The following is a 72,089-nucleotide window of genomic DNA, read 5'->3' on the forward strand; positions in this document are numbered from 1 at the left end:
AAGCTTACAACTGGTAAATCAGGTGAGCTGGTAAGTATGACAAACAAATTAAAGTAGAATGATCCCAAAATGTCTTTTGTTACACTATTAAAAATTGACAAAGTTTTACAAAGCAAGTTAATCAATCTTAGATCTTGTGACCATGAATCCAATCCTCTACGGATTACCCTAAAGTTCAAATCGAAGTGAAGAGAGCTAATTATTTGTGTGTGGCACATTCAGAGAATTGACCCGGCTATTCATAAAATCAAAATTAAGATCCATTCTCTCTAGAAGTAAGTAACTAAAATGAAAGAGGAATAGAGAATAATATTTTGTGCCAGATTGGGATTAATGCACTGATGAGAGACTCGAACAATGAAACACATGCAAAAACGTTCTCTTGATGCCCATTTACTCCTAGGAGTACTACTGAACCTAACTGAATTTAGGAGTACTACTGAACCGAAACGAACATAAGTGCGTGTTTGGTGTACTAAACATAGGAGTTGCGTGTTTGTACTCCATGGATGCAAATCAAAGGAGCTGGGGCTGCATGTTTGTACTCCATAGACGTAATATGAACTTTGTAGTCCATGAAAAATGAACATAACTGCAAATTAAGAAAAACAAAGAGGCCAAGGAGAGAACAAGCTCACCTACGAGGTTGTAGCCGAGGCAGTACTCAGTGGGCACCGGGGTTGCGCCTGAACGTCGTCCAACCGGCGAGGAACCGCGTCGGAGTTGCGCCTTGCACCGCCCCACCGACGAGCACGAACACATCAAACAACCAAGTGACTCTGTGCACGGAATACATGTCAAACAATATAAACAATCAGATATGCTATCACAACAGGCGAATAAACATCTAGTATCACAAAAATGTAATCAAAGCGGGGCTAGGCAATACAGAAAGCAATGCATATTTGATAGACCAGTTCATCTATCACTGGAACTGTAGAGTATTTAGATGACTGCTAATAATAGTATGTCACTGCAGACATATTTGTAAGTCGAATGGAACTTGTTATGTTAAAAACCCAATTAATGGCCTGACTTTGATAAAGAAAACAAGAAGGGCATTAATTGCCAGCAACAATAAACCAGAATGGCACGAACATAAGGATAGCTAAAATAAGAGTTGCTTCAAACATATGTAAAGAAACACTCAAATACTGAAATTAGTTGTAATTTAAGTGTTTGACATTAAATAAACTAGTCCTTTGTAAAGCCAAAAGAAAGATCTTGTTAATTTAAGAAAAAAATAGTGAAAACAACCTGTAGCAAGATAAGAGCATTTCCTTGGTATATCCTGGTAAAACGGAAAGGGTGAAATGGAGATGTGAAAGCACAAGTGCTCCCTAGGTGGTTTTGGTAATTAATGATAACATATCTCTTGTTGGACTAACACTTTTATCTAGTATGTTTCAGATAAGTTCAACAATGGAGTGGCATGGACTAAAGGATGTGGGAACTCCTTCAAGATGCTAAGGACAAAGGATTGGCTCAAGTTTCAAGCTCAAGACTTTTCATTTTACATTTTAATGATCCAAGATCACATTGAGTCTATAGGAAAAGTCAATACTATCAAGGAGGGATGAGGTGTTGCTTAATGAGCCTTTTGCTTCAAATGCTTAGTGATATGCTCCACACACCCTCAGCTACTTCCCCACTTCCACACATATGTCCTAAACCTAAAGTCAAACTCGGCCCTACTGATTCTTTCTATCCGGCGCCACCGAGTTTGGATGTCTTAGCCACTGCCACAAACCCTAGGCAAATCGGTCTTACCGATAGGGATCTCGGTCTCACCGAGATGTGATTGTAATCTCTCTGTGTATGTCCATTACCAAAATCGGTCTCACCGAGTTTGAGCAATCGGTACTACCGAGATTACAATGCAAACTTCCTGGTTGACTCATTACCAAAATCGGTCCCACCGAGTTTGATAATCGGTCCAACCGAGTTTGCCTGACCAACTCTCTAGAAAGCTTATTACCAAAATCGGTCCCACCGAGTTTGTGTAATCGGTCTCACCGAGATTACGTTATGCCCTAACCCTAACCATATCGGTCCTACCGAGTTGCATTTCGGTCCCACCGAAAACCCTAACGGTCACATTATTTGCTAAATCGGTCTGACCGAGTTTAACGATTCGATCCCACCGAGTTTGGTAGATTGTGTGTAACGGTTAGATTTTGTGTGGAGGCTATATATACCCCTCCACCTCCTCTTCATTCATGGAGAGGGCCATCAGACTAAACCTACACTTCCAGCATCCTATTTCTGAGAGAGAACTACCTACTCATGTGTTGAGGCCAAGATATTCCATTCCTACCATATGAATCTTGATCTCTAGCCTTCCCCAAGTTGCTTTCCACTCAAACCCTCTTTCCACCAGATCCAAATCCTATGAGAGAGAGTTGAGTGTTGGGGAGACTATCATTTGAAGCACAAGAGCAAGGAGTTCATCATCAACGCACCATTTGTTACTTCTTGGAGAGTGGTGCCTCCTAGATTGGCTAGGTGTCACTTGGGAGCCTCCGACAAGATTGTGGAGTTGAACCAAGGAGTTTGTAAGGGCAAGGAGATCGCCTACTTCGTGAAGATCTACCGCTAGTGAGGCAAGTCCGTCGTGGGCGACGGCCATGGTGGGATAGATAAGGTTGCTACTTCGTGGACCCTTCATGGGTGGAGCCCTCCGTGGACTCGCGCAACCGTTACCCTTTGTGGGTTGAAGTCTCCATCAACGTGGATGTACGATAGCACCACCTATCGGAACCATGCCAAAAACATCCGTGTCTCCAATTGCGTTTGAATCCTCCAATCCCTTCCCTTTACATTCTTGCAAGTTGCATGCTTTACTTTCCGCTACTCATATACTCTTTGCATGCTTGCTTGCTATATGTTGTGAATGTTAAACTTGTGCCTAAACTCCACTCAAATTTAAAGAAACTTAAAAACTGCAACTTTGGCTCTTAGTGTCTAATCACCCCCCCTCTAGACACCTCTTCTCAAGGTCCTACGAGTGGTATCAGAGCATTGGTCTCCATTGCCTTGGTTTAATCATCATTGGAGGAAGATGGATGAGTCTACTTTGGGGAGTCTTAGACATAGAGTGCCTATTCTTGATGGAGAGTATTTTCATGAGTGAAAAAATGAGATGCTTGTAATTTTCAATCAATATCATTTGAACAAGTACATTGCTAGTCCTTGTGCACCTTGTGTTGATCCTATGCATCCTACCCTTGATGAGTCTATTGACATGATTAGGAATGTTAGAACTGTTAATCTTATCACTAGAGGATTGCCTAGAAACTTGATTATAAAACTGCCTACTCTTGAGTGTGCCTACACTATATGGAAATTTCTTGAGGAACGATTTCCTGATTATTCTTTGAAAAATCTTGATGAAATTCTCCATAAGTCTATTGCCTTGAGTAAGATAAATACTAGTGATCCTATGTTTGGTGATCGTCTATTTGAGCTTACAAACCTTATGCGTGCCAAAGGAAATGTTGGTATTATTAGTGATATTATTTCCGAAGCTATAAAAATTCATAGACAAGATCATTGTCAAAATCACTGTAACGAATCACCCTCTCTAGGATTTGATCCACCACATGACGATGTTGAACATGGATACTATGATGAGGATGATGATAGTGACTTCGATCTTGATGATGCAATGAGACATTTTGGTCTTATGGCAAATTTTTGAGGATATATGTTAGGAGGAAAGGAATGGGTCCTTGACAGTGGATGTACCTATCACATGACCGGAGATAAAGACATGTTTCGTGAGCTTGCTGATAATGATAGTCCTCGAAAGTATGTCACTTTCGGTGAAAACTCAAAGGGTAAGGTGGTTGGCCTTGGTAAGATGGCCATCTCACATGATAGCTCCATACAAAATGTCATGCTCGTTGAATCTCTTGGGTACAACTTACTTTCAGTATCTAGACTTGCTGATTTCGGTTTCAATGTCCTATTTACTGAAGTAGATTGCCAAGTGTTTCGTCGAGACAATCATAAAATGGTCTTTACCGGCATACATAGAGGTGATCTATACATTGCTGATTTCACTAAAAAGGCTCAACCTAAAACTTGCTTCATTGCTAAATCCTCAAAAGGTTGGTTATGGCATAGACGACTAGGTCATGTTGGTATGCGAAACCTTGACAAGCTTATTAAAGGGAATCATATCCTTGGTGTTAATGATGTCATTTTTATAAGGATAGACTTTGCAGTGCTTGTCAAGCAGGTAAACAAGTTGGAGGAAGGCATCCCGTGAAGAACATCATGACCACAAAGAGACCACTCGAGCTAATTCACATGGATCTCTTTGGTCCCAACTCTTAAAAGAGTCTTGGTGGAAATTCTTTTGGTCTAGTTATAGTTGATGATTTTTCCAAATTTACGTGGGTGTTCTTTCTTGATGATAAATCGCAGGTTTAGAAGATCTTCAAAAACTTCGCTAGGAAGGCCCAAAACCAATTTGAAGTGAAGATCAAGAAGGTTCGCAGCGACAATGGAACGGAGTTCAAGAACGCAAATGTGGACACCTTTCTTGACGAAGAAGGGATTTCACACGAGTTCTCGGCTACGTACACACCTCAACAAAATGGAGTTGTTGAGAGGAAAAATGGACGCTCATCGAAATGGCGAGAACGATGCTTGATCAGTACAAGACGCCAAAGCACTTTTGGGCGGAAGCGGTTGAGACAGCTTGTCATGCAACAAATCGCTTGTATCTTCACAAGCTACTCGGCAAGACGGCATACGAGCTCCTCACCGGTAACAAACCCCAAGTTGGATACTTTCGAGTATTCGGCTCAAAGTGCTACATTCTTGATAAGCATCGGCATTCTAAAATTGCTCCTAAGTCTCATGAAGGTTTCCTCTAGGTTATGGCTCAAACTCTCACACTTACCGTGTCTACAACAATTTCACTCAAAAGGTTGAAGAGACGGTAGATGTGAAGTTTGATGAATCTAACGGCTCGCAAGTAGAGAAATTGCCAATTGATGTAGGAGACAAAGATCCTTCGGAAGCAATCCAAGACTTGTCTATTGGCAAGGTCCGTCCAATGGAGGTGAAGGAGAGTACCTCGTCTGTCCAAGTGGAAGCTTCTACTTCACGACAAGGTGCACCAAGAGTTGATACGGAAGCATCCACAAGTGGGACACACCAAGATGAAGGAAACGAGGAAGTGCATCAAGATGAACGTCAACAACCTCCTTCTCCACCATGACAAGAGAACGACAACGCCAACAATGAAGAAGGCCAAGAAGAAGAACAAGACGAAGAAGATGTTCAACGAAGATCCAAGCAAAAGCTTTCACGAGTTCGAGCAAGAATTGCTAAAGACCACCCCGTTGAACAAATCTACAATGATATTCAAACCGGGAGAATCACTCGCTCTAAAACTCGTTTAGCTAACTTTTGTGAAAACTATTCTTTCATCTCTAGCATTGAACCTATGAAGGTTGAAGAAGCATTGGAAGATCCGGATTGGATAAATGCTATGCATGAAGAGCTACACAACTTTGAGAGGAACCAAGTTTGGACATTGGTTGAGAAGCCCGACAACAACCACAACATCATCGGTACCAAATGGGTGTTTCGCAACAAGCAAGATGAAGATGGACAAGTAGTTCGCAACAAAACACGTCTCGTCGCCCAAGGCTACACACAAGTCGAAGGTATGGACTATGGTGAGACTTACGCCCCCGTTGCTAGACTTGATTCCATTCGCATCTCTTGCCTATGCTAATCACCATGATATCACCTTGTACCAAATGGACATTAAAAGTGCTTTTCTAAATGGTGAAATAAAGGAGGACATTTATGTTAAACAACCTCCCGGCTTTGTCAATCCTAAGAAACCCAATCATGTTTATAAACTTCACAAAGCTCTTTATGGTCTGAAACAAGCTCCTAGAGCTTGGTACAAATGCTTAACGAAGTTCCTTATTGAAAAAGGCTTTGAAATTGGGAAAATTGATTCTACTCTTTTTACTAAAAGGGTTAATGGTGAACTATTTGTGTGCCAAATCTATGTTGATGATATTATATTTGGTTCAACTAACCCTCATTTTAGTGAAAAGTTTGAGAAGCTAATGTCAGAGAAGTTTGAGATGTCTATGATGAGTGAACTCAAATTCTTTCTTGGTTTGCAAATCAAGCAAACTAAGGAAGGTACTTTTGTCTCGCAAACAAAGTACACCAAGGACTTATTCAAGAAGTTCAATATGCAAGAATGCAAAGTGTTTTGCAGGTTAAGAGGAGAATTGAACATCATTGATGCTTCAAACTTGGAGTAGAAACTCCATTGGATACATGCAAGACATGAGCTTATGACTAATCCTTGATATTTCTCTTATGATGAAAATCTTATGTCTTGGATATATTTGTATCTTGCATGTTATCTAACCCATGTAGGTACTTGGTTGAATCAAATTCCATGAGATTGTAACCTACTCAGATCTTGAGCAATCTCTACATCACCAGTCTCTATACAAAGGTGGTTGAAGACAAGGAAGCACGAAATCATTCAAACATATCCTTTGACAAATTCTATGTTGAGTTTCATGATTGTCATTTTTGGATATACAAGTGCTCTTCCTTGCAAGAACTAACCCATGTAGGTAGATGGACTCAAATTCCAAGTGGTGCTCCAAATTCTTGATGAGCTACGTCAACCTCGAGCAACTCATACAAGTTCAACTACATGTACAACACCACCAACCAAGGTATGTTTTTCCATCTTAGAGAAGCTTTACTCCGAGTCATGAGTTAAAGCAACTCGACAAGATATGAATACATCAAGATGCTTAAACGAAAAATGGCAACCCCATTTGAGCTTAAACGATGAGTATGGCCTATGATCAAGTGATCTCACTTGACTCCTAAGTCAATATACTCTAACATAGGTGACTTTGTCGCCGACCATCTCTAGATGAAGTTCTCCTGTGTTCTTTTCTGAGTTTTTGCATTTGTCTCATGCATATGTGTTTCCCCTTTCAAAAAAAAACTTCATCTAGATTTCTTTCTGTTTTCTCTACATTTTCTGCATCTAATTCCTTGCATATCTTTCATCAAATTCTTTGCAAATCTTTGTGAGATCTTTTTAGTCTAGTGAGCTGAGGTGACAAGTGTTTTCTCTGCGATGAACTCGGTTACACCGATTTGTTATTTCCGGTCCAACCGAATCTTTTCGGTACGACCGAAGCATACAACTCGGTGCCACCGATTTCATAACATGAAAAACTCTTTGCCACATATTCTATGTATCTTCTGATCCAGCTCCACTCAATGAATCTTGTCCTCTAACAAGCATCACATTTTTACCATTGCTTTATGTTGTGACTCAAGGGTCAAACCCATTCACGACAAATTCCAGAGGGAAAGAGAGAGATTACATCTTTATCAAGCCCTTCTTGGAAATTGATGTCAAAGGGGGAGAGAGAGATCACATCAAAGCTTATCATTTAGAGAGAGATCACATCTCATAGGAGGAGAGAGATCCTTCAGGAAGAGAGAGAGATCTCCAGGGGGAGAGGATACTTAAGTAGAAAGTATTTCTCAAGGATCCTAGATGCTTGGTGTTCAATAGGAGAGATGCCACATATCTTCTTGAGGGGAAAGACATGTTCATATGTGCTTATTTGCATTAGCTTGCATTAGTTCTGATCATCATTTATATCTTTCAGCTCTGTTTTCCTTCAGCTCTGATTTTCTGTTCCCTATCTTCTCCTAGTATCCCATGTTAGATTCAGGGGAGCAAGACATCTAAGAGAAAGAGATCATTTAAATTCATTGCATATCTTTACTCTTGGGGACATGTCTAATCCAATGTGGTACTCAGTACTCACTCTCTACATGTCATCCCAGTCTTGGTATTCTTGTGGTTTCTTCTGTTTGCTCTGGCTAGTAGATGCATCTGTGTTATCTAACCTTGTTTGTGCAGGTTCATTCCATCCTAAGCCAACTCAAGACCACAAGGTAAGTATATGCATCACAATCATGTATATGAGGAATTCTTGCTGATGTACATACTATTTGCAAGAAGGACGCATGGGCATGAAAGTATTCTCTTTAATACTTTTTGCTCTGATGCATATAGCCAAGATACATGTAACACATTGCCTCCTCTATCATGGTTATGCTATCACATGCTTACATTTTCAATATTCACATGATTGCATACATGTAGGGGGAGCCTATGCTTGTTACATGTCTTTCCAAAGCTTTACTTGCTATTCTTTATATCTTTATCTAAAGCTTTGATGTATGTTGCCATCAATTACCAAAAAGGGGGAGATTGAAAGCACAAGTGCTCCCTAGGTGATTTTGGTAATTAATGACAACATATCTCTTGTTGGACTAACACTTTTATCTAGTATGTTTCAGATAAGTTCAACAATGGAGTGGCATGGACTAAAGGATGTGGGAACTCCTTCAAGATGCTAAGGACAAAGGATTGGCTCAAGCTTCAAGCTCAAGACTATTCATTTTACATTTTAGTGATCCAAGATCACATTGAGTCTATAGGAAAAGCCAATACTATCAAGGAGGGACGAGGTGTTGCTTAATGAGCCTCTTGCTTCAAGTGCTTAGTGATATGCTCCAAACACCCTCAACTACTTTCCCACTTCCACACATATGTCCTAAACCTAAAGTCAAACTCGGCCCCACTGATTCTTTCTATCCGGCGCCACCGAGTTTGGATGTCTTAGCCACTGTCACAAACCCTAGGCAAATCGGTCTTACCGATAGGGATCTCGGTCTCACCAAGATGGGATTGTAATCTCTCTGTGTATGTCCATTATCAAAATCGGTCTCACCGAGTTTGAGCAATCGGTACTACCGAGATTACAATGCAAACTTCCTGGTTGACTCATTACCAAAATCGGTCCCACCGAGTTTGATAATCGGTCCAACCGAGTTTGCCTGACCAACTCTTTGGAAAGCTTATTACCAAAATCGGTCCCGCCGAGTTTGTGTAATCGGTCTCACCGAGATTACGTTATGCCCTAACCCTAACCATATCGGTCCTACCGAGTTGCATTTCGGTCCCACCGAAAACCCTAACGGCCACATTATTTGCTAAATCGGTCTGACCGAGTTTAACTATTCGGTCCCACCGAGTTTGGTAGATTGTGTGTAACGGTTAGATTTTGTGTGGAGGCTATATATACCCCTCCACCTCCTCTTCATTCGTGGAGAGAGCCATCAGACTAAACCTACACTTCCAGCATCCTATTTCTGAGAGAGAACTACCTACTCATGTGTTGAGGCCAAGATATTCCATTCCTACCATATGAATCTTGATCTCTAGCCTTCCCCAAGTTGCTTTCCACTCAAACCCTCTTTCCACCAGATCCAAATCCTATGAAAGAGAGTTGAGTGTTGGGGATACTATCATTTGAAGCACAAGAGCAAGGAGTTCATCATCAACGCACCATTTGTTACTTCTTGAAGAGTGGTGTCTCCTAGATTGGCTAGGTGTCACTTGGGAGCCTCCGACAAGATTGTGGAGTTGAACCAAGGAGTTTGTAAGGGCAAGGAGATCGCCTACTTCGTGAAGATATACCGCTAGTGAGGCAAGTCCTTCGTGGGCGACGGCCATGGTGGGATAGACAAGGTTGCTACTTCGTGGACCCTTCGTGGGTGGAGCCCTCTGTGGACTGGCGCAACCGTTACCCTTCGTGGGTTGAAGTCTCCATCAACGTGGATGTATGATAGCACCACCTATCGGAACCATGCCAAAAACATCCGTGTCTCCAATTGCGTTTGAATCCTCCAATCCCTTCCCTTTACATTCTTGCAAGTTGCATGCTTTACTTTCCGCTGCTCATATACTCTTTGCATGCTTGCTTGCTATATGTTGTGAATGTTAAACTTGTATCTTAACTCCACTCAAATTTAAAGAAACTTAAAAACTACAACTTTGGCTCTTAGTGTCAAATCACCCCCGCTTTAGACATCTCTTCTCAAGGTCCTACAAGATGTAAGGAATGTACTCATCTTCAGTTCTTCACTGCAAATCATAGAAGATAGAGAAATATATAAGCAATGGGCAGTAGCAGATTCACAAAACATCGATCATATATTTATACAAAATATAAAGATGCACCTTTTCGAGAAGAGATAGAAGTATACCTGCAACGCAGTCCTGGTGAACCGCAAAGATAAGCACTTCCTCATTTATAAGTTTCAGTAACAAATTTCTCACAGAAGTACCAATAAAAAATTCCAGCTAATCCTCCGTCCAGCAAAAGTATTCACATGCTTCCATAGGTCAAAGGTAAAATGGAAGTTAAGACATGCTTCACTTCAATACATTAGATTTACCTGTACATATATATTCTCCAAAGCCCAAAACAAAATGGTTACTATCATCATCTCATTTTTTGGGATGTGAAGACTGAAGACGATTGTTTATGCAGGCATGTTCAGCCACAAGGCAAACTGAAGAAAACAATATCGCATTAATCGAATGCTGCTACTAAAGAGTGAAAGGTACATTCAAGAAAGCGTAAAACAATAGTTATCTGACTTAAAAAACTAAACACAAGTCCTATTAGAAATGTGATTTCAAATTATGCTACATGTAAATGGATAAAATAGGTTCAAGTCGTTCAACACTAAGTAAACAATCAGGTTAAAGGTACACTGTCTGACTTGCAAAGAGAGCTTTTCACAAGACTTTTTTGGAAGTAAAATCTCACCAGTTCCTTAATTACTGAAGCAACCCAGAATGCTGCACAACATACTTTGTTTAAGAAAGGGCAACATCAATTCTGTAGGAGATATTTCCTTCCACTAAGAAATCGCATGGTGACCACCAAAGTACATGAAGAATACACCCAGTTTTTTTTTTCAAAAAGTAATGCACTCACATGAGAAGCGGCCTACTATCTGCACCGACAAGCCAAGAATCCAGCCAAATAGGCCACTAGAGTTGTGCTAGAATGGCATCTACTGATTTCTTTGCTGAAGTAAGACCGCTAATACCTTGAGAAACTCTTACACTTAGAAGAAAGGAGTGTGCTAACAGGGGTAATTAGCAGCTGCATAATTGACCAGAAGTCCAATTCATGTTGATGTTGGCATGAAAAGAGTTGACTATACGAGCGGCTAACCATAAGAACAAAGCAATAAATAAAGGGATAATTAGATTTATGCCCCTAGTTGTGTCCCACTCGTTTGTTTTACCCCTAATTCCCAAAAGTCACGGGTTCTGTCCAAGTCACTTTGCTACTCTTATGCTTTTGCCCTTTGACCGTTTGACCATCAGTTTGAAAACTTCATAACTAATTCATACTAAATCAGAAAAATGCAAACAAGATACCAAAATGTTCAGAAGAACATCACCTATATGTGAGTGTCATTTCCATTCATGAAAAAAGTGTTGAAAAGTGCACATCTGAGTTTTAGCTCTTTTGATACCACTATGAATAGTAAACTCTAAAAAAATTCAAAAAAATTCAAAAAAATATGGTGGCAAAGAACAAAAAATGTTCTAAGTGCTTGCCAAGTTTCATTAGGGAATGACATTCGTGGAAGTCATGGCAAAAAAATAATCTATTTTGGAGCGTTGATTGTTTTTTTTTGCTGTGGCACCCACGAATGGTATTCCCTGATGAAACTTGGCAGGCACTTAAAAAAATTCTCATTGTTTGCCACCAATTTTTTTTAATTCTTTTAGATTTTACTATTCATGGAGGTAGCATAAGAGATAAAACTCGGATGTGGACTTTCCAACACTTTTTTCATGAATGCAAATGACACTGACATATAGGTGATGTTTTTCTGAACATTTTGGTATCTTATTTGCATTTTTATGATTTAGTATGAATTATTTATGAAGTTTTCAAACTGACGGTCAAACGGTCAAAGGGCAAAAGCATAAGAGGAGCAAAGTGACTTGGACAGAACCGGTGACTTTTGGGAATTAGGGGTAAAACAGACGAGTGAGGCACAACTAGGGGCATAAATCTAATTATCCCATAAATAAAATGCAGAATTCACATAGAAGACATGGGACCCGAGCAATATTTTGTTACCAAAAAACAAAAGCAGCAAGCTGCTACTTGCTCCATGGCGTGTCGGAGTATGGACTGGATTCATACCTACTCCAGGAAAGCACGAAGCACTGGACGGGCATGGTGGTGGCCGGGCTTCTACTCCTGCTCCCTCCTTTTTCCAAACCCATCTCTATATACTGCACCAAAGAAGAGTAACGTGAGAGAGAGAGAGAGAGAGATGAACCTGCAACCATCATCCAGGCGTTCCCACCACCGCTTACTTGCAGCCAGCAGATCCAGCTCCCGGCAGAGCACTTCCCTGTGACCAGCAGGTCCAGCTCCCGGCTGATGTAGGAGACGCGGACGAGGGAGAGAGGCGACAGGGACGAGAGGGAGAGGCGTCGCGTGTGAAAAGGCGAGGCGGGGGTGAGCGACAGCAAGATGCAGGCGAGGAGAGATGCGGTTGAGGGAGGGGAACGGAGATGCAGAGGCAAGGCGGAGATGAGTGGCAATACGGGCGACGCGGTGGAGGCGAGCGGCGGTGCAGGCGGCAGAGGCGAGAGAGTGGGAGCGAGAGACTGCGCCGTCGTGCTCCTCGCCCTCCCTCCACTGCTCCTCTTCGTCGCCCAAGGCCTGCTGCTGCTCCGCCTTGGCCTGCCGCTGCTGCTCCCCGCCGCCGCCACCGTCGTTCTCCTCGTCCTTGCTCCGCTATTGCTCGTCGTCGTTGGGAGGCGGGGGGAGGGGGAGGGCTCTGGTGCGGTGAATCTGGCCGTCGACGGCGCGGTTCAAGGCGGGGGGTGGCGGCTGCGGCGATGTGGGTGGGAGAAGAGGAGGCGCGCGGGAGGGGAGAGGAGGCGGCGGCGAGGCGGGAGGAGCTGGGCGCGGGGGAGGCGTGGGGCGGAGGCGCGAGTGAGGGAGGAGGGAGGCGGCTGCGTGGGAGAGAGGGAGGGAGGCGGCTGCAGGAGAGAGGGAGGGAGGCGGCTGCAGGAGCGAGCGAGGAGGCGGCTAGGTCTCCAGCGACCCCCTTTTATACCCCCACCACGTGAAATGACCGAAATGCCCTGGTGGGGGCATGGTATTTACATTCTGTTGCCATTACTGTTCATTCCAGCAGTGTTTCGTCCAGATCCGACGGCCCAGATCCTCTCACCTCTCGATCCAACGGCCCAAAACTCATCAAGCGTTTTGATCCGACGACGAGAGTCGCTGATCTCTAAGGCTTGTACGTGCATCCTTCTCTTATTACTGTTCATTCCAGCAGTGATTCGTCCAGATCCGACGGTCCAGATCCTCTCACCTCTCGATCCAACGACCCAAAACTCATCAAGCGTTTTGATCCGACGGCCGAGAGTCGCTGATCTCTAAGGAGGCTTGTACATCCATCCTTCTCTTATTTCTGGATAGGGGATGAGAGACTCGAACCCATGCATGTGACATCAACCTTTGTGAAGAACAGTGAGCGCACCCGCGTTGCTAGCCACCCGAGCAACGGTCAGTTCTCAATGGGTCGTAGGATGGTTGTATGATCTAGTTCACGTGTCTACGCTCACATGAACAGTTTATCTTTCTTCCCTTATTCCAATATGTTATTGATTAAGTGTTGGTTGGATTAGTTTATTTGATGAAGAGGTCGTCATCGATGTGAGATACTTACAGGAGGGGGAGATGGTGGTGATCGACTTCACACATCACCGGGTGGAGATTGGAGCTTGCATTTTGTCGATTCGAGTGAAGTATTAGGAGTTCGGTTGTTGGGCGACCACCAGCTGCATCCTTTGTGGGGTCTACTCCAATTTTGAATGATGACATGATGATGGCGTGGCTAGCAACAGTGCATTTCCCGCAAGGGATCGGAGAAAGAGGGGGGGGGCCAGAGAGGTGGATTCCAATAACGTCAACATTTTTTTGCGCTGATCCATGACAATAATCATGTCTTCAATCATATTTTGATGTTGATAACAATATACTTATAGGGGACTAGTAACATTTGTGTTAGTAAATTTACGCCATCGAGACTAGTAACTTGTGTGGATCATAGGCCGATCGATGACAACAATCATGCTTTTTATCATTTTTTTGATACCGATGAGAATATACTCATAGGATAATAATAAATAACATGTACTGAGTAAATATACAATGTTGAGACCCCCCAAAAATTGATTATGACTCAAGACATGCAACATCATAGAGATGCATGTTTTTTTCTTAAGTTATAGTGATCTCACGCTATTACGAGGGGATCAAAGGGGCCTGCGATGGATTTGCTCAACTCATTATCACCACAATATTCTATTCCTACCTAAAAGTACAATGCCAGAAAAGCCTAACCAAGTCCCATCTTCAAAAGATCCAAAAAAACAAAGTCAATTACTTCCGAGCAACACAATCTTAATGTTTAGCTAGATGAAACGCCAAACAAATATTCAGAGAAGAAATTTGTCTGGCCAAATTGCCGGACTGTCCGGCAAACTGCGTTGAAACATCATAAGCCAAATATTGGAGCCGGACAAATCACGAGACAAAAGGTCAAATGGACCTTTCGTCCCCCGGACTATCCAGGCACAACATCGTCAGACCGTCCGGTGGCTGGAACATTACTTTGTGTCATGTGCTGACTTGAGCAAGTGTCAGCAGTCATATTGTATGGGCAGTTTTTTGCCGGATTGTCTAACCGTCTGTTTTCTGCACCATACACCTAGTTCTCTCTCGTCGTCCCTTCACTCTATGGAGGAGTTGACCAACACTTCAAACACAACCCTATATGGAAGGTTTCCTCTCATACTCCCTACACCAAATCGAAGATTTTCCTGGAGATTCTCGAGAGATTTCACCCAAACATTATTGTTGAAGATTTCGACCAAAGCAAGTCGCGAATTGAGCAAGTATTGATCATTTTCCTTTGTTCTTGTTACTCCTGGAGGTTGGAGTCTTATAGATGGTAGGAGTCTTCGGTGAGGAATCAACTTGTGATTTGCCCCCATAAAGTTTGTGAAGGTTTGGAGACCGTCTCAATATCAGAAGGCGATTTATGGCACGTAGGGGCAGAGGCATGTAGATAGTCGACCGCCGATCTGGCCAAGATTTGTAAACTTGTTTTTGTATATAGGTTATTTGTGTTTGTATAACGTTCATTATATGTGTGTAATGCATTTGTAAATCGGGGTGGTATACTTGTTGATGTGTGGTAGGGTACTTTTGTGGGGCATCGCGTAAACACTGGTTTACATAATCTAACATAGACAAATAGCATGCATGAGCAAAAACGATTCATTCTGCCCATTCTCCGTGTTGTTTTTGTTGCTTGTTGTCTGTTCTCGTGCTCCCCTATTCTCACGCAAGAGCAATCATCTTGTACCAGCATTTTAGTAGAAGAAAGAGTAGACATTAGTTTCCTTTTTAGCGCTTGAAGGACATCAACAGTATCAACAAGAGGAGCAAAGTTTTATCTAAAGATTTTGCTTAAAATGTTGGTTCTTCTTGTATATTCGGTTTGCATAGTTGTTTGTTGCTCAAGACCTCCTTAATATATCTAATACTTGTTGAATCTCAATGTTGACGTTTTTGTTGCTACCTATGTGTTATTCTACTCGCTTGTTTTCTTCGAAGAACCCCGTTGTTAGACATATTAAGTTTGTGTAGCATGAAATATTTTGATCTGAAATCTTACAACATAATAAAAATGGCACTAGTACCTTTGTGCATGTAAAAAAGTATTGCGTTAAGTTACTGGGACTGAAACTTAATATTATGACACTTAACTTCATTTTAACAAAACTTAATTAATTCATCATTTTGACTTATTTCTTAGTTCAACTTTATATTAATAATATTACAACGATCCTCATGATATTAATAATATCACAACGATCCTTACGTGCAATTCTTTCGATTAAAATGAAAACGATGCCTGTAGTTACGTGTACTTAAAAAGTATTGTGTTAAGTCACTAACAGTGAAACTCATTGTTATGAGATTGTATTAGTAACTTAAACTTCTGTCACTCAATGGATATATAATTTTATTTTATTTATTAAATTAGTTAATTAGATTTCAATGGAAAAATTAATAATGGCAATGTATACACAAGTTATTACTGGTCACACCAGTTATTACTAATCACCTGTGTTGAGTTTTGTTTCGCAAAACTTAACACTGAAATATTTGTTTTCTGTTTACTTATTTTTAGGTTGTTGATATAACATGTCATCTAGATCCAATTATCCAGTCTTGTGTTAAGTCACTGCCACTGAAACCTATTGTTATGAGATTGTATTAGTAACTTAACTTATCACTTAATGGATATATAATTTCATTTTGTTTATTAAATTTAGTTCATTAGACTCCAATGAAAAATTTAATAATGGTAATGCAGACACCAATAATTACTAATCACCTGTTATGAGTTTGTTTAAGTTGTACTAAAGCAGAGTCAATTAATATTGATCGGAGGGAGTACTAAAATATTTGCCTTTTGTTTTCTTACTATTAGGTTGTTGATACAACATGTCATCTAGATCCAGTTATTCTGTAACTACGTCATTAATCAAGGAAGAGGGTGCCCCGGGCGACATCATGTTCTGCCGTCAAGGAAGATTGGGGATAAGGTCGCCGACCACCGCAGCGGCGATGGCAGGTCCGGCGTCCTCATCATCCGTCTCTCTTCTCTCATCCATGATTTAGCTTGTACTGTGTTTGAGCTAACACTTATGTCTGCATCGGTTTCTGCCTGCAACCGAGAACAACCGATATCGTGCTTTTACAGGGGTAGCAGAAGTTCATCCTCACTGCTGGAAAACGGAAAACGATTTATTACATTCAATTTTTTCTAAACAACGAGTAGGAGAAAGATGAAAGATTTTTAGACTAGCGGGCCGTGGGCTTTGCACCCAAAGGCCAGCAGGGCTCGAACCATGAGATCCGCCGGCGGCTGGGGCAGCGAGCCGCCCCCGGCCCCCGCATAAAGCCAGTGGCAGACCACGCTCCCTCCCCATCTCACACTCGGCGGCCAATCCCCCAAAATTTGAATTCCGCCTTCCTCCCCCAACCCCACGCCACCGCCCCGAAAGTTTCCGAATCCCCCCCACGCCGCACCGCAGAACGGGTGAGATTTCGAAATCTTCCCGGCCGCCGCCGCCGCCATGTCGCGGGTGGACAAGGAGAAGTCGGTGAACGTCCAGGTCCTCCTCCGCTGCAGGTACGCCCCGCCGCGCCATGCCGACCGGCCGCCGCCCCCGCGGGCCTCCTCTCCCCAGATCCGCAGCCCTAACCGCCTCCTCATGCGCTTCCTGCTCCCAGGCCGTTCAGCGACGACGAGCTCCGGAGCAACGCGCCGCAGGTGGTCACCTGCAACGACTACCAGCGGGAGGTCGCCGTCACGCAGACCATCGCCGGGAAGCAGATCGACAGGGTCTTCACGTTCGACAAGGTCTGGATGGGGTTTTCTCGCGGTGTAAAAGCTTTGGTAGCTCGTAGGAATTTAGTGCCTAGGGTTAGTTCCAACTGGTGTGTTCGCATCTGAACGAGCTGGGGTTCGAGTTGTCTGCGAATTAAAGCAGCTGCATTGCAGTTGACACCATGCCCTTGGGAGGGAATAACAACTGGAAACGGTTGCTAATAGCTAATACTCCGTAGGCTGAGGAGCAAAAGGAGAATTTCGCCCTTGTTGTGCATTTCCTGTCACTATTTTGAATAGCTCCAGCATGTTGAGTTAATCTTCGCTAACTGCTGATGCTTTTGGGATTGGCTGGGAACTTGCATCCCATTTCAGGGTTGTTTGCTCAGTGCTGTGATGTAACATAAAGCCCCCATCTTCATTTGCAGGTTTTCGGCCCAACAGCTAGGCAGAGAGACTTGTATGATCAAGCCATCATTCCTATCGTGAACGAGGTGCTGGAAGGGTTTAATTGCACCATCTTTGCTTATGGCCAGACGGGCACGGGGAAGACTTATACCATGGAAGGAGAATGCCGGAGAGCTAAGGCAAGCCTATCTTCTGTTGGTGTATTGTTGTGTATGTGTCCATGTTGGGGTTACTCAGCTGTTTGGTATCTTGTGTTGAAATTCTTGCAGAGTGGACCGGAGGGACAGTTACCTTCAGATGCTGGGGTCATACCTAGGGCCGTCAAGCAGATATTTGATACATTGGAGAGGCAGAATACTGAGTACAGCGTGAAGGTCACATTTTTGGAACTGTACAATGAGGAAATAACAGATCTTCTTGCACCAGAGGAGATATCTAAGGTTGCTCTGGAAGAACGGCAGAAAAAGCCATTGCCACTCATGGAGGACGGGAAAGGTGGGGTGCTTGTGAGAGGTTTGGAGGAAGAAATAGTCACTAATTGTAGCGAAATATTCTCTCTTTTGGAAAGAGGATCTGCGAAGCGCCGCACAGCAGAGACTCTTTTGAACAAGCAATCAAGGTTTAGTTTTACTCATTTCCTCTATTGATCTCTAGCCCTTACATAAACTTAAAATCTTATTTCATCTGTAATATTTCAGTCGTTCGCACTCGCTTTTCTCAATCACAATTCACATAAAAGAGGCAACCCCTGAAGGAGAAGAACTGATAAAATGTGGGAAGTTAAATCTGGTTGATCTGGCTGGGTCCGAGAACATCTGTCGTTCTGGAGCTAGGGAGGTACGTTGTACAGTATAGTTAGCTTGGGTTTTACTGTTTCATTTGGCATAAATCTTTTGTCAGTTCTATGGTATTCTTGAGTTAGACATTCTCTTTTGATTGTAGGGCCGAGCAAGAGAGGCTGGTGAAATAAACAAAAGTTTGCTTACTTTAGGCCGTGTTATCACGGCATTGGTTGAGCACCTTGGACATGTTCCTTACAGGTATGTATCAGTGGTCAAGGATCCTTGCATGCAATAGCCTTTCTTACCTTACTGTGAATTCTCTTCGCCTTTCAGAGACAGTAAGCTCACAAGGTTGCTTCGTGATTCACTTGGAGGGAGAACAAAAACTTGCATTATTGCTACTGTTTCGCCTTCTGTACACTGTCTTGAGGAGACATTAAGCACATTGGATTATGCACACCGGGCAAAGAGCATAAAAAACAGGCCCGAGGTAAACTGACTTTGTTTTTTCCCTCCATTTTCAGCCATTGTTTCATGAGTTCCCTAAAGATTGAAAACCATCTCATTTTTTGTGTATGCCAGTGCCATTTAGTTTCACTTTGTCATATCTGATCAATTGCTGATATTTATCTATTTCACAGGTTAACCAAAAAATGATGAAATCAACGTTAATCAAGGATCTCTATGGAGAAATCGACCGACTGAAAGCAGGTATTTAGTGAACCCATACTCAACTTTTGTAGTTCAGATAGTTGCAGAATGGCCTCACAATATTGACTCCTCCCCAGAGGTCTATGCTGCACGTGAAAAGGTTGGGGTGTACATTCCAAAAGATAGATACCAGATGGAGGAGAATGAGAGGAAGGTACCATTTGACACGATCTCTCGTATCTATTTGAACCCGAAACAGATACATATTCCTTTTCCATTCTTGAAATCCGATATTACTCAGAAACCTTAATCATTGAAACTAGACCCTAACCAGTAACTTCAACCAGATATTAACCAGTAATGTGGTAGATTCCTTGTATCTTTATACCAATTAACTTTTCCTGTATTTCTTTTGAAGGGCATGGCTGATCAAATTGAGCAAATGACTGCCTCTTTAGAAACAAATCAGAAGGTACAGAAACTACTCAGTTGCTGGAAACTTCCATGTCTCTGTTCATGTTTAAAAAAAACAATGCTTTGCTTTGGTTTCAGCAAATCAATGACCTGCAAGAAAAGTACGATTCTGAGCTCCAACATTCTGCTGATTTGAGCAAAAAGCTCGAAGCCACAGAGGTAAATTGTATTTCCTATTTATAATCATCTGATGATTGTTTGTACTGTAAGATTAATATCTTGTTCAACAGAAATGTCTGGACAATACAAGCAACCTACTCTCAACAACAAAAGAGGATTTAAAACAGGCCCATTATAATCTCAAGGAGAAAGAATTCATTATATCTGAGCAGAAAAAAGCAGGTTCGGTTTTATTTCCCATTTTTCATTATTGCAAACACACCTTTTCTTAGTTCTAACTGTATTTTAATGCACCTTTGCACACCAGAAAATGCTCTAGCACATCAAGCCTGTGTTCTGAGATCAGAACTTGAAAAATCTAGCCGTGATAATGCTTCACTGCATTCAAAAATAGCTAGAGGAGATAAACTAAGTGCTGCAAATAGGTCAGTGGTGAACTCATTCCAAGCTGACCTTGCTTCAAAGTTGGATATTCTCTCCAGTACCCTCACTGCATCTATAGATCAACAAAACAAACACCTAAAGGCTGTGGAAGACCTATGCCAATCTTGCGTTGATTCCCATGACACGGTACACATCTACACAATAATTGTCTGGGCTCATACTCCATTTTGCATGCTATTTATTCTTGGTTTAACTTTTGAAGGCTACATTGGAGATAAAGAAGAAGATCTTAGCTTCGAAGTCGTTATATATGTCGCACATGGAAGCTTTTGAAAATATTGTGCTCCTACATAAAGCAAACACAAATTCTACATTGGAGGATGTATCATCTCTGTCTGCAGCAAGCTGTTGCAGTCTTGACCAGGCATGTTGTGACCTGTTTTTCAGTGAACACTTTTTTGTTTGTCTCACATGCTTATCCTTTGCTTCTATTCATTCTCACGGGGATATTCTTGCTGACAGCTTCTAGCATGTGTTGAGGGAGAGGCACTGAAGATATTTACTGATATTCAGAGTTTGTTAGCCGACCATCGAAGCGAACTGGCTCATTTCACTAAGGAATTGCGTGATGTCAGTTACTTGATCCGACTGTCAACAGATTTTCAGCATAACTTAGCTATGATTAGCTGCAAGTTAAACTTTGCTCCTGTTGTCAACAGAGTTTCTGCATTAGCTTGGATAGGACGAAGGATATGTCCAACTTCATTCTTGGGCTCTTTGAAAAGTACATGGAGGAAACATCCAAGTTGCAGAACCACTCGAACCACACTCATGAAGCACAGGTCAAAAGCCTTGAAGAGTTTCAAAAGGCTTATGAGGTGATCCATTCCCCTTTTGTTGACTACTCATTGGCAAAATCATGTTGGTCTATCTAATACCATCACTTCGTGCAGGAACAATCAAAGTCCGAGGAACAGAGGCTTCTGGCGGATATCACCAGTTTGGTGTCCAAACACATTGTTCGACAAAGAGAGCTGGTGCGTCTGTACTTGCGTATACCACTTGGGTAAATTTGTTTGTAAGCGACCAATCAAACTATGAAAATCAGAATGAACCTGATGTTTGTTTCCTGCAGGTGGATGTTAGATTAAACTCTCTTGGCGATGCTGCTCGTGGTAACAAGACATTTCTGGATGAGCATACGTCTGCTATGGAGGGTGTCACAAAGGATGCCAAGAGAAAGTGGGAAATGTTTGCAGAGCAAGCAGAGAATGACTGCAAAGTTGGCTCCAGCTTCTCTTCAGCTAAGCATTGCCGCATGGAAACAATTATGCAGGAGTGGTATGCCTGATTGCATGAAATGTTTCAACATTCACCGATTCATTTTAATTTGATTGAAATTTTGTAACTAATGATCTTTATTGGACTTGTCCAGTGCATGCACTGTCGACTCTGCTGCACAACAATGGAAAAAATCCCATGCTGCAGTTAATGATTTGTGCACAAAACAAGTGGCTGAAGTTGAAGTACTTGTCAGGCAAGTAGATTTGTTCTCATTACTTTCGTTTTTTGCTTACATGTAGCCTGTTTTGTTCAGTTAGATTTTGGTTTTCTCGGATTTCGCTGTAATAGATAGGTCAACTTGCTTTAGCACTCTTCATGCTGGTTTGATCTAAGTTAGCTTGAATTAAGGCAATTTGGGTGCCAATTTGACATGTCAGTGCATAATTTTGGATAAAAAAAGCACACCTCTGAATTTCTCAAAACCATGTCTTGTGTTAATCGCATATTTTCAACATGGGGGTCTAATTAGCTTTGCTGTCTGGATATTTCAGGGGTGCAATCGAAAACAACGAGCAGCATGAAGCAGAGATTGCATCATCTCGCGCCTTGGCTGAAGAGCAAGCATCCAGCAGTAGCAAAGAAATACTCCAGGATATTGACAGTAATTTCTAAGCGCTCAACATGGCTGCTTATTCAATAAGATAGAGCTCCCCATCTAATCTCGACTTGCTTTTGTGTGTCCCCCTTTGCCTCAGATCTACTGGAAGAGGCACGTAATTCAACATCGAGAGTTGTGTCGACGGTGGAAGCACATTCGGTAGAGATACAACATTTGCAGGAGAACCACTCTGGGCAGACTTCAGGCGTCAACACACATGCCGAGAGGGCTTTCCAAAGCAGCTACAGGGTGAGATGAAAATCCTGTGAAGAACCGTCCTCTTTCCCCAGTGCCCCAAGTCCAGTGTGTATTGTTGTTATCTTGTCTGAACTCCCCTACCATGCTGTTTTTTGCAGGACTATCAGCCGACTGGCGAAACTCCGATGAGGTCTGAGCCGGAAGTCCCGAGCAAAGGCACGATCGAGTCGTTGCGAGCGATGCCAATTGAGTCCCTGATGGATGAGTTCCGTGAGAACCATCCCTATGAATCGAGCAAGGAGCCCAAGCCGTCGCTCATCCCTCGCTCGCCACTCGCGACACTCAACTGATGTACTTTTCTGTGTGCAGTGTAATCTTATTAGGACATCAAATCGCTGCTCGCATTGATATCCTTGTTGTGCTATGTTTTGTGGGATGCGAGCTATCTTAGCCCTCACCCATTTTTCACATTCCTGCTAGAATGTAGTATCAATTTGTTGTGTGATAATGTGGAGCCGCAGAGTATTCTTGTCAAAAATTCTATGAGGGACATTGGAACTTGAGAGATTGCATTGCATTTCATTGCTTGGAATTGGGAGAGATTGCATTGCATTTCATCGCACAAACAGACGAATAAGGTTTCCAGAGAGGGTTCAGGTGGTGATGATACACATAGCAGCTAACTGAGGTCAGGTTAGGTAGAGCTGCATCTCGGAGCGGTTGTCCTGCTCGACGACCTCGAGGAAGACGGGGTCGACGACGATGTGGCTGTCGATGCGGACGGAGAAGCGGCGCGACCAGAGCAGCACGGTGGCCTCGCCCGCGATCTCCACGACGGCGTCCAGCTCCATGTGCCGGCGCGCGGTGTCGGCGAGGATGGCGCCGGCGTGGTGCGCGAGCTCCATGGCGTCGAGCCGGGCCGGGAGGTGGAGCAGGCGGCACGATGTGGCGGGCTGCTGGCCGGCGTCGAGGCGCGCGGTGCCCAGGAGCGTGCCCCCGTAGAGGATGGAGACGTTGGAGGCGCCGTAGCGCACGGGCACCACGTTGGGGTTGGTGGCGTGGACGGTGAGGGTGAGGCCGATGTCCAGCGCCGCTGGCGGCCGGAAGTGGAAGGTGGACAGGTTCATGGAGATGAGCTCGAAGCTCGGGTCCCTCGGCCTGCAGACCAGCACGCCCGCCGCGGCCGCCGTGGTAACGGCGCCGGCGAGGGCGGAGCCCCAGCTCCACTGCCGGGGGGACGACCTCGACGGCGCGGACCCCATGGGTGAGGTCTGGATTTGGTTTCCTTCCATCTCCATGAGCCCTGCGCTGTTTTTTTTACTCCCGAGCAGGAATGAATCAGGCTCTTGGCGTGTTAGGCTGTTGGGCCATTGGGTGTTGGTGGTCTTTTGGATGCAGTGGGCTCTTCACTTCCAGTGGTGGCGTGTCCCACTGGAAACGTCCAAAACGTAGGCGAAGGTTGAGAGCTGGGCTGGTACGCTAACATTTTGTCACTATTGGGCCCACGAGGAACGGGTAGATCGACTTCTCTCGAGGGAATCTCAAGGTTCTGATTGTTACGTTCAAAAAAAGAAAGATTGTTACACTAGTGTTACTCAAAAAAAAAAAGATTGTTAAGCTAGTTGAATGTAATCGTTGTCTCAAAAAAAAAAGTTGAATGTAAATCGGAACTAACAAGCAGAAGGAAAATGCTTAAATTTGACCGACTGATTTTAGGACGCTCGTAAGCCGCCTCGTTCTTTTGACGCGTGTCCGCGTGGCCCCGCTGCTAGCCCTGCTACTAGTAGAGTACTTGGTCAATTCCCACCGCAGAAACCTTTATCCCACCATCTCGTTATTCTTCCTCTCGTCCCCACATGCTCAGCCAACGCTGCTTCAAAGTTGTGGGTGCAGTAGCTCATGGTGTCGCGCTGCCGCTGCTACCGGGAGTCCGGCAGTTCTGGCCGGCAGCGGATGCTACAAGGCAGTGCTTGCTCGTGGTACCACATGATCAGGCTGCAACCGATGGGGTTACGCGGCAATGCTGCAATGATGGGGCCGTCGGGCTCCGTCTGTGCATCAAGCGAGCGATGGCCGATGGGTGATACAACCAATGGAGTTCACTGGGTTTGCATCATCATCCTTACTACAAGGACTCACAGGTGCTCCAATGAGTACTATGCACGATGGACCTGTAATGGAGCATGCCGGTGCTGGTGCTGCGATGGAGCATTCGTCGGACCGTAGCAACATCACCAACGCTGGAATGAAGGATCACCGGTGCTACAATGGAGCATCGTTGGGCTGCCGCAACATTCGAGGTGTTGCGAGGAAGCACATGTCGGACCGCCGAAATATCGCTGACGCCGCGGGGGAGCACACAGATGCTACCATGGAGCATCCTCGGGCTGCAGAAACATCACCAGTCTGCCACGAAGCATGGTTGAGCCGTCAAAGCATTGTCAGGCCGCCGAAACATTGTCGGTGCTGCAAGGGAGCATGGCTGAGCCGACAGAGCATCACCGACACTGCAATGGAGCATTGGCGGGTGGCCGAAGCATCACCAGTGCTGCAATGGAGCATCGTCGTGCTACCGGAACATCCCGGGTGCCGCGATAAAGAATTCGTCGAACCACCGAAACATCAATGGCGCAGCGAGGGCACATCATCGGCGCTACGATGGAGCACCATCGGGCCGCGGGCCGCCGAAACATCGCCGGTGCTGCAACGGAGCATGGCTGAGCCGTCGGAGCATCACCGACATTGCAGTGGAGCATAGCTAGGTGGCTGGAGCATCGCCGGTGCTGCAATGGAGCATCGTCGGGCTGCCGGAACATCCCGGGTAACGCGATAAAGCATTCATCAAACCGCCAGAACATTAATGGCGCAGCGAGGGCGCATCATCGGCGCTACGATGGAGCACCATCTGGCCGCGGGCCGCCGAAACATCGCCGGTGCTGCAATGGAGCATGGCTGAGCCGTCGGAGCATCACCGACATTGCAATGGAGCATAGCTAGGTTGCCGGAGCATCGCCGGTGCTGCAATGGAGCATCGTCGGGCTGTCGGAACATCCCGGGTAACGCGATAAAGCATTCATCGAACCGCCAAAACATCAATGGCGCAGCGAGGGCGCATCATCGGCGCTATGATGGAGCACCATCGGGCCGCGGGCCGCCGAAACATCGCCGGTGCTGCAATGGAGCATGGCTGAGCCGTCGGAGCATCACCGACATTGCAATGGAGCATAGCTAGGTGGTCGGAGCATCGCCGGTGCTGCAATGGAGCATCGTCGGGCTGCCGAAACATCCCGGGTGCCGCGATAAAGCATTCGTTAGACCGCCGGAACATCAATGGCGTTGCGAGGTCGCATCATCGGCGCTACGATGGAGCACCGTCGGGTCGCGGGCCGTCAAAACATCGCCAGTGTTGTAATGGAGCATGGCTGAGGCGTCCGAGCATTGTCGGGCCGTCGAAACCTCGTCGGTGCTGCAACGGAGCATGGATAAACCATCGGAGCATCACCGGAACCGCAATTGAGCATATCTGAGTGGCCGCAGCATCGTCGGTGCAGCGACGAAGCATCAATGGTGCTTGAAAGGGTGGTCGCAGAAGGGACTTTGCTGCAACCCATAGCTCGTCGCCGCTGTCGCCGTGGCTGATATATGGCAAGCTCGCCGACCATTGTTGCTGTAAGGTAACCAGCGACATGACTGCTGCCACCTGAGGGTTACAGCTGATGCTCTAAGCCGGCTAGCTGCTGCTCTCGTTAGAGTACGCGCATGCAGGGATGTAGCGTTGTTGGCTGGAGCTGCAGGGAGACATGCAATTTGGGATTTAAGTCATGTCGTGGTCCGGTCGTCAGGGAATCCAGCGGCCCAAATTGCACCGTACTGGAGGAAATCAACGACGGGCAAGCCGGCTTATTTCTCCGGACATCATCCGGATGACGCCTAGCAGGCACCCAAGCAGAAACATCCCGTTAAAGAAACAAGACTCCATTTCTGGATTTTATTTCACTTTTCCACGGCTTCAAATTCAGTGTTTCTTAGATAGACGCTGTCTCAGCTGCAGCGAATAGAATTTACACCTTATATAATCTAGGATGCACCATTTTCCTAGTAAAGAATGTGATCTACTACATGAGAAGAGACATGGCAGGCTATGAGCTCAATATTTACTGAGAAAAGATAGTGCCAGGGATTCTCAAGCAGCATATGTTGCCCTCAGATACTCTACGATGTCGGCGCTCTCGAACATCTTTACCCCCGTGTTAGGATCCTCGATATAAGGCGCCTGTCAAGACGGTAAGATTAAAACCAAACAGAGGTTATGTGGAGAAAGGTTACCAGCAGAAGCATAAATCGCAACGACGCAAACCTGGAAAATACCATATTTCTCGAAAAAATCCTGTCGCTTGGGGCTGCCACGCGCACAGCTGAAGCAAAAGTTTTTTGTTACTTACATTGTTGTGTCTGTCATGCTACATATATGGATAGTATCAACGAGTTGTTCTTATGGTAGAATATTCAGCTATTTAACTGCCACGCTAGTCAATTATACAGGAGTTCTGGCTGTTAGCATATTGTTGAATGGCAGAATATTCATTGATTTGTTGACGATCGTAATGCTATACTAATGCTACTGGTCATTTATACAACTGTTATGCACTGTTATAATTCTCTGATTGTAGAATATTCAACTATTTGTTTACGGATATAATCCAAAGTTTCAAGCATTCAAATACCTGTGTAGCAAGTGTGGCAACTCCAACTCGACAAGGGTCTCACGCGCTATTTTACAGAAAGGAGATCCCTGATAATAAAGGTTGCAACAATCAGATCCTGGAAATGGTAATACACTACGACAAACAGCAAATAATAACATTAATGCTGTGAATGATGACAAGTAGTGAGGGTTAGACCTCGTATGCCCATATCTCTATTGGCTGGGATGGAAGCTTTGCAGGACTGTAGGAAGATCCCTGTAATCAATAATGGAAATGGTTCAAGCAAAACTTTCAGACAATTACATGGAATAAACAAATGTCCATGGCTTGTTGGTAATTTACCTTCCCGCTACGCCCACTCAATGCAAGCCCTGCCGTTATTGTCTATACAAAATAAATAAATAAAGTTACGCAAAAGGCACAATTGCATGCACATTATAATAATCAATCCTGGTCTCTTCGATTATCAATTACTTAGTTACTTACTGTCAATAGACCAAGTTTTAGCATAATTGGAACACTTCCATCACCTGAAAAACAAGTGCAAGTAAAGGGCTTAGAACAAGCTTGTAAGGCCAGGGAAGGTATGCACTGTAAAAGAAAAGGAATACAAACCGTAAGTTTTTGCCAGGTAATTTATGATGTCATCTGATTCATACATAGCAACTCCTGTGTTTGGATCGACCTACAACATAAGAGTGATGTTATCTCCATCATGCATAATTCATTTCTAAGTAGGAAGCAAAATTCCCTGATTTAGTTTAGTAATGAAGAACAAATCATGCCAATGTGACAAAATTCAATCTTGCCCAGGAATAAAAAGTTCAGCAACATGAGTATAGTTAATGGTAAATGTCCATCAAATATCTAAAATAACATTTCAAAGATATGTAGAACTGGAAACCACAACCATCAATGATGTCTCGCGTACAATGTAAGGAAATTGTTTCTTTCCGCCCATCTCAAGAATCTTTGGACGGAAGGTTGGGCTGCCTTTAGGACAAGGGTAATATAAAACATCAAGGTCCAGGACGGATACCATCTCTCTGACCTGCAAGATTTACATGGTGACTATAAATACCAATGTTGAATAAATGAAGAAGGAAACTACATAACACAGATATAGTGAACCAAAGATTATTCACCTTTCGACAAAATGGACATCTGAGGTTTTAGCCACGATGCACAAACAATTGAAGGAATAAATAAATCAGCTTGACTAGTCAGAAGAAAACATTAGCGCTTAATACAAAAACTAGTTGCAATTAGAAACATGAAGGACAACCAGTTTGAACCTCCGTGGAAAGAAATAACATACCCTTCAAACTCGTATATTTCAATAGGCTTAGCAGGTCGAGGGCACTGCCCCACCTTCGACGTTTCTTTCACCTTCTGACCTAAATAATAAACACATGTAGTTGCATAATAGTATTTTGAAACTAAAGTTCTAGACTGGTACTGGACAGGTACACACAATGGTTGTTCACGTCAAATAATTGTATTTTGCTAAGTACGCCTTACTGTTTCACTCTTAATATTTCCATTCAGCGGTTGTACCTAACCAAACAGTGGGAACTAGAGAAGGAGTTCACCTTGGCCAGATACACACAATGGTTGCTTACATCAAATAATTATATTTTGCTAAGTACGCTTCATTGTTCTACTCTTGATATTCACGTGCTGCGGTTGTATTGTACCAAACAAAACTGTGGGATCAGAGGAGTTCACCTTGGAAATCCAAAGCATATTGATCCGGTGATATCTCGTTAGCATCAACAAGTGTCACTCCATATCTGCACATTGCAGGCACATACAAATTAAATAAAACCCACCTGAAATTGCTAGACATATGCACAAGGCAATGGAATCCACACATCCGGATGGCGAAAGTAAAAGCATGTTTTGTTGGACGACTAAAGTAACAAAACACTGTGAGCTAGTCAATGAATTTGAAGCAGCTCAGCTTAAACATACATAATTGGCTAGCACATAAACATTTCCCAATTCCATTCAAATTGGAAGGAAACGTTAAATTTAAAATTCAAATTCAATTGAGGTGTTCAATTAATTTGGTCTGCTTGGCTAACTAGATTGGCACGGTATATTCCAATGTGGACGGGGATTGAAGGGGCTGAATTACCCTAGGACGAAGACCCCGGTGCCGAGGCGGAAGGGCAAGGCGAGGGCGGCGCCAGCGATGTTGTTTGACTGGCCGGGCTTGACCTCAAACCGCTTGGGAACCGGAGGCGTGAACCCGGCGGGCGGAGCCGGCGTGGTGGAGGTGGTGGCGGTGGTGTCGTCAGGCTGCGCGGCGACCCTGTGAGTGAACGATCCTGTCCGATCCCCCGGATGGTAGCGCGAGCGGCGGTGGTAGGGGCGGCGCGGGAGGAGAGGAGAGACGGGAGGCGGAGCGCCGTGGCCATGGATCACCCGCTGCGGGAGTGGGAGTGAGAAGCTGGTAGGTAGTGGGAGTGGACGAGTGGAGTGGAGTTGTCTGCTCGGAGAGGAGTAAAATATCAGAAAATTTCAGTTCGTTTGTCCGTTTATTATTACGTGACGAGACCGATAGTGAGGGTAGCAACAGGGATGATACCTGCGCAAAGAAGGAACGGAGGGACTTGGGCACGCAAGGGCGAGGGAACGCCGTCAAGGTTTGAAAATCTGTTTGTGTGCATAATAATGTTTTCGTCTCGTATAAAATTTGGTATCTGTGTGTAACGCCACTGTAAATCGAAGCCGTATACCTGTCCTTTTGGAGTCGTGTGCAGGGTCGATATTACCGTACGGGCACCCTGGGCACGTGCCCAGGCTCGATGGCGCCGTTTACATGAACTTCAGTGAGCTAGCCAAGTCATCGGAATCGTTAAACTTGTTGAGATACGCGGGAAAATCATGAAATAAAAGCGGGAAACGAACGAACTGCACTATCTGGGCCACTTTGACTATTTCCTTGCCATAGGCACATTCATTTGCTTCGTAACGGTGGTAGGGTGCATCACAAGTATACCTGGCCACGGGAAGCCCGGCCCGACGCTGCCCCCGGGCCAGGGGCCTAGATTTTAAGCCTGAAGGCTGGGCCGGGCCGAGCTCGGGCCCGTCGTTTTTGCGTTTTCTTGAAGGTCGGGTCGGCCCGGCCCGGAGCCCAACGGGCTTTCACGTGTTTGGGCCGGGCTTGGGCTCAGAAACAGGCCCGATGGCCGGCCCGGGCCGGGCCCGAGCCTGGGTTTTTTTGCGTCGGGTTTGGCTAGGCCCGGCCCGAAGCCCGGCCTGGCTCGAGGTATGGCCAGATATAATACAAGGAGGATGGCTCTCCTCTCGCCCCGCTCCCCCCACCTCTTCGCCGCCGTCGCTCCCCTCGACGGTTGTCAATGATTCCCCTCCCAGCTACGTCTGCCTTGCTCAGGCGTCCCTTCGCCTCTTCCTTGGCCTTGGCGATTGGGAAGCTTTCGCCCAGGCCATCCTGCCTGCCTCCCCCTTCGAACCGTCGACGCACTTTCTGTGCCTCTCCACCAGCTCCATCAAACTCTGGTTCAATGAACGGCTAGCCAACACTCTCCTGCAAGCGTTCCTCGGTGGAGTGGCAAGTTGTTTCAACGCTCGCGTGCTCCATGACCAGACTTTCATGTTCTCAGTTCCACTCACCAGTCTAGTGGAAAAAATCACTTCTCTTCGGCCTGTTCATCGACGGCTCTCCTCCTTACGTTTCCTCCCTTCTGCACCGTCCCTGAATGCTCTGTCCGGGCCCCCAACCATCCTCTCATGCCAGCCTCTGTCAGATGTCCTTCTTCCGCAGCATGCCACTTGTCTCAAGTTCGAAAACGCTGCTTGGTCGCGCCTAAAATCCTTTGTCACTGTCCCCTCAGCTCCGGCGCCCCCGGCTTGCCGCCTCCTAGTCACCTTCTTCCAGTTTCCTCTTCGCGTCTCGCCGGCGCTCTGTGACCTCATCCTTCACTGCTTGTTTGGTGGACACTCCGAGAAGTTCCACTCCTCCACAGTTGACGCCGACGAGTTCACCTTCGCGGTTGCTAACCGTGGTGTTGCTGACCTCGTCATCTCGTTTGGCGACCTCAGAAGGCCCGGCATTGATGTTCGCTTCTCCTTGCCAAAGTCGGCGCTGCCCGCGCTTGAGGTCCCCATGGCTTCGGTGGCCATGGAAGGGAGTACGCTTCGGCAGCAGCGAGCTTCGTCAAGCAGGCCTCGTCCTCATGTTTAGGTTCGTCAATTACGTCATGGGTTTAAGCTTCGCTCCCTCATCCTGCCTAGTTACAACCTACAAGTAGTTCCACCCTTCTCCATGTCTCCAGATCCTAAAAAACACGCTCTCCTTTGGATTAGTTTTTTTTCCAGCAGTAGCAAAACCAAGTGCTTGTCTTGTTAAGCTGTCTCTAGATCACCTTTTCTTGGGTAATTCTAGCTTTGTGGTTATTCACTACCAGGAAAATATTTTCCTCTCTCTTGTCTCGTCCGTGGACGTTTTGAATGAGATCATCCAACGGTCGCATGTTTCGCCTCCTGGGATTACTCTAGTCCTCTCCAGCAGTCTGTTGGATGCGAAGTCAGCCTCAACCCCAAGTTTTGAATCCATGCCTGGACCAAACTTGGGTCCCAAGGACCCGGCCGACCCTTCCTCGCCCGTGACTCGTGATGATAGCGCTATATCCATTCTAGGTTGACCTCCCGCTCTTCCTCCTCCTCCCCTCGCTAGCCAGCTCTTGCATTTGTTTAATCCTCCTCAGGACAACCTTGCATGTGATACCACTGCTAACATGGCGGGCACGTGCGGCGAGGGGCGGGACGCTGCCATGCTATGTCACCTCCCGCTCACTCCCACCCATGCACGCCCCTTCCCCGCCTCATGCATCCCCGTGCTGCACCAACATGGAGGCGTGAACCACCGCGACCCGTACGCCCGCCCCATCGACATTTAATGCAAACCTACCTCTCCCTTCCCCTTCCATAGACCCACCGTATGCACCCGCCCCCTCTTCACCACCGGTCCATGCCACCGGCGCCGTGCACCCATGCGGCCAAGCTAGTACACCCTACGCTGCCCCTACTCCCAGGCTACTCGCCGCTCTGCTACTTGCCTCTTCTCTGCCGCTCTCGACTCCCGAGCCCCGTCCCATCGCCGCGGCATCAGCCATGGTGCCCTCGTACCGCGATGTGCTGCTCTCCCCTGAACATGGTCTCCGCGCGCTCGCACCGTGTCTCCAAGAACCCTTCCCCGCCCTAGTCCTCTCAGCCTATATCAACGCCCAAAGCCTACCTTACCTCCTCGCATTCGCTCATGCCCCCTCTGCTTCTGTTGCCTTGCTTGAGACCACCTTGTCCAAAAGTGTAGAGATCCTGTGCACTGCTCCCGCTGTGGGTGATCCGGCCACCGTAGTTTTGACTGCACCTCCAACTTCCCCCTTTCTCTCCGGCGCCTCCATTTTTTGAGCCCCCCTCCGACCATGGCCTCCCCTCCCATCCACGTTGTTGCTGCCCTGCCCCCAAGGGTAACGACATTGTCCTCCTGGTCGGCTCCCACCGGCTCTCCATTCGCAAGCCGCCTTCCCCTCGCGCTGCTAGCCCTGCCTTGTCCGATGGGGACTCGGCGCTGCTGTCGCAGCAGGGCTCGCCGCAACCCGATTTGCATGTGCCCTCTGACATTGCTTCGGTTGTCCATGACCCCCTGCACCCCGGATCGCTGTCCTCCTCCCCGGCTTCTTTGCTGGGCCGCGCCCACTCCACCTACCCAGATATCTTCGTCCCCTATGGGCTCCTCCATGATGTTGGACACTTCTGCTTTGTGCACCTCGACTTCATCATGCTTGAGCCCTACGACTTCATCCACCGCGCCATAGAGCACCACGTCAACCACCCCACCTTCCACTTCGCTGCTACTATAGACTATGTCTTCGACAACCACGAGGACCGTGAGGCTGCCATGGCCTCCTTCCCCGCTGATTTACTTGGCACCCACATCACCCTTCTCCGCCTGAAGGAAACCACGACCATGCCACCACTTGCTATGACCGCCTGGTGGAGATCGAGGCCAAGAACTTCCCCCTCGAGCTATGGCACCCATAGGGCGCAAACTTTGTGTTCGACCACTTTGGGGTTCTCTGCTGCATCGACCAGAACATGCTCTCCCATGGTGACTTCACGATGGTGCGTGCCTTTGTCCGTGTCAAGAGTGACAACGACACGCCGGACGGCTGCATCCCCCGGCTGCCCCCTACCTAGGTCGTTGACGTTAAGCTTTGCCACGTCAAGACATGGGATGTCTTTGAGGATCTCTCTATCCCTCTCAATGATGACAACGACGACGATGAGTTCCACGACCCGCACATCCATGGCGCGTGGCGGTGGAATTGTAACCGCGTTGGGTCCTGCCAACGTTATGCCACCTCCCTCATCGTCTGGTTTCTCCTTCAGGGCCAACGATGTCAACGTGTTGCATCCGCTCGTGGGTGGGCCTCTGCTTCCTCGAGCTGCACCACTCATCGATGCTTTTGTCGACCCCGACATCGACCTCTCCCCTGTCAACGACGAGCAAGAGGGGGACCTGACCAACCTGGCAGACGAGCACTCCGCGATCTCGCCTGCTATCACCATCTCCAACTCCTTCTCCTCACTCGCGGTCAATGACGACGACATTGGGCTTCCTGTCTCGCCCGATAATGCTCAGTCTCCTAGCTCCTTGTTACTTGTTTCAGTTACTTCTGCCCTGCTAATTAACCTCTCTATCCCCTCCCCTCCCTTACCCACAGCCTCGCTCACCTGCCCTGGCCATGAGGCTAGCCTGTGGCGTGCTCATGTTGCTGAGAAGAGGGTTGTGGACGCGGAGAAGCTCCGCCATAGCCATCGGCTTGCTGACAAGACCTCCAAGGCGGGGGGCACCTTTGTCGACATGACCACCAAGGCCATGCGCGCCAAAGCTTGCTGCTTCGACCTTCAGTTGGCCTCGACGGACCTCGCTCCGCCCTTGATGACTCTGGCCTCACCAGCGTGCCGGAGGAGTCGATGACTGGCGCTGGGGCCCTTGCTCGCGTCGCTGCTCTCTGTGGTGCTGATCCAGAGGAGACAACTGAGGTGTCATCTCCGGCATCACGATCTCCGCCTGCTCCCTGTGGACGTCGGCTCCTCGCTACAGCGGCTGCGTCCTTTTTTGCCTAGGCCATATCTGCCCTTATGGCAATGGTTTCATTATTGTTTTTAGCTTCTCTGTGCTTCCGAACAATGTCCCTCAGTTCGCTGGCCTCATCGATGTTTTGTAATCGTCTCGACCGGTTCCGGGTGCCCCTCCGTTTATTATGGGTATTGCCAAATTTAGCTTCTCTTGTTGGAATGTCCGCGGACTTGGGATACCACATAAATGCTCTGATGTTCTTTCCAAGCTCATCTCTTTTAACCCATATGTGTGCTTTCTTCAAGAAACTAAGTTAAGCGCTTTTCCGATCCTTAAGCAAAAAAGTTTCCTTCTGCGACACCTTGATCTTATCCACCCTGTCTCGTCCATTGGCTCGGCTGGCGGCATGCTCTAGGCTTTCTCCTCGGGTCACTTCTCGCTGCTGGCTGCTATGAACGCTGGCACCTACACTCAATCCTCGATGATCACTTGCCTCGCCTCTCTCCACCCCTTGGTTATCACTAACGGTTTACGCGCCTACTGATCACGCCCTGAAGCCTGCCTTTCTCCAGGAGCTTTCGAGCCAGGTTCCAACCAATGCCACGCCCTGGCTTATCCTTGGCGATTTTAACTTGCTATGGCACCCCTCAGAAGAAAACACAGCTGGTTTTTGGCAAGGTGAGGCGAACATGTTCAACTCATTTAGTAAATCTAACACCCTCATAGAATTACCTCTCCTTGACCGTATCTTCACTTGGTATAGTAAGCGTGACGAGCCAACTCTAGAAAAAATTGACCGTGTTTTCATCAGCTGTGATTGGGACCTTCTTTTCCCTAATACTTCTATTTCTTCTCTAACCCGTTTTGTATCTGATCATGTTCCCTTAATCATCTCAATCGACACCGACATCCCTCGTCCCACGCTTTTTTGTTTTGAAAAAAGATGGGCTCTGAGGCCTGCTTGCAAAATCACCATCCAGTCATCATGAGCCTCGACCCAAACTCGGTCCACACGCCCTCTCACTGGCTGCTGCCTTTAAGCGATCTTGATCGAATTTAAAAAAATGGAGACGTCTTGCGGTGCCTCTTAACACCCGCGAGAATAACTGTAAAACAATTATCTCCGTCCTTGATCTCATCGAGGAGTTTAGATTTCTCTACTCCCCTCAGCCCGCCCTCCGACGTGTGGTCATCAAAGTTCTCCAATGTACCTTGCGTGAAGAAATGCTGTACTGGACTCAACAGGGCAAAATTCGCACGACTATCGATGGCGACGAAAACTCTCACTTCTTCCATGCTTCGGCCTCCGCCCGCCTTCACAAGTATAAAATTAATGTGCTTCTTCCCAATGGCACCAAGTTCTTCTCCCACTAAGATAAAACCACTATTATCTCAGACTTTTACGCCTCCCTGCTTAGCACTCCCTTCCAACCTGTATGGGCCTTCGATCTCTAGGACCTCTACCCAACGCCAATTACTGAGCTTAGACACCTCATCAACCCTTTCACAGATGGCGAGATCTCTGTGGCTTTCTTCTCTATGAATCCAAACGCTATCCCTGGGCTGGATGGCTTCATTCCAGGCTTCCTTAGGAAATTTTGGCACATTACCAAAGGAAAAATTAGAGACTTCTTCCTCGAGTTTCACTCCCTTGGAAGTGACATTTCTTGTCTTAAAAAACCCTCATTATCCTCCTAAATCCAACGATGCCCATTCCTCTTCTGACTTTAGGCCATCTCGCTCCAGAACTATCCGATCAAGGGGCTACCTAAGATGCTCACTAATCGACTCAAACCTCTTATTCCTCTCCTAGTTCATGCTGACCAAATGGGTTTCCTCTTTGGACGTAACATCTCCGAGAATTTTCTCTATGCAACTGATATTCTTCACTGTTGTGCGAAGCGTAAGGCACCCACTCTAGTAGTTAAACTGGATTTCAAAAAAGCTTTCAACTCCATCTGTTGGGCTTCCCTTCTTGATAAGCTCCGAATTAGGGGCTTCCCCCGGCTGTGGTGTGATTGGATCAATGCCCTTCTCACCATTGGCTCCACTGCGGTCATGCTAAACAACAATCCCGGTAGATTAATTAAATGTAGGAACGATCTCCGCCAAGGGGACCCTATGTCTCCCTATCTTTTCATTATTATCACTGATATCTTGAAACAATTGATCATTAAAGCCAACAATGAGGGCTTACTGTTTCACCCCCTTAACCCTGACCTACATTGTCCTGTCCTCCAATATGCTGATGATACTCTCATCATCGTTAGGGCTACCCGAGATGCTGCTAGACATCTCAAAGCCATCCTTGACAACTTTGCGGCTGCCACGGGACTCCAGATCAATTTCACCAAGACCACTTTCATCCCCCTGAATGTTGACACTGCTCAGACCGCCAAAATGGTTGCGGTTCTGGCCACAGACATCTTCTCGTTTCCTCAAACCTACCTAGGGCTTCCTCTCTCCCCTCACAAACTCCCCCTTCCACTTTCCAACCTGTTATTGATCGGTGTGATGCCTACCTTGCTGGCTGGTGTGCACTCCTTCTATCCAGTGATGGAAAGCTTTTCCTTCTCTCTACGGTTTTGGATAGTCTCCCCACGTACTTTATGTTGTGCTTCGCCCTCCCGGAAAGTGCGTTATATCGACTAGAGGGGAGGGTGAATAGGTGATTTTTACAAATTCGTCACCGAGGAATTTCAAGGTGAGGAAATTCCCAAGTCACGAACTACTTAGCAGCGGAATAAGTACTCAGATGCAAGCATAACAGAGCAATAGGACAATCATCACGATGAAATGAAAACAAGCACAAAGTACAAGTAGCGTAAACACAGGATAAGCAGGCTGAAGACAAATTGACTGAATAAATAGGATTGAGGAAATCGAGAAAGTCTTCAGTCAAAGTATTCAAATAGTAATGATCAAGTACAACGGTATATGAATGAGGAAATGGAAGGGTTGAGGAAATAGAACCAGATAGCTCGGTGAAGACAATGGTTTGGTAGACCAGTTCCAACTGCTGTGACAGACATACGTCTGGTTGGAGCGGCTAGGTATTTAAACCTGAGGACACACAGTCCCGGACACATAGACCACACTGTATTATCCTTGAGCTAAGGTCACACAGACATCGCGCAATCACTCGTGGTAAGTCTTCAGGTGACTTCCACACCTTCACAGACTCGGTCACTTGGCGATCCACAATTTCCTCTTGGATGCTCTAGACCATGACGCCTAACCGTCTGGAGGATAGACAATCCTCAAAGGTAACAAGCGTCGGTTCCACACAGGAACAATCTCTTCAGTGATGCTCAATCACTTTGGGTTTGTAGGTGTTTGGGTTTGGGTTTTCCTCACTTGATGATTTTCGCTCAAAGTCCTCGGAGGATGGGATGCTCTCAATGACAAGTGTCAGTTTCTCTTGGAGCAGCGAACCAGCTAGTGGTTGTAGGGGGCGGCTATTTATAGCTTAGGGAGTAACCCGACATGATAAGACATAAATGCCCTTCAATGATATGACCATTAGGTGGGTAGAAATTTTGGGACAGCTGGTGCGTAGCACAACAACGGTCGGAAATTTGAGTATCAAATTCCTTAGGGCTATCATGTTCCTCACTTGTAGGCAATCCGCATTGGCGAATTCCTAACTCCTCAGTCAGAACAAATTTCTCAGAGAACAGAAGATCTTCATCTCTGCCACTGAAGAAATTGACTGAACTGTATGAGATTTCCAATGGCTTCACTCGAAAGGATTGGGTAGGTGTAGGATATTGAGATGAGCATCACTTGGAAACTTTTCCTTAGTTTTACCTCGACCCCTTTAATAGTACAGTGTTTCCTATGACTCAAGAAAGAGAAAATTAAACTACGAGAACAAAAGTATTCACACTTCATAATCCTTGCATGAATATCAAGTCTTCACGGTCACACCAATTTCTTCACTTTCAAAGTCTTCAGTTGCAGACATTCATTTTTAGGGGCCGTCTTTCTCTGTAAATATCAAGCTCATCATAGACTTATAGACCTGTGTACACTCACAAACATATCAGTCTCTTAACCTATAAGTCTTCAATACACCAAAATCACTAAGGGGCACTAAATGCACTTACACTCCCCATCCAGGTCCTCGAGGCTATTGACAAACGTAGGCATACCTTCTTCTGGTCCAAGGATGATGTTTGTTCCGGGGCAAAATGCTTGGTAGCTTGGGACAAAGTTTGCACGCCCCGAGCGGCTGGTGGTCTAGGTGTCAAAAACTTGCGTGCACATTTTTTTGTCTAATGCTGAAATTTGCTTACAAATTCTTACACTCTTCAGACCTTCCTTGGAAGGATTGGATACTACATCACTACCCACTTCACGCAGGGCATGGTAGGAATAATTCTTTTCTTGCCAAAACCATTTTCAAATAGATTCAAAGCCTAAGAGAGATCTCGCATTGTTTTATAGGTAATGGTAAGTCCACTTTCTGATGGTTAGATCGTTGGCTGCAACCAGAGCCTCTGGCTATAGTTTTCCTAGCTCTCTTCTCCCACCACACAAAACCCAATGCTATGGTCGCCACAATATTGCAGGATGGGGTCAAACTTGCCCTTCATAATCGGCTAACCTCTACTACGGTCGTAGAACTTGCTTCTCTGAACTCTTTGCTACATGTTGTTACTCTCTCTCAGGTACCGGACACGCGGAAGCTCCTTAATGGTGACCGCTTCACCACACTAGGGGCTTATGCAGCGCTGAGTGTGCAGCTTGCAGATCCCACTCTTGCTCTGATATGGATTCCAAGGTGCCGAAGAACGTGATGATCTTGGGATGGTTGTTCTACCTTGATCGCTTGAATACCAGGAAGAACCTCCATAAGAAGCACGTTCTCACCTACGAGACCTGCCCGAGATGTGATCATGCAGTTGAAGACCGCAACCACATGTTCTTCACCTGTCCGGCAGCTCGTTGGGTGTGGTGTGCCACCGAGATCCACCCCCGTTTTAGTCCTACTGAGGATTTCTTCGACACTACAATCCCTGACGTGCTTCCCAAGACAATCTGCCCCTTTATGCTGCTGCTCATTCTTTGGAAAATCTGGCACACTAGGAACCATAAAGTTCTCCAAGGCTTAGATATTGATGCTTCCTCTTCTGTCGGACATATCCTAGATGATCTTTTTATTTGGGCGCACCGTCTAAAGACGGCAACACTGATGGATCACGCCGGCCTATGGCATTATTATCTCTTGATAACCCACAAGTATAGGGGATCGCAACAGTTTTCAAGTGTAGAGTATTCAACCCAAATTTGTAGATTCGACACAAGGGGAGTCAAAGGATATTTGTAATTAAGTATTAGCAGTTGAGTTGTCAATTCAACCATACCTGGAGATTAAATATCTGCAGCAAGGAAATCAGTAGCACAATAATATGATAGTTTTGTTAGCAGTGGTAACAATAGCAATAGTAACAATAACAACAGTAATAGTATTGTAGCAGTTGTATCAGTAGCAATAGCAATAGTAACTTAGCAAGCGCAATGTGTGGAAAACTTGTAGGCATGGGATCGGTGCATTTGTTGGATGATATTCATCATATAACATTCATAACCTAGGGCGACACAGAACTAGCTCCAGTTCATAAATATAATGTAGGCATGCATTCCGTAAATAGTCATACGTGCTTATGGAAAAGAACTTGTATGACATCTTTTGTCCTACCCTCCCGTGGCAGCGGGGTCCATAAGGAAACTAAGGGATATCAAGGCCTACTTTTCTTAGAGAACCGGAACAAAGCATTAAAACATAGTGAATACATGAACTCCTCAAACTACGGTCATCATCGGAAAGTATCCCAATTGTTGTCACCTTGGGGTTTACGGATTATAACATGTGATAGGTGAATCTGACATTGCAAGATCGGATCTAGAACATAGATATAATGGTGATAACATAATCAGTTCAGATCTGAAATCATGGCACTCGGGCCCTAGTAACAAACATTAAGCATAGCAAAGTCATAACAACATCAATCTCAAAATATAGTGGATACTAGGGATCAAGCCCAACAAAACTAACCTGATTACATGATGAATCTCATCCAACTCCTCACCGACCAGTGGGCCTATGAAGGAATTACTCACTCCCTGTGGGGAGCATCATGGAATTGGTGATGAAGGAGGGCTGGTGATTACGAAGACCGAAAATTCCCCTCTCTGGAGCCCCGAACGGGCTCCATATCCGGCCGCCCGATGAAGAACAGGAGGTGGCGGCAGCTCCGTGTCATGAAACACGATGAAACTTCCTCTCCTATTTTTTTCTACGAAAATAGGATTTTATAGTAACAAAATTAGGGTCAGGGGGCCACCAGGTGGGCACAACCCACCAGGGCATGCCTGGAGGGGGGGGGTGCCCTGGTGTATCGTGCTCACCCAGGGCACCCCTCCGGTGGTTCTTGGTCCCAATATTTTTTATTTATTCTGAAATAAATCTCCAGAAATTTCCCTTCCAATCCGAGAACTTTTATTTCTGCAAAAAACAACACCATGGTAGTTTTGCTGAAAACAGCGTCAGTCCGGGTGTGTTTCATTCAAATCATGCAAATTAGAGTCCAAAATAAGAGCAAAAGCGTTAGGAAAAGTAGACACAACAGAGACGTATCCCCCAAGGTTAAACCTTTGCTTGTCCTCAAGCAATTCAGTTGATAAACTGAAAGTGAAAAAGAAAAAATTTACGAACTCTTTTGTTCTTGTTTACTTAAACAAGCTTAAGTAGCACCCAGGTTTTCAGCAAAGATCATGACTAACCATGTCAACAATAACTCTTAGAAATTATATTAACTCATATCAATGTCGTAATCAACTAGAGCACAATAATAAGATATATCAAATGCCAACACTTTTTCAAAAAAAAAATCATGATATAATATGACGATAGTGGTATCTCGCTAACCCTTTCTAAGACCGCAAAACATAAATGCAGAGCACCTCCAAAGTTCAAGCACCGACTAAACATTGTAACTAATGGTAGAAAAGATCCAATCATGATGCGTTCAACATTAACTATACACAATGCATGAGGATGACAATAGTGCTCTCAGATTTGGCGCTTGTTTGAGAAGGTGATGGCTCAACCTAAAATTAAATAGATAGTCCCTACGCAAGGGTAAGTAGGGGTTCGCAGAGGAGCTAGAGCTCAAAGCTTAAACCAGAGATAAATATAATTTTGATAGGTACACCCTTCTTGTCAATGTTACGACCAAGAGTTATCAATATCTTCCATGCTAAACACATTAGCGACGGTTCCCAAGCGATAAAGTAAAGGTTTACTCCCCCTCCACCAACAAACGCACTCCACGGCTAGCCGAATCCATGGGTACCGTCCATACCAACAATAACCCTGGGGGAGTTTTGTTTAATTATTTAATTTTTTGCTTTCGGGACTGTTCATCCCATTACCTCCCCTCTCGTGCAAGGACGAGTGAATAAACACTCATCATGAGAATAACCCACTTAGCATGGAAGATACCGACTGCCCCCTGTCGCTCCATGAGCGGTCCACGCACACAAAACAAATGTTCATTTGAAATTTTAGAGGTGGCACATGCAAATTTACTTGGAACGGCAGGGTAATACCGCATATAGGTAGATATAGTGGACTCATCTGGAATAACTTGGGTTTTAGGATTTTGATGCACAAGCAATATTCCCACTTAGTACAAGCAAGGGCTAGCAAATAGGTTGAGAAGCGGCCAACTAGAGAGCGAAAATGGTCATGAACATGCGTTATGCATAATTAACACTAAATACTAGCATGAGTAGGACATGAACACCATGAACATAAATATGATAGAGGCTATGTTAGTTTTGATTCAACTACATGCATGAACATGTGCCAAGTCAAGCCACTTGAAACATTCAGAGGAGGATACCATATCATCATACTACATCACAATCATTATAATGCATGTTGTCATCCAAGATAAATCATTATCCACTCCTAGCCACTTAAGCATGGCATGAGAAACTATAATCTCTAATTGTCATTGCAAACATGTTTGATCATAATAGGCTGAATCATGGATACTAGGTTAAACATATTTACAAAAATAGAACAAGTTGAGTGCATACCCATTTCTCTTTGCCACAACGAGTTCATCAAATATCGTCATTATTGCCTTTCACTTGCATGACCAAATGATATGAAAATAATAATAGTGCAAGAGTGACGTGGACTAAGCTAGAATCTGCAAACATTTTATACAAAAGGAGAAGACAAGGTAATATGGGCTCTTTGTTAGATCAACAATAATGCATGTGAGAGCCACACAACATTTTCATCATGGTATTCTCCTTGGTATGACTCAATAAAAAGAAAAGAATTTCATAGAAACACACTGAAATATTTTTTGAGTTTTTAGTTTTTCTAGAAGAAAGCAAATTAAAGAAAGAAAAAGAAAAAAGAGAAAAGCAATTTACACGGGAGAGCTCCCAACAAGCAGAAGAAAAATCAAGAAATCTTTTTGGGTTTCTTTTAATACTACAACTAGTTTAAGCTAGGAAGAAAAACCAAAAGGTTTTTCAAACACACAAGAATAAAGCTAGAAAAATAAATCTAGCATGGATAGTACAATGAAAAAGTGTGAACACCGACAATGGGAATGAAATGTGTGAACATGAATATAATGTTGGTGGAAATATGTACTCCCCCAAGCTCAGGCTTTTGGCCTAGCTTGGTAATCACCATTTGTAGCCTGGATAATAATCTGAGTGATAGCTCATGGAGGCCCTTGGTGCATCCTCCTCAGCTTGCCGAGCAGCCTTGACCACCGCATTGTGCGAGTGGGCCTTGCTCTCAAGAACATAATATGTTCTTATGCTGTGATAATCAGAGAGAGTAGGTGCAGGCAAAACAACAGGTACAATGGGTTCCTTGTTATACCTTCAATTATAAGTATAATTATCGACTGTGCCCGTAAGGAACTTATGAAGTTTCATGGCATCACAGTCTAAGTACTGAGTAGGTAGGATGGGGTCATAAGGCAGAGGCATCACACCAACCTATTTAGCTAAAGGAGAAGCATAAACCCCACCATAAAAGTAACCACTTTCAGCATTATGTTGCAACCTTCGTGCAACGATCGCTCCAGGATTATTTGTAAGTATTAGCTCATGCTAGTATTCGACCACACCTGGAGATTAAATATCTACAGCAAGGAAATCAGTAGCACAATAATATGATAATTTTGATAGCAGTGGTAACAGTAGCAATAGTAACAGTAACAACAGTAACAATATTGTAGCTGTTGTATCAGTGGCAATAGCAATAGTAACTTAGCAAGCGCGATATGTGAAAACTCGTAGGCATTGGACTGGTGCATTCATTGGATGATATTCATCATATAATAGTTATAACCTAGGGTGACACACAACTGGCTCTAGTTCAAAAATATAATGTAGGCATGCATTTGGTAAATAGTCATACGTGCTTATGGAAAGGAACTTGTATGACATCTTTTGTCCTACCCTCCTATGGCAACAGGGTCCATAAGGAAACTAAGGGATATTAAGGCCTCCTTTTAATAGTGAATACATGAACTCCTCGAACTACGATCATCACCGGAAAATATCCCAATTGTTGTCACCTTGGGGTTTACCGATCATAACACATAATAGGTGAATATGACTTGCAAGATCAGATCTAGAACATAGATATAATGGTGATAACATAAACAATTCAGATCTGTAATCATGACACTCGGGCCCTAGTGACAAAAATTAAGCATAGCAAAGTCATAACAATATCAATCTCAAAACATAATGGATACTATGGATCAAGCCCTAACAAAACTAACGTGATTACACTGTGAATCTCATCCTACTCCTCACCGACCAGTGAGCCTACGAAGGAATTACTCACTCCCCGTGGGGAGCATCATGGAATTGGTGATGAAGGAGGGTTGGTGATGACAAAGACCGAAGATTCCCCTCTCCGGAGCCCCAAACAGGCTCCAGATCTTGCCTCTCGATGAAGAACAGGAGGTGGCGGCGGCTCCGTACCATGAAACGCGATGAAACTTCCTCTCCTATTTTTCTCTCCGAATATAGGATTTTATAGCATCGGAATTAGGGTCAGGGGGCCACCAGCTGGGCACAAACCCACCAGGGAGCGCCTGGAGGGGGAGGGCGCCCTGGTGTATCGTGCTCACCCAGGGCACCCCCTCCAGTGGTTCTTGGTCCCAGTATTTTTTATTTATTCTAAAATAAATCTCCAAAAGTTTCATTCCAATCCGAGAACTTTAATTTCTGCACAAAAACAACACCATGGTAGTTCTGCTGAAAACAACATCAGTCCGGGTTAGTTTCATTCAAATCATGCAAATTAGAGTCCAAAACAAGAGCAAAAGCGTTAGGAAAAGTAGATATGACGGAAACATATCATCTCTCTTCACGCAATGCGTGACTTCTGTAAAATTCTTTGCTCCTTTTGAAATATATTCAGGTGGGGAGTCTTTCCCCCTGGTGACATTTCAAAAAAATTTGTTTTGTAACATGGGCTATGGGCATGCTTGCAGCAACGAGAAGCCAGCTCATGAAAAATGATTCAGAATAGAACGATTCAGGAAGCCATCTTGTTACATGAGGGACCTGTGGTTCGCCAGATGGAACTAACGCTTGGCGGCTGATGAGGACATGACTACCTTGGATACGACCAAAAATATTGCATACATGCATATTTGTCAGGTAATTTCTAGTGCAAACTATTCAATAATCTATTTATGTTATCCAGAACAAAAATACTTCACACACTTTTGTGTTTTGTCTAATAGCAGGTATATGGGACATTTGTACAATTCACATATGAATATAAGGGAGAAAGAGATGTTTACTTTCTGCTCAAGAAGTTCTCTCACGTCACTTTTGGGCCAAGAGAAGATAGATTCCAAGTCTTTCACGTTCTGGATTCAGATTCGGACTGCACAAACATACCTGAATCAAAACGCCAACAACTTTTTCATACAGACTCCGAATTGGGTGATTCTTTTTTTGTTGGAATCTAGATTTTGTGCTCTTTTCAGCACAATTGGATTCACCTTCAAAGTCGTTCGGAGCGTTGAGATATCGATGAAACAATCAGACGCTGCAGCAGAATCCGAGTCAAACAACAAGTCCAAAGGTGTTGCATCACCTCCACTTGGGCCCATGAGCCTTGTATGACCTAGGGTTGGTTTTAGGATGCCTTGGGACGTTCTCCCACCTCCTTGGCCGCCATCCCTTCCTCCTATATAAATAGATCCATCTAGTAGCTTTTTCCTTTGGATTTGTTTAGTTAAAAGTTAGCCAACGCAACTTCGTGTACTTTGTTTGTGTCCAACGACCAGACCGAGACCACTTTCGGATCCCCACCATTATCAATACTTCATCAATATTTGCAATATTCAGATTGCTTTATCATATTCTTGCTTATTCTTCGATTGCTTGCAGGAATAGACCTTCGTGGTCAGGTTGATTGTGCTCCAGCGTGGTCAATAACCTCTCGGAGTTGGTTTAGCGATTGCTAAGGCGCAACGTCGTGCACGTTTGTAGTCGGATTGTCAAAGTCATCTTCACCAAATCGATAGTTATCATCTCATCAAAAGATCCGGACCCTCCCTCTGTCAAGTGGTATCAGTTTTCAGGTTGCTCGGTGAGAATTTTCAGTTTTCCCTAGATTAGATTTATTTTCTTACCTATTGTCTAAGCAAAAGCCACAAAAAAAGTTAGATCTAATCATCCTTTGTCCAAGCCAGTCCGAGCCTTTGCAATTTTCTTTTCATTGTTTGCATTGTTGAATTATCGGTTGCATCGTCGTGTTGTGTTGCTGGTCTTAGTGTCTAGTTCCTTTAGAGTTTCGAGTTCTGTTCACATTAGTCACGCCGCCGCTGCATCGTTATCCCTTCCGCTGTCCAACACTCATCCATCAATTTCCACCACATGCTATCCTACGTTCTTTGTCATAATCATAGTTGAGATCGTTCACATCTTCGCTTGATCCAATCTGCATCTTATCTAGTTTGTTTTGGAAAGAGGGAGAGAAAAAATAGGCAGAGAAAAAAAAGAGAAAAAAAGTAAAAAAAAGACAGAGAAAAAAAGAGAGAAAGAAGAAAAAAGTTTGAGGAAAAAAAGAGAAGAAAAAAAATTCGGATCTATCTAGACTCAATCTCATAGTTGAATTCGGACTGGAATCTGTTTTGTGCACTGTTCAGTAAAACAGGCATAACTTCCTCATACGAAGTCCGTTTTGGCTCCACAAGTACTCAAATTAAAGCTAGCAACTAGACGCATCTGAATAGTTTCAAAAGCTAGTTCAATATTTGGCGTCTCAAAATCAGCTTCTAAATAGGTCTTTTTTCCCTCCGAAGTTCGCGCATACAGTTTGTTCCAGTTTTTTAGACTAGTTTTAGAATTCTTTGACTCGTCATAACAATTTAGAATTGAGTGATTCTTTTTGCATTGGAAAGTTTAAGTTAGTACCAAACTTTTCAAGAGGAAAGTTGGAGAGAGAGTTGTTATATCCTGCTTGGCAGTTGTTATTCATCATTATCTTTACTGCCGTTGTGATCTTCACTTATATCTTGCTGTCCAGAGCTACTTATCCTTCATTGATGCTAGTTATGTTATGCCGTGACCTCATTAGTGTTCTAGGATCGCGTCTCTAGTCCGGTCTAGCCTAGGACTAGCACAGTACCGTCGTTGAGCGTTTATTCAACATTGCATCTTTGAATTGATTATTGCTAATCTTTTGCTACCATATATAGCCAACTCAGCTCCATATATTTCTACACCGTGTATACGTACGTTTCCCTGGCAATCGCTTTACACAATCTTCAAAGTTATTTGACACCGCTGGTTGCATGTCACCACCTATCGCATGGTAAGAACTTGTAAGATATTGATATTTGCTTTACTGTGAGCACATTACAACCACATCCTAGTAGTTCATAGGAATATTATTCTCGAATTTGTTTCTTGTTTCTACTAATCATGACAGGTTCCGGAGAAAGAAGTTCTTGGACGACGAACACATCTTCACCATCACGAGAGTTGGGACAACACACACAAGCACATGGTCAGGTTATCTCTTTACCATCATTTGAGGGTAGATTTAATCCTGCTATTTATCTAGCTTGGGAGCTTGAAGTAGAATAATTTTTTAGTTACCATGACTTTTCTGAAATTTAGCGAGTACGAGCTGCCACTAGAGCATTTACTGGTTTTGCTTCTATTTGGTGGAGTGTGCATTGTAAGAAAAACATTGATAACAAACCCACAACTTGGAAAGATTTGAAACATGTAATGAGACAACAATTTTTCCCTCCTTACTATCATCGTGAATTGCTTCGCAAATTTGAACAATTTAAACAAGGCAATAACACTGTTCATGCTTACTACCAAGAGTTCAAATCTTATATGCATCATTGTGACATAGAAGAATCTGAGGATGATACAATGAATAGATTTTTTGGTGGTTTGAACCATGATATTCAGGCAAGATTTAGGTATCTTCCTCGTTGCATTACTGGTATGTATGTTCGTGCTTGTACCTTTGAGAGACAGTTACAGGAGAATGCATTGGGTGACTACAACAACTACTATTCCAATTCATGCTCACTACCATCGGTTGATTCCTCCATCGTTGCACCTACTAGAGCAGCCACACCTCAGATTGTGAGTGCGACATCATCTCAAGTGTATGGTACATTGTCATTGTCCATACCGACATCAGCTACGTCTTTGTGACAAGGTAATAGTAAAGGTATTGATGATATAACTTCACATGAGAATGATGCATCCCTAATTAACTTAAATACATCATGTGTTGAGTTACCTGTTGATTTGAGCACGCCACCTATTTTAGAGAATCATGTTACTATCATGAATGCATCATGTGATCAAACAACTGAAATACCAATAATTTTGAGTGCGCCCATTGAATTAACTGTTGATGTCAAAGAACCATGTGAATCAGGAAATAAATCAGATTTGGATCAAATACATTTTAAAATAATTGTGCCAATGTTTAATTATTTTGATATGACCTCTAATCTTGGTGATCATTCTGCGTCAAATGACTTATTGCATGTTTTATTATTTAAGTATGTTGTAGCATGTAAATTTGATGCACGTAAGGTTTATTCACCAATGTTGGGATGGTTTAATGATGAATATTGTCAATCTTTTGATATGAAATAAGAGCTTCACTTATATCTGCAAACCGAGTTGCAATATTTTCATGCCTTCTACTTATGATAATATTTTGGCTTTATATTTTATAATCTATGAAGGTTCCTCATGTATACATGTGTCATATGTGCAAAAATCAAGGGAAGTAAAAATGGATGACATATACATATAAACCATGTACACCTTGTCTCTTTTGTTAGCCACATTTCAGATTAAGCAACGCCGAGGACGGCTTTGTTTTCAAAAAGGGGAGGATGATGAGGACATGACTACCTTGGATACGACCAAAAATATTGCATACATGCATATTTGTCACGTGATTTCTAGTGCAAACTATTCAATAATCTATTTATGTTATCCAGAACAAAAATACTTCACACACTTTTGTGTTTTGTCTAATTGCAGGTATATGAGACATTTGTACAATTCACATATGAAGATAAGGGAGAAAGAGATGTTTACTTGCTGCTCAAAAAGTTCTCTCACGTCACTTTTGGGCCAAGAGAAGATAGAGTCCAAGTCTCTCACGTTTTGGATTCAGATTCGGACTGCACAAACATACCTGACTCAAAACGCCAACAACTTTTTCATACGGACTCCGAAATGGGTGAATCTTTTTTTGTTGGAATCTAGATTTTGTGCTCTTTCTAACCCAATTGGATTCACCTTCAAATTCGTCCGGAGCATTGAGATATCGATGAAACAATCAGACGCTGCAGCAGAATCTGAGTCAAACAACAAGTCCAAAGGTGTTGCATCACCTCCACTTGGGCCCATGAGCCTTGTACGACCTAGGGTTGGTTTTAGGATGCGTTGGGACGTTCTCCCACCTCCTTGGCCGCCAACCCTTCCTCCTATATAAATAGATCCATCTAGTAGCTTTTTCCTTGGGATTTGTTTAGTTAAAAGTTAGCCAACGCAACTTCGTGTACTTCGTTTGTGTCCAATGACCAGACCAAGACCACTTTCGGATCCCCACCATTATCAATACTTCATCAATATTCGCAATATTCAGATTGCTTTATCATATTCTTGCTTGTTCTTCGATTGCTTGCAGGAATAGACCTTCGTGGTCAGGTTGATTGTGCTCCAGCATGGTCAATAACCTCTCGGAGTTGGTTTAGCAATTGCTAAGGCGCAACATCGTGCACGTTTGTAGTCGGATAGTCAATGTCATCTTCACCAAATTGATAGTTATCATCTCATCGAAAGATCGGGTCACCCCGCCTTTATCAGCGGCGTGTGCACTGCCCTAGCTACCCCTCGACCTCGGAGGCAGACTGGCCACCAGTAGAGTGTGGAGAGCCGGCGAGCGACCGACAATATGGTGAGCAGTGGGGCCTCGACTCTGGCGGGTGGCAGTCGCGGTCGAAAGCGCCAGGGTAAATGGGCCAAAGAGGCAAAATCCTCGAGCGGAATTACAATCCAGTTGCGACAGGCAAGCCACAACTAGGTAAGTAGTTATATATACGGATTATAATTTATCAAAAAATTGTGCAGTTCTACGTTGATTGTGGCAGATTTAAGTTATGCTTGTTTAAATTTTAGAATTGAACAGATTTTTGTTTAACTAGTAGAAATTCACAAGTGGAATTGTGGCAAAGCCTGCAACAAAGGGATGAACATAAACATAAACATTGTAGATTGGACCTTTTCATATATAAACATCGAAATGTTTTAGTGAATTATTTGGTGTTGTATCTGATGTTTTTATTTACTTCTACGGTATATATGAAACAGAAGTGTGTATATTACACATGACATTAATCCAAATGTGATACTTGTGGTGTTTATTGGACCAAAGTGAATTTTAACTTATGGTCGTGCCCAGGCTTTGGCAATTTGCTAGCTCTGCCACTGTTCATGTGGGGTAGTCCATAACATACGATAAGTGAATAAAAAGTAAACAAGTAACAACACAAGAAAAACTATTCATTCAGATCCTTCATTTTGATGTTCTTCTTGCTTGCATGTTTATCCTTCTATTTCACTCTCGTCCTACAACAAACACCATCCTAAAGCAAGATTTTTATTCTTCGCATCTATGAAGTACATTAAGGTTATCAACAACACCAGTGGACTTCTAACTGAAGGTTTTGCTAAAAAATGTTTGTTGTCTTGTACATTTCTTGTCCATAGTTGTTTGTTCTTATAGAACAATTTGAAGTGTATATAATACTAATCGAACCTCATCGTTGATGTTTTTCTTTGGGTATGTATGATTCAACTCGCTTGTTCAATTTATTGTTACTTTCTGTTGGATATATTAATTCGTTGTGCTATGACATATTACGATCTTCAATCTTAGAAGAAGAATAATACTGCTAGGCTTGTTGTCATGTATCAAAATTCTTTTACGTGAAGTTATAGAGAATGAAACATAATATTTGGAGTCTTACCTTTCTGTTATTCTTGATGAAACTTAATTTGTTCAAATTTTAGTTAGTTTATTGGTTTGACTTCATGATTACTAAGATTACAGTGTATCATTTGTTTAATTTGTAGTATATATCAGTTCGACATATTATTTCTCTGTGCTATGATTACAATCTTGAAACTTACAACGGCAATACAATTGTTAGGCCTACGGTTATGTACGTACAAAACAAATTTGTATTAAGTTACATATAGTGGAACTTAATATTTGAGCCTTAAGTTGTTAGTTCATCTAAATGAAACTTAATATTTGAGTCTTAAGTTGCTAGTTTGTCTCAATGAAACTTAATATGTTGAAACTTGCCTCCATGAAAATAATATTCCAATGGTCCTCGCGTGCAATTATTCCAATTGAAATGAAATTGATTGGACTAATTCACGCATGTAAGCATTATTATATCCATGTAACAGTAAATTTACTGCTGTCACATGATACATATAAAGATTCACGTGATACATATAAAGAATTATTTATTAAGTGTATGTAGTGATCAATTTAATATTTGTTCTAACAAATTAAGAGTAAACTCACTATTTTGAGTTATCTTTAACGAGACTTAATATATCAATATATGTTTTCTGCTTACTTTTTGTTAGGTTGTTCACACAACATGTCATCTGACAACATTAATGTTGGCAAAATAAAAGGTTTTTTTCCATATATTGAAGATTGGGAGTGTATTTTAAAATATACATTCGACGTTGATCATGTATGAGCTGTTTTGGATGAGTTTTTATACTACAAAATATTATGCTTACGGAGATCAACTTTGATGGATTGTTGAAGTTGCCTAAGTTGATAGATATTGACCTTAAGTACGCTAATTATCTTATCAATGTGATTGATATAGGGAACCTTGTTTGAATTCTTTAGAAGATAGGAAGGTCAATTTTTATTCCAATGATTTGCGAAATTTATTTAGCATCTATTTTACTTTTGACCAAAAATAGTAGGGAAAGCCCCTACCTAAGTCTTTTTCATTATAAATTAGTAGGCCGCAATGAGTATGTTACCGGGTCAGATAGTTAAAAAAGTAATGGTTATGCTAAGCTACTCAATACATTATGAATCCATGACTTCATGCCTTCCTTAACACTAGGCTTAGCCCTAAGTAAATTCATGAGGAAGTTATTACTGAAATCCATCTTGCAAGCATTGATATAACATTGGATACCATCAAATATCATGCTAGTTCTTTGATTCCATATGCTCCAGCTTCCAATAATGATAATCTCGATTATGAGTTCCATGTTGTATCTAGGCTTAGCATCAATGATCATATTATGTATATTTTCATAAGTATTCCATTCAAATCCAATACTCCACCAGGAACTTCGGGTGAGTGTTTAGCATTTGTGGACAAAGACAAACCAATCTAGATGATGATCAGACATATATTGATTTTTTCAAGGATAATATCGGTATGACTGGAAATTATAGTCGTGGTATCAAACAAGTTAATCTTTTTGGGGAACGAAGTTAACTATAGAATCGAGTCAAGTTGAAAAGACATTGTTTAGGGTAGCATTTTGAAAGTGCAATCATGCCCTTAATCATATTTTGACGTTGATGATAAAATACATACAGGGGACTAATTATGTTTGCTGAGTGAATTCACAGGTTATTAGTCTTCGTGGGATCATTGTGTAGGGATCATGGTGACGTGGCTAGAGACTGCGTCAGTATTTCCCCAAAGAGGAAGGGATGATGCAGCACAACTACGGTAAGTATTTCCCTCAATTGTGAAACCAAGCTATCAATCCAGTAGGAGAACGAAGCAACACTATGTAAACGGCACCTGCACACAAAGAACAAATACTTGTAACCCGACGCGTAAGAGGGGTTGTCAATCCCTCGTCGGTAAAAAGATAGATTAATTTGTATGAGTTTGGGTAAACAGAACAGAATAAAACATGAAATAAAATAAGTAAAGAAAAAGTGCAGCAAGGTATTTTTGGGTTTTTAGAATAATAGATCTGAAAATAAATGCAGCAAAAAATAGATCGGAAAGCAAATATGATAAAAGATAGACCCGGGGACCATAGATTTCAGTAGTGGCTTCTCTCGAGAAAATAACACATGGTGGGTGAACAAATTACTGTTGGGAAATTGATAGAGTGCTCCACCTAGACCGGGTTGTTGGTGTACACCACCGAGAGCTCTGTAAACCTTCTGTGGGTGTCCACCAGGGCATGCATGGTGAACTGCTGCTCGTCGTCGGCAGCCGCTCAGAGCACCATTGGAGCTGTGCAGGATACCCTCTAAGAGTTTGTCGTGGTGGGTGTGCTTCTTGCAATAGTGGGGCGCGATCTAAAGGTTGAGGAGACACAAGGTTAAATGACCGCTGTAATAAATGGGGGCCGACCGACCTGTAATCGTCACGTCTTGTCACCGCGTTCATAGCGGAGGATTCCAGTGCACGCTTGAGAATCCCACACACATTTCCTTTGACCACGCCTGGGCTCGAAGAGGCACCAAATGTATCGTTGGTGAGCATGTCCCTGCGTAACTGTGTAGTTTACCGGGCAAGCTTCCCGCTCGACTAGTTTGGCCACGCGTCGCCTAGAAGAGGGGCAAATCATGGGCGTATATTGGCAAAAGGCTTTGTAAAAACGAACTGTGTGGAATGACTTCGGTCATAAGTTTACCCATGGGTGATGAGGTCAAAGTTACACAGGAGGGTGATGATGGACACTCGAGTGTGATAATTAATTCTGCTCTCTACATGGCACACAGTTGAAGAAACCAACCGTGTGCAATAATGTCGAAGATCGCAGTCGAGTTAGCTATACGGATCGTGTGCTATGAGACCAACAAGGTAAACACATTCACGAATGTTTAATAAAATCTAAGTCCATTGCAAATTAAGGTCAAAATAGTGCTACCAATATACGAGTCTCATATGATGCCATTTCAACGATTGTACCACAAAAGCTCGAAATATTACAAGGTTCAAATTCCAGAGTTATATGGCTCAAATTTGAAGATTACAAGGTTTAAACTGATATTAGAAATGAAATTCAGCTCATCAGCTACACACGCCCGTGCTGATCCGCTGAACATGGATATAAGAGAGGTTCAAACTAATATTACCACTTGTAAGGTTGGTTTCGAAGCCTCATCATTTTTGCAAAGGGATCAGGCACTGAGAAGTCATGTATGAGGTTGACACGATGACTTCCGATTACTCTGCCATCTGAAGTTCCAAAATGAAATTTAGCATTTTTGGAGCCTTTTCCATTCTGCCGCAGCTACCGACGCTGATCAACAAACCATTCATTTTTGCGAAATAAATGTAGGGAAAACCTCATTACCTTCAGCACCCTTGCTCTGACAACAAAGAACCTGGCGAATATAATCTCCGGTAAGGTCCCTCGGTAGGAGTTCAAAGTAATTTCTGAGAGATGCAGATCTAGGAATTCGATGTGATTGTTATATTGTATCACATTATCCACCACTGGGCCTAATCTTATCTGCAAAAAAACTACACGCAGTTTTGAACACTACTACATGCCTATTTGGTTTGCAGGATTTGTAAAATGTGCTAACGTGCCATCTTTGATCTGACATGATTAACATAGGCATTTGATTACAATCTAGAAAAATGTAGCCTTCTTCACAAGAGGTTGGAGTGGATGAAAAGTTCCCTAAGAAAACTAGTACATATGAATCCAAAGGAGAAATGCTTATGGATTGTAACCATATGGATCAAGCAACCAATATGGGGGGGGGGACATGTATGTACTGACATTGTAGCGACCCGACCCGAATGGATCAAGTCTCTGTGCTTACGTGTCATCCCTGGATCGGTATGCTGACACACACAGTACTCGAAGGATTTATAACAGAGGTAAATCACATGTATAAAGTAACGTAAATACTATTACCTCAATCCATATAGCGGAAGCAACAAGGTTGTGGATTCCCATCAACACCAATGGAAAAGTTGAGTGTAGAAATCGTAACCCTAACGTATCACTTACTCGTCGTAAGAAACCTGCAACATGAGACGTTGCAGCCCGAAACGGGTCAGTACATTGAATGTACTGGCAAATTCACACCATAGAGAAAATGATGAACAATGGCTATCACTATATGCATATATGGCTGGTGGAAAAGCTCTATGGTTATAAGGTTTTTGCGTAAAGCCAATTTTTCCCTACTGCAAAGGAATAAATTAATTACTATCATGGTGGTTGTGAAACATTGAGAATGGTTGACAGCATTCTCAATCCCAATTAAAATAATTAAAACCCAACAACATTAATTAGAAGTAACATGTTGAGATTCACAATGATATTCAAGTACTAGATACTCAAGTTGTCCATAACCGGGGACACGGCTAATCATGATTAGTTTGTACACTCTGCAGAGGTTTGCGCACTTTTCCCCAGAAGACTCGATCGCCTCCGCTTGGTTTCTCGCACTACATGGTGTTTAAGAAACGGATGACCGAGACATAGTCTTTCAGAAGCGCTAGCACCTTACGATGGGTGGACCGGTACACCTACATCCCCTACATCTGCTAGTCCACCACTATAAGAGTTCGCATGACATAGTCAACTATGCCAGAGCCCATAATGGCTTGTGGCTGCACACATAAGTTACTAGTATGAATTATCTTATGATCCCTTTGAGCCTGGGTGGCGGTCCATAGGAAAATCACACGGTACCCCGGGATTTCCAGAAAAACAGGCAAGTCCTGGTAACTCCAGGTGCCTCAATCCACCCAGATGTGTATTTAAGTTGCCACCTTAGATAAACCATTAATAACAATCTCACATCTGTCATGGATATTCACTCACCCAATCCACGTCTACTAGCATAGCATGGCATAATAAGCAAACGTAGAAGTAACTCCCAAAGGTTTCATAAGTAATACAGGTAATAGGTACTACCTCATCTACTTCCCATCCCACAATTTAATTAGATCCTAATCATGCAATGTTTGAGGATAGATCTAATGCATAAAAACTGGGTAGTAGAAAAAGGTATGATCAAAGTGTGAACTTGCCTGCAATGTAGATGAAGATGATTCGCACTCAAAACTCTTGATAGATCTACTCGTCACACTCCGGTCAATCTATCGTAAGCAAACAATAGTAACCACACAATAAGTACTCATCTAATGCACAGGTAAAACTCGAACGAGAGAACGAACCAGAAAGTTCAACTTAAGAACTCCGGTTGCAAAGAAAGAACGAACCGAACAAAGAACGGAAAACAAACGGCGGAAGAAAACAACTCGGTTCTAGCAAGTTGAAACTAGGTCAAATTTTACAGTAGCAAAAACTTGTTTAAGTTGATTAGACGGAACGGCGGTTTCGAGACGAAACTCCAGGCGCTTGAATCACCTGCTTCCGATAAACGGGCGAGAAGATAAACTAGAACGAAGATCGGATCTGAGATCGCGATCGCGGAATAAATCCGACGAGAAGAAAAAGAAGAACGGTTAAACGAACGGGCGTTCGTGAACCTAGAAGAATCCGGTGATCACGTTCGTTAGGACGAACGGTCCAAAGGCAACTAAATCGGAAAAGAAAACGAATCCGATCTAGGGTTTCGGAGAAGAAAACCGAAACGAAAAACCGATCTAGAAAACGAATTAGAAGAGAAGAAAAGAATCGGAACGATTAGAAGAAAACGATTCGATGAAAAGAAGAGATGCGGTGCGGGGCTACCTCCGGCGAGGTCTCCGGCGAGGGGCTCCGGCGGCAGCGGCAAGGTGCGGCGGTGGCGGCGGTGACGCAGGGCGCGGGCGGCGGCTTAGGGCGGCGCGCGGGTGAGGGGTGGTGCGGCGCGGGGTGTGGTGGAGCTCTAGGCTTTGGGTTTGATGATTTAGAGGGGGGGGTGCTTGGGTATTTATATTGGGGAGGGGGGGGGGGTTTACTTGGAGGAGGGATCAAGGAATTGGAATAGGAGTAGGAAAGATCTAGAAAAAGAAACGGAATAGACGGGAGTAGGACAAAAGTCCTACTAGGACTTCCAAAAGACAACGGCGGCGGCTCCCTGGAGCCTGGGCGCTCGCGCGATGCCCTCCTGGCCTTGGCCGGCGGCGGCTTGGGCCTTTGGCCCAAGGCGCTGAGGATTTTTTTTAACAGATTTCGCGCGCAGAAAAACTCAGAAAAGAAAATCTAAACGAGCTCCAAAATTACTAAAGTAAATTTTCCCCGACTCCTAAAAATGAGTCGAACAAAATGAACTTTTCTCCGGACCTAAAATAAAATTTTCAAAAACGCGCATTTTTCCCTATCCAAACAAAACGCAAACAAACGCCGGAAAACAAAAATTTGATCTATTTATTAAATCTTCATTTTTCCTATATTTTGGGAAAGTCATATTATTCCCTCTCTCATGTATTTTGACACCGGAAAAATTATTGAAGATGAAATAAATAAATCAAATGATCCTCTTTTTTCCAATTCGAGAAAACTCTCAAATAAGAAAATAACGAAATCTCCAACTCTCTCCGAAGGTCCTTGAGTTGCGTGAAATTTCTAGGATCGACCAAAATGCAAGAAAATAAGATATGCATGATGATCTAACGTATAACATTCCAAATTGAAAATAAATTCAAAAGAACTTTGAATTTAATTCTTTGAAACTCCCAACTCATATTTCATATAATTTGAAGAAGTCATTTTATCTTCTCTCGTGAAAATCATTGAGTCGCATAAAGTTTCAGAATTGGAATATTTCCAAATGAAATTCAAATATTTTCAAACACCCCTTTTCATTTTTAAATGGAAGAAGTCATGTCATCTTCTCTCCAGGGTTTTGTGTTGAAAGGATTTGAATTCATGGAGATCAAAAAGCAAATATGAAAGTTTGGGAAAGTCCTTTTATTCCCTCTCATTTAACTTTCAAAAGTTTCGAATTCACTCACTTTCAGACAATCAATCAAACAATCATCAATCTATCTATTTATTATAACATTCCAAAATTTAGAATTTTGGGATGTTATAAACCTACCACCCTTAAAATGAATCTCGTCCTCGAGATTCAGAGAGGCTAGAAAGAAATAGGTTAGGGTTGGGGTCTCCTAAAAAAATCCATCAATCGTCTCCGGGGTCTGGGGTGCTACCACCCTTAGAAACATCGTTACAGTCTCATCAATACTCATATACTTCATCCTTATTGTTGACAGTGTCGGTCTTCTCAGATCTTCAGGATAATTCCTTCTCTGGGCTCTTCCGGTAGTGGCATAACCTTTACCACAATTCTTCTGTCCTTTCGTCTTGGTAAGGTTCTTCCATGACTGGGTCTTCTTAGCTGACGGGTCGGGCGCCAAAACTAAATAACTATCGATATCTCATGGTGGTCAACAATTTATGGTTTCTCCTGCAGGAAATGGGTCTGGGTGATCCTCACCGTATAACCTACGGTTGGCAAAGCTGCCGTGTACAAGGGGAAAAATTGCTATACCATTCTAAGGTTTAAACAAGGTTTAGATCGTCGTCACTCTACTATAGGTAAGTCACTCAGATTTACCATTCCATATAGCAAGGCGAATAATAAGAGTAAGTCGGTATGGTGATCAATCCATCCCGCACCCAAATCATTACCTTGTATATGGTTTAGCGAATCTCGCATTCTAACACTCGGTCATCCTCACAAGCATTGCATAATTTCTCTTGTCGATGAACCAAGTTCGAATAAATCCATAGATTCTGCAAGCCAGACAACCATCTATCATTCCTTCACAACTCTCAGGTTTTGCATAACTCCTGTAAGATCGTCTGTCGATAAAATCGTAACTTCTTTCAGGGTTTTTCCTTCAGCAAGAATGTGCTTGCTTCTTGGCAGGTCCTGGGGCCTGTGGGTTATGGCACACCTCATCACTTGTAGTCCTTGAACTTATCATTGTCAACTGATCATTATTCCAACTTCCAACTTCCTAGTATTCTTAAATCCATCCAATTGTACTATCTTCCTTCCTTCTATTGGCACCAAACTAGGACATGATTACTCGGACTCATTCCATTGATCCATATTTCCGACATCATACCTCCTTTATATCCAATAGTAATTCATCTCTTCATCCTCGTGGGATATCCCTCATACCGAGATAAAAACTTATACTTATGAAATCCATATTCCACTTCGTGGTATATCGTTATCCTTTCCGCAATCAAGCGTCCTTACATGGGAATATTGGCCATCTCTGCATGGCACTCCTCAACTGGGAAACGTGAAACACATCTTGAACTCCTGATAGTCCTTCGGGTGACTCCAACTTGTTGGCCACTTCTCCCATACGCTCCAAAACTCGGTATGGTCCTACAAATCTCGGGGCTAACTTTACCTTAACTCCAATTCGTTTAACTCCTCGCAGAGGGGTCACACGAAGACATGCTTTGTCTCCAATTTCATAGACTACCTCCTTGCATTTTTAAGTCTGCGTAACTCTTCTACTTGGACTGAGCTACCTTCAGTCTATCTCAAATCAACTTAACATTCTCTTCTGACTCCTTGATCACATTTGGTCCAAACAACTGACGGTCTCCATCTTCATCCCACATACTCTTGGGCATCACACATATCGAGGCAAAACTCGTATTCATTTTTGTCCGAAATCCATTACAGTGGAGTATGCTTATCTTTTCCAGGGGTCAACGGTTCTTACAGGGTACTACCACCCTTAAAATGCACAAACCTTCCATAGACCATATTTCTCTTATCCTCAGAATGGCCAAAATTTTTCTTCATAGAGTAACAACTCATAAAATCCATATCTTTACCAACGGTGCTAACTTTATTGCTTCTCAAATCATTACAATCTCCTGTTTTTCCATTACATGCCTCAACTCAACAACTCAATTTAAAGGAAAATGTTCACACTACTACTACTATATTACTTCTGTTACAAACTCAACTATTTTTCACAAGTCTCCTTCTCGTTCGGACAATCTCTGGCAAAGTGCCCTGCTTCATTACAACGGAAACATATTACTTCTGGGAAGATTTGAGGTTTCCTTGTGATTATATAGCCTACTTGGGTCCTTAGCTTCCTTTTTGGGCAATTCCTGAGGTAGTGCCCTGACTCCTTGCACCTATAACAGGTGACATGACTCAGATCCTTCCTGGAATCCAATCTACTTCTCTTTCTGGACTTTTCCATTCCAATCAGGGCTTGTATTTCCTGTGGGTCATACTCTACTTCCTCAGCCGGGAATTTTACTAGATTCCCATTCATACAATTCTGGGAGATGTGTCCTTCTTCTCCACATGAATAGCAAGACTTAGTGCAGGGTTTACTCGAGTCCTCTTTCATCACAGTTTCTTCTAAAATTTGCATGAGGGCTCCTTTCATTTCTTCTTTCTTCTGCTGGATGGTTCGTTGTATCATGGGGTAAATGTGACACTGAGCAGGATAGTGGGTAGTCCCTTCACACAAGAAACAAGTAATTTGCCTAGTTGGGCATTCTTCAACTAGGCGACTTCCTTCACAATTAGGGCATTCATCCTTGTGTTCTTTATGGGTGTGTCCGATTTCTCCACAAATCTTGCATGCACAAGGTTTCTTCATGTCCTTTCCATAAGGCTTCAACTTCTGGGACACAAACTGAGACTTTAGCAAAGTCAACTTAAATTCTTTCCAAGTGGTTACTCCTTGCCATCCATTGATGGTTTGGTACATCCTCCACCAAGTAGCAGCACCTCTTTCAAAGCATTGAAGAGCATGCTGGGTCATATCATTTCCAACTATAGGGTTATCCTCCATGTGATCCTCCATGTTCTGAATCCATCAGTCCGTCTCCAATTGACTCATCGGTCCAGAAAATACAAGCTCATCTTCATTCATCCTCTATTGGGTTCATGGGTTTGGGGTGAGATAAGAGAGATAGAGAGGGATGCACACAATACAAACAAAAGTTTTGAAAAGACAGACTTTGTTGTGGCTGTCGAAAAACATCAAACAAATGACAGCTCACAAACGTCGCATCTAACGTAGGTATATAACAGGGGTTTGGTCTTCTAAAGGTCAATAAATCTTCAACATATCCAAACTCTTCAAGCCTTGTTCATGCCTCCAATGGCTTCTTCCGATCGTGCCTGTCCTTCTCAAGTTTTTTTTCCAGATCATCTCCGTTGACGTGAAATCTCTCTTGACATCCTTTAATACTCCGGAGTTGTATTTCAAACTTCTAGGTTTCAACATCCTTGGCATGAACCATGGTCATACTGTCCTTCAGTTCTTGAGAATTCTCCGGTATCTCGAGGTTGTAGCTCCTCCAGCTTGGCTACTCTCATCTTCAGGATCCTGAGTTCCTCATGAAATACTTCCTTGTCTAATACGACTTCCTGGAGCTCCATTTTAAACTTCTTGATGTACTACTCCAGATCTTGGTGATACACCAGCTAAGGTTAAAACTTCATCTTACTAATAGGTGCTCCATCAGCCTTCTTCCATCAAATCCATTCTGAAGAAATGCATCCTTAACTTAGCACGGTGACCACAGTATCAATGGTGATGACATCACGGATAACCGTGTTTCTGCCCTTGTCATTTCCATGCGCTATCATTCCATAGTTGATATCTCCTGCCTCAAAACTTCAAGTTCTCATGCTCCTTGTGTTAGTCTTTCTCCGATACACCGTGATCTCGGGTATTGACAACTTCCATAATCTGTCAAGTTCCATAAGGGTAGCCTTCCTAGGTCATACAAATCTGGGATTCTTCAGAGCCTTCAAATTCTCCTAGTCTTCAGAGTCTTCAACAGCTGTAGTTTTCCATTATCATAATGTATGGTAAAATCCTCTTCATCCCGAATGGTCTTACTGGTCTGATATCCTGTACTTCTTGGAGTGGTCTCATCAGTCGAATCTTCGTGTGGTCAAAAGGGAAAAGGGGCATGGTCTCACTAAAAGGGAATTTTTGAATAAGCTCAGAAGAGAAAAGAGGTAAAAGATCTTTTTGAAAGGGGAAGTTGTAGAGAAAAGTCTTTGCTATGGGCTTGCCAGTTTCTAGGGTCACGTCCTACAGTCAACATGTGCTCTGATACCATCTTGTAGCGACCCGACCCAAATGGATCAAGTCTCTGTGCTTACGTGTCATTCCTGGATCGGTATGCTGACACACACAGTACTCGAAGGATTTATAACAGAGGTAAATCACATGTATAAAGTAACGTAAATACTATTACCTCAATCCATATAGCGGAAGCAACAAGGTTGTGGATTCCCATCAACACCAACGGCAAAGTTGAGTGTAGAAATCGTAACCCTAACGTATCACTTACTCGTCGTAAGAAACCTGCAACATGAGACGTTGCAGCCCGAAACGGGTCAGTACATTGAATGTACTGGCAAATTCACACCATAGAGAAAATGATGAACAATGGCTATCACTATATGCATATATGGCTGGTGGAAAAGCTCTATGGTTATAAGGTTTTTGCGTAAAGCCAATTTTTCCCTACTGCAAAGGAATGAGATTAATTACTATCATGATGGTTGTGAAATATTGAGAATGGTTGACAGCATTCTCAATCCCAATTAAAAATAATTAAAACCCAACAACATTAATTAAAAGTAACATGTTGAGATTCACAAATATATTCAAGTACTAGATACTCAAGTTGTCCATAACCGGGGACACGGCTAATCATGATTAGTTTGTACACTCTGCAGAGGTTTGCGCACTTTTCCCCACAAGACTCGATCGCCTCCGCTTGGTTTCTCGCACTACATGGTGTTTAAGAAACGGATGACCGAGACATAGTCTTTCAGAAGCGCTAGCACCTTACGATGGGTGGACCGGTACACCTACATCCCCTACATCTGCTAGTCCACCACTATAAGAGTTCGCACGACTTAGTCAACTATGCCAGAGCCCATAATGGCTTGTGGCTGCACACATAAGTTACTAGTATGAATTATCTTATGATCCCTTTGAGCCTGGGTGGCGGTCCATAGGAAAATCACACGGTACCCCGGGATTTCCAAAAAAACAGGCAAGTCCTGGTAACTCCAGGTGCCTCAATCCACCCAGATGTGTATTTAAGTTGCCACCTTAGATAAACCATTAATAACAATCTCACATCTGTCATGGATATTCACTCACCCAATCCACGTCTACTAGCATAGCATGGCATAATAAGCAAACGTAGAAGTAACTCCCAAAGGTTTCATAAGTAATACAGGTAATAGGTACTACCTCATCTACTTCCCATCCCACAATTTAATTAGATCCTAATCATGCAATGTGTGAGGATTGATCTAATGCATAAAACTGGGTTGTAGAAAAGGTATGATCAAAGTGTGAACTTGCCTGCAATGTTGATGAAGATGATTCGCACTCAAAACTCTTGATAGATCTACTCGTCACACTCCGGTCAATCTATCGTAAGCAAACAATAGTAACCACACAATAAGTACTCATCTAATGCACAAGTAAAACTCGAACGAGAGAACGAACCAGAAAGTTCAACTTAAGAACTCCGGTTGCAAAGAAAGAACGAACCGAACAAAGAACGGAAAACAAACGGCGGAAGAAAACAACTCGGTTCTAGCAAGTTGAAACTAGGTCAAATTTTACAGTAGCAAAAACTTGTTTAAGTTGATTAGATGGAATGGCGGTTTCGAGACGAAACTCCAGGTGCTTGAATCACCTGCTTCCGATAAACGGGCGATAAGATAAACTAGAAAGAAGATCGGATCTGAGATCGTGATCGCGAAATAAATCCGACGAGAAGAAAAAGAAGAACGGTTAAATGAACGGGCGTTCGTGAACCTAGAAGAATCCGATGATCATGTTCGTTAGGACGAATGGTCCGGCGAACGGTCCAAAGGCAACTAAATCGGAAAAGAAAACGAATCCGATCTAGGGTTTCGGAGAAGAAAACCGAAACGAAAAACCGATCTAGAAAACGAATTAGAAGAGAAGAAAAGAATCGGAACGATTAGAAGAAAACGATCCGATGAAAAGAGGAGATGCGGCGCGGGGCTACCTCCGGCAAGGTCTCCGGCGAGGGGCTTCGGCGGCAGCGGCAAGGTGCGGCGGCAGCGGCGGCGACGCAGGGCGCGGGCGGTGGCTTAGGGCGTCGCGCGGGTGAGGGGTGGTGCGGCGCGGGGTGTGGTGGAGCTCTAGGCTTTGGGTTTGATGATTTAGAGGGGGGGGGGTGCTTGGGTATTTATATTGGGGAGGGGGGTTTACTTGGAGGAGGGATCAAGGAATTGGAATAGGAGTAGGAAAGATCTAGAAAAAGAAACGGAATAGACGGGAGTAGGACAAAAGTCCTACTAGGACTTCCAAAAGACAACGGTGGCGGCTCCCTGGAGCCTGGGCGCTTGCGCGATGGCCTCCTGGCCTTGGCCGGCGGCGGCTTGGGCCTTTGGCCCAAGGCGCTGAGGATTTTTTTTAACAGATTTCGCGCGCAGAAAAACTCAGAAAAGAAAATCTAAACGGGCTCCAAAAATTCTAAAGTAAATTTTCCCCGACTCCTAAAAATGAGTCGAACAAAATGAACTTTTCTACGGACCTAAAATAAAATTTTCAAAAACGCGCATTTTTCCCTATCCAAATAAAACGCAAACAAACTCCGGAAAACAAAATTTGATCTATTTATTAAATCTTCATTTTTCCTATATTTTGGGAAAGTCATATTATTCCCTCTCTCATGTATTTTGACACCGGAAAAATTATTGAAGATGAAATAAATAAATCAAATGATCCTCTTTTTCCAATTCGAGAAAACTCTCAAATAAGAAAATAACGAAATCTCCAACTCTCTCCGAAGGTCCTTGAGTTGCGTGAAATTTCTAGGATCGACCAAAATGCAAGAAAATAAGATATGCATGATGATCTAATATAACATTCCAAATTGAAAATAAATTCAAAAGAGCTTTGAATTTAATTCTTTGAAACTCCCAACTCATATTTCATATAATTTGAAGAAGTCATTTTATCTTCTCTCGTGAAAATCATTGAGTCGCATAAAGTTTCAGAATTGGAATATTTCCAAATGAAATTCAAATATTTTCAAACACCCTTTTCATTTTTAAATGGAAGAAGTCATGTCATCTTCTCTCCAGGGTTTTGTGTTGAAAAGCATTTGAATTCATGGAGATCAGAAAGCAAATATGAAAGTTTGGGAAAGTCCTTTTATTCCCTCTCATTTAACTTTCAAAAAGGTTTCGAATTCACTCACTTTCAGACAATCAATCAAACAATCCATCCAATCTATCTATTTATTATAACATTCCAAAATTTAGAATTTTGGGATGTTACAGACATCCTCCAAAATTCTTTCAGAAATCATAGTACATTGTCATTATAAACTTGGGAAAAGGTTTCAAAAATTGAACTTCCTTATGGTTAACATTTATCAGGAAAGGAACATCACCTTGATATATAGCTTCTCCAGGCACGGAAAGCATCTCAGGAAACTGACAACTTGGTCCAGGTTGGGGCCAATAGATTCTAGTGCCAAGACCTTCACTGTGCGCAATTTGGGGGTCAAGCTTGTCGGAATCATTTTCTAGATGACAGACTGACATACATCTTCAAAATTAGAAATAATGTTAATTTCTAGAAGGAGAGGTAGAAGGCGGCTGTTGTACCTGAATGGGTGTGGATTCAGTAACAAGTTTGGAGTATTTGTCAGACGAGTAGCCCACCACTGTCAATTTCGGCGCAGAAATGACATTGATTCTTGTTGGACCTTCTTGATCAACTATAAGTAATCTCTCAAGTGAAGGTGTGTCCTCAATGACCATACCGTGGTACACATTTTGTGATGTCTTGTTGCAGCAATAGCAACACACATAAATAGTCCGGAGAGTCATGGAGGTGATGTGGAAGCTACTCAACCCATTGATCGCTTGAAGACGAAGGTACTCAAGTGCAGTACAGCCGCAGAGCAGGCACTCCATGTCACCGTTTGGGAGGCAGACAGTGACGAGCTTGAGGTGATTCAGTTGTGGTAGAATAAGAGCAGGCACGTCATTAAGGGGGATGGCAGTTCATGAACTTGGCGACGAGCAACGTGGATGTGAGGAGGAGCACAGACGTTGGCAGCAAACACATATGCCATCATCAAAAGTGAGCTCCTCGAGCTGATCTAGGGTGGTGGATCGGAACCACTCGTCAAGCTTGGCTCAGTCCTTGCCATTGGAGCGGAACTTGCCCATGCTAAGGCCTCTGGTTGGGCCATGGTGACTGCCGAGGATCTGGGAGAACGCATCCAAGCTTTTGCGATAGCCATGGAAGAGCTCCTGGGTGTCGATGAGGTCGAGAGGGGTGGAGTGCCATAGGGGGCGCCACCATCGGGAAAGGATGGTTGTCCGTGCCCCATATTTGATTGGGAGGAGGGAGATGATGGCTATATATCAACATATCATCGAGGAGGCTACTAATGAAGTCTAGGACTGCTGGAGTCGCTTGCGGTTCTTGCTTGACCCGCCTCCGCTTGTTGGCAGCCTCGTTCTCCACCTTTGGAATCTCCTCGTCAGCGGCGCTTTCTGATAGAAGTGGGAGTACAGGGAATATTTAGTTAAAACATGGCAATAGGAAAGTGTATTGGTAACTAGAAATTAGTAGGTAGGAATAGGGTAAGAAAATGGAATAACAATTGGTTGCTTAAATACTACACAATTCCTTTGATATTGCTGGGTAAGTCAACATGCAGATACTTGAAAAGAACACTTACTTCGAACAAAGTCTTGATGGATGATATCGTCGGGGAAGTTAGCATATATCTCATTACCAGGCTCTTTTATGTGCAGTGCAATTTTAGTGCCAGCTTTCAATACATAAACCTTAGAAATTTCTGTCCGAAGGCCCGTGGCAAAATAGGAGTGACCACATTCATCAAGTCTTACAGAAGCAACGATTGTAAATCCATGGTTTGTGTTCAGTATGACATCCTCCAGTCTTGATTTATGTAAAGGGCAAGATTGTGTACTACAGATGCTATTGCATAGCAAAGGACATGTTGCAGAAAATGGTAGGATTGTTAAAGAATATGGTAACATGCAAATATGGGTGAAATTGAAAGAACTGTACAACAGTTGAAATCAAAGGACAAAAATCTATAATTAAACAGATAGGGTAACCATGATGTCATGGAAATATGAGAGTAATCAAAATAACAACACATCATTAATTTGTCTAATATAGAAAGAAGAGGAAAAAATCCCCTTTGACGTATATGCTGCATGTGGCACCTTTTATCCAAACGTAGCAATATATAGTATATGTTCAGGAAAGTAGGCCATGCCAACCGATTTAGGGTGAGATTGAACATACCGCGTGCATCCTCAAGTCATCTGGTACGGTGAGATAGAACTCCATGGATGTCTGGCTGAGGCCGCAAAGTCCTGATGTGTCCCCGCACTGTACACTCTATGAATGAAAGAAAACCCTGAAATCAGCTTGAATAAAAATGAATTCACGGCAATTTCGACCGCGTGATTAAACGAGGCACATGAACTGGGATAAGTGATGAGATAAAATCTCATTAAATTAGTTACCTTGTTGTCCATGAGAAAAAAACTTCAATACAGCGTATTCCCCAATCGGGCGGAGCTGGGTCGACCACGAGCAGCGTCGAGAAAGTCGATGACATAGGCGGCGGTTAGCGAAAGTGGCGAAATGCAGGGGGTTTGCTGGCAGCCTCGCGGTGGTGACAGGCGTCGAGCTAAGTGGTTGCCGCGACGATAAGCGGTGCCATGTAGAGTCACGAAGGAGCTTGTGCGGGTGTGAATGGGGACCGGAGGGGGTGGTTGGCAGGGTGAGGGTTTTTGTGACGTGGGATTGGTGAGGGTTTTCTTTTTTGAATTGGGTGATGAGGGTTTTCTGTCCCACAAATAGTTTCGGAGGCAACGGTTTGCTAGAGCCAACCATGTGTGATTGATGTAACAGGGAAAATTAAAGTCATTGCACACGGTTCCAATTTTGAGAACTGTGTGTGATTGACGTACTACCTCCGTCCTGGTTTATTGGCCCCCTTTGTAATTTGTGGCAAATTTTGACCAAAGATTTAACTAACAAATTTTTATGCATGTCACCAAAAATTATATCATTGAACACTAAGTTCAAATACACATCCAACGATATAATTTTTGCTGACCTGCACTAACATTTTGTCAGTTAAATCTTATGTCAAAATTTAACACAAATTACAAAGGGGACCAGTAAATTAGGACGGAGGTAGATTCTATCAACCGAACTGATTGCATCCATATCCCATATTTAGACATAAGTAAACATAGATTAAACATATTCAAACATAGATAATAAGCGTACACAAGCATAGTTCAACCATAAGTATATAGTTCAACCGTCATTAAGCATACTCAAGTGCATTTATAATTAAGACACTACATAGCCATACATAGTTCAATCCCACATCTCATCTCATCTGCCGGCACGATCCTGAAGCTTCTCCAGGTACTTGGCGTACGTGGCACACGCCACCCTGCGAGAAGACTTCTTCTTGAAGGAGACAATGGCTCCTCCTCTTGCATGCGCCATAACACTTTGATACGCGTCATGAAGCTTTTGGTTGCAAAATGGGCATCGATAGCCCCAGTTCCAGGTCCTAATATGCCCGTTATGTATTCCCGCATAAAGCTCCATGAGGATTTACCTCTTGTACCTCCTCTAGCCATCTTCGTCCTCGCTGTCGACATCGTCAGATAGCACCTATACATATAGTAAAAAAATGTGGCGTCAAATTTGGAATACAAACTAATCTCCAAGGAACATTTGGCATTTTCCAAAATTTGGCATCAAATCAATGTTTACATGCCGTAAAGTAGGATTAGGAATTTATGGCTATTTTTTAGACATATCCAGAGATTATGGTTCAATTTTTAAGCACAGTCGTGTATGTACAGACCAATCTTGAAGAAAATAATGGCACAAACATATATGTAGGTCATTCAATATCAATTGTCAAGACCTGGCTAGGAATTATTAGCACGAACACTAGCCCTAGTCGGATTATTACCAGAAATCATTTGCACAAATGAAACAACTAATCACTTATCGCTTGTACCATTCAAACAATCAATACACTACACGGATCTGGCGAAACCTACTCAAATTTCATGGATTGGGAGAAATAATCATAGGATTTCTATTCCAAAAAGGGGGATGCATGAGTAACTAGAGAAACCCTAGGATGTATTTGACACATAAATGGGTATAGATGACTAACCGGTTCTCCATCATTGTTGGAGTCGTCACTCGAGTCGTCACCGGAGTCGGTGTGGACCTCCGGCACCGGCTGTGGAAGCACGACGCCATCGACGACATCAGGATGTAGCGATACCTCGCCGCCGGCTACGACAACCTCTGTCTCCATCTTCACGTCATGCTCCGGTGCTTCAACAGCCCCGACGTTGCCACTCCCTCTGATGGGGTGCTTCGGCGGCATCCTAATACAATGACGACTTTGAGGACTGAGAGCGGCGTCGAGGATGCATGCGGAGATAGAGGATTGTGTGTGTGGCGAGGATGGGGGGTGCGGCCGCTCGGGCGCACCATTGATATGGAGTAGTGGGACAGAGGCGGACGGCGGTCAAACCGCTTGCTCACCTCCCGGTGAGCCTGCGCACCTGACTGCTTGGCATGCCTACCGTCATTTCACACAGCTACTCGCACGCCTCCCGATGGCACTATGTAGCGACCACGACTCCCATCAAATCACACACCTGCACGCACGCCTCCCGGTCTGCCTGCACGGCGGACTGCTTGCATGCGTCCCGTCAACTCTCAACTGCTTGCACGCCACACGGGTCACGTGGCGACACATATATTGTTTTTCTATTTTGATGATTAATGCTGCAGATTTATTGCTTAACCGAAGCATGTCATGTATCCATTGTTGGTCTAACGCCCACAGTTCAAATAAATAATCCATTTGCGATATTGGTTCCCAATTATTAATACTCTCCCATTTGTAAGAAGATAAAGATTACATCAAAAATTGTCTCAAATTTGACAAAAAGTACAATGCCACAGTGTATTGGTGTCCATATGACAACATGATAAGTTTCATGAATTTCAAATAAGTTTTGGATGTACTAGATTTTGAAAATCAAGATTCTCAATGTTTGAAATTTCTTGCACGGCGAGTAAACATGCACCCAGTGAGACACATGTGTTTTTCCAATCCATTTAGGTGCACTGTCACATGTGCATGTAGCTCAAATTAGATTTTTGCACATTATACCCCTAGAAAATCAATCAATGTACTAAAACGTCTTAATGATCTATGTTTAAAAAAATTAAAACGTCCTCCTTTGGTAACATATGTTCACCGCGGGAAAATTTAACATGCATCGTAGTTGCGGTGGTTGTGGGGTGTGTGTGTGTGTGCGTCTGGGGTGGGGGGGGGGGACTGGTAGTACACCATGAGTCATGAGCCACCGTGTGGGTTGGCCATTTTGTGAGGCAGGTGCCACATCAGAGTCATGAATTCATTATTTAAAACATTATACAATCCTTTCATACATACATGTTTTGGCCACATGTAGTCGGTGGTTGTCCTACATGACACTCATTCACGTGTGATGCTTTCTGCGGGGCCACGAGGTCATCGTCCATCACTCTGAGCAACAGCCGACAGAGAGGTTAATTTGACCAGCAAGGTAGAAACCTTTTTGTTTGTGTTATGGTGGGAGTATATATTACGCGTCGAAGAGGTGGGAGGGGACTAGCATATATACTACGTACACGTCCGTGAACACACCTCACTCAGTGTCGGGACTTTTCGGTTTCCAAGGCACGTGCCAGATTGAAGTTGTGCATTGGCTATTCAAACATCACACAACACCTCTTTGGGCCACATGCATGCTGGCGGTGGTTATCCTAGGACACTCACGTGTGATGCTTCCATCTGTGGGCCCACGAGGTCATCATTGATGCATGCATCACTTTGACCTACATTGGAAGAGGTTAATTAATTTCACCATCAAGTTGTATTACGGTAGGAGCATATAGTATACGTCGAAGAGGGGGGAGCGGAACAACAAATGTAGTACGCTTCATTAGCCTCGCTCTATGTGGGGACTTTACGGTTTTCGAGGCATGTGCCACATCAAAGTTGTGCATTTTGGGTATTCAACATATGTTTGGCCCACATGCAAAGCGATGGTGTCCTCTGGCACCCACTCACGTTGTTATCAGCGATATCGATGCTTTCCATCTGTGGGCCCGTTTGGTCCATCACTACTTTGCTTAACAACGAGAGAGGTTAATTTGACTTAGGAGGGGATTAATTTTTGGTTTGTATTATAGTATATAGGTCATGCTCTGGGATGACATGATATAGTTTGAGCACACATGCATGTGTACGCATGAATCCCTCCCATCGAGTCAAAATGGCCAGTACCATGACACGTCATGAAACGATCTCGCTCTGTGTGGGGATTGTATGATTTTCGATGCACGCACCACATCAATGTTGTGGATGGTATTCAAACATGCATGCGAGCATCACCTCCATACATACATATGCTTGTAGTGGTTGTCTTCGAATGGTACACTCCCTCACGTGCTTATCGGCGACAAGCCTATATATTCGTGGGCCCATGTGGACATCCATGATCACTTTGAACGACAACGAGATAGGTTGCCATGGTGGATTCTTCCTTTGGTTTGTGTTATTGTAGTAGGTCATGGTGAGATTAAGACCTAATTAAGTTTGAGTGTATACTATGCATGCATGAATCCCCGTCATCGGCTCGAAGTGTGGTGTGACATACATATGCATCGTCAATTAACCCTCGCTCTGTGTGGGGATTTCTGGTTCCAAAGCACGGTGCCACAACAAAGTTGTTCCATTATGTATTCAAACATCAACACTCCATACTGATACATCTCCAACGTATCTATAATTTTTGATTGTTCCATGTTGTTATATTATCATTCTTGGATGTTTTACAATCATTTTATAGCAACTTTATATCATTTTTTGGGACTAACCTATTGACATAGTGCCCAATGCCAGTTGCTGTTTTTTTGCTTATTTTTTACTTTGCGGGAAATCAATACCAAACGGAGTCCAAACGCAGTGAAACTTTTTGGAGATTTTTCCTGGACCAGAAGACACCTATTGGGCCAAAGAAGTACCAGAGGGGGGCTCTGAGGGGAGCACAACCCACCAAGGCGCGCCTGGGGGCCCAGGCGTGTCCAGGTGGGTTGTGCCCACCTCGATGGCCTCCCGCACTGCCTCTTTTCTCTATAAATACCCTAATATTCCAGAAACCCTAGGGGAGTCAACGAAAATCAACTCCAGCCGCTTGA

At 43.7% G+C, this 72,089-nt stretch overlaps 2 protein-coding genes and 1 pseudogene across 2 annotated transcripts; 1 reads left to right on the plus strand and 2 right to left on the minus strand.

The window, feature by feature from the left end:
- The first annotated feature begins 16,992 nt into the window (after positions 1 to 16,992).
- On the plus strand, positions 16,993 to 22,960 carry LOC123155942 (kinesin-like protein KIN-5C). Its single transcript, XM_044574091.1, has 22 exons — positions 16,993 to 17,211; positions 17,313 to 17,442; positions 17,838 to 17,996; positions 18,087 to 18,436; positions 18,516 to 18,654; positions 18,760 to 18,857; positions 18,933 to 19,089; positions 19,241 to 19,310; positions 19,388 to 19,464; positions 19,669 to 19,722; positions 19,803 to 19,883; positions 19,955 to 20,066; positions 20,152 to 20,414; positions 20,491 to 20,652; positions 20,751 to 20,858; positions 20,948 to 21,106; positions 21,182 to 21,265; positions 21,364 to 21,569; positions 21,664 to 21,765; positions 22,064 to 22,173; positions 22,268 to 22,419; positions 22,527 to 22,960. Exons 1-22 carry the CDS (start codon positions 17,156 to 17,158, stop codon positions 22,716 to 22,718), a joined length of 3,021 nt encoding a protein of 1,006 aa, XP_044430026.1. The 5' UTR covers positions 16,993 to 17,155; the 3' UTR covers positions 22,719 to 22,960.
- On the minus strand, positions 22,928 to 23,741 carry LOC123155943 (uncharacterized). The gene has a single exon (XM_044574092.1). It carries the CDS (start codon positions 23,664 to 23,666, stop codon positions 23,058 to 23,060), a length of 609 nt encoding a protein of 202 aa, XP_044430027.1. The 5' UTR covers positions 23,667 to 23,741; the 3' UTR covers positions 22,928 to 23,057.
- Positions 23,742 to 26,327: 2,586 nt separating this feature from the next.
- Positions 26,328 to 29,512, minus strand: LOC123159082 (uncharacterized; annotated as a pseudogene).
- Positions 29,513 to 72,089: the final 42,577 nt, after the last annotated feature.

This window comes from Triticum aestivum, chromosome 7B (genome assembly GCF_018294505.1).
Source record: "Triticum aestivum cultivar Chinese Spring chromosome 7B, IWGSC CS RefSeq v2.1, whole genome shotgun sequence".
NCBI lineage: Eukaryota > Viridiplantae > Streptophyta > Magnoliopsida > Poales > Poaceae > Triticum > Triticum aestivum.

Excerpts from the sequence above, each read along its gene's own strand:
- LOC123155942 (XM_044574091.1), top strand. The coding sequence starts at position 17,156 with ATGTCGCGGGTGGACAAGGAGAAGTCGGTGAACGTCCAGGTCCTCCTC. Across the intron at positions 19,884-19,954 it reads AAAAGCTCGAAGCCACAGAG|AAATGTCTGGACAATACAAG; the intron begins GTAAATTGTATT and ends CTTGTTCAACAG. Across the intron at positions 21,266-21,363 it reads TTGTTCGACAAAGAGAGCTG|GTGGATGTTAGATTAAACTC; the intron begins GTGCGTCTGTAC and ends TGTTTCCTGCAG.
- LOC123155943 (XM_044574092.1), bottom strand. The coding sequence starts at position 23,666 with ATGGAGATGGAAGGAAACCAAATCCAGACCTCACCCATGGGGTCCGCG.